The 72,089-nt window shown below is 37.3% G+C and overlaps 2 protein-coding genes across 2 annotated transcripts; one reads left to right on the top strand and one right to left on the bottom strand.

Annotated features, from left to right (window-relative positions):
- Positions 1-18,505: 18,505 nt before the first annotated feature.
- Positions 18,506-21,571, bottom strand: LOC136253875 (uncharacterized). Its single transcript, XM_066046535.1, has one exon. The coding sequence runs from the start codon at positions 21,569-21,571 to the stop codon at positions 18,506-18,508; it is 3,066 nt and encodes a 1,021-aa protein (XP_065902607.1).
- A 745-nt stretch (positions 21,572-22,316) lies between these two features.
- Positions 22,317-51,856, top strand: LOC136252242 (uncharacterized). Its single transcript, XM_066044644.1, has 6 exons — positions 22,317-22,412; positions 26,054-26,330; positions 36,635-36,976; positions 48,436-50,614; positions 50,814-50,876; positions 51,277-51,856. Exons 2-6 carry the CDS (start codon positions 26,103-26,105, stop codon positions 51,633-51,635), a joined length of 3,171 nt encoding a protein of 1,056 aa, XP_065900716.1. The 5' UTR covers positions 22,317-22,412; positions 26,054-26,102; the 3' UTR covers positions 51,636-51,856.
- Positions 51,857-72,089: the final 20,233 nt, after the last annotated feature.

The raw sequence follows: 72,089 nt of genomic DNA, 5'->3' as shown, positions 1-72,089 counted from the left end.
TAAATTCTTTTAAAAGTTATTAATGGCTTAGGGCAAGAGTACATAATATATATATTTAGGGTTATATTATGTACTCTTGCTTAGGGCCGTTAGGGGTTGGTCCACAATTTTCTGCTTTTTCATGAACGTACAAACCGTACGCTAGGGAAGGGGGTAAAATTGCATGTACGCTTTTTAAAATGTTGATCGCCTATTTGGATAAGGCCCTAGTATAAACCTCTACTGCTACTTATTCAATGTCCGATCATAAACACTGGGTGGACTAAAGCGAGCTGATGCTGTTAATGCATGGGCCCAAGCCAACACATTGGACCATAGGTTTCCGTAGGCTCTAACATCTATGATTGGACAAAATTGTGCTTCGTTGAACTCTGGAAAACGGTGTAGCTGGGTTAGTTACCAATGAAAAGAAGCTTTATATATAAGCTTAAGGAAAGATAAGCTTATTGAATCTACAGGTAAGACGGTTATCAGCATGATAACACGTACTACAGACTTTATATACTTTTATAACAGCACTTACTTTTCTTTCTCTTTAGTCTTAGCCTAGCAATTAACACTGATAAATGGTTACAACTGAATAGCTTGTAGTTACACTGCTTGTTGCTTTTGTTTTCTGCTGCAGAAGGTATTGTTGTGGATTTAGGAATACTGTTGGGTATGGGAGGCTGGATTATGTAGGTACTAATTTTGTTTACACTACATAGTTGTGGTAGTTGCGGGTTGCCTATAGAGAAAACTTGTCTCTGCAGAGTGTACCCACATCTCCTGACTCCAGTCCACCTCAGACTATGGTGAATACCCAACAAACTAATACTACTGTTGCTACTGTCAGTGTTGGGATGGTTTTGTATGAACATGTTGAAAATAGCCAAGAACTGTTTCTATAATGTGTATGTACACAATTGCAAATGTGCATCAGGTACTAATGCCCGCTATGTGTAGAATGTTTTTTTCAGGGTATCAGCTTCAAAAGCATCAAAATGATAAGATGCCTATAAGACAAAACAAATACCAAACATGAATTTTGCAATATTAAAAAAATATCCATGTGTTTGTTCTGCTATACAATACATCCATGTGTCACAGTACGCTTTGGGCTGGGGGGGAGGGTTTAGAAAAAGAGTACTCTTTGTACGCTTGCAAAAAGCAAAAAATTGTGGACCACCCCTTAAACATCTGCCATGTGATAATTATTTTTAGAGATGCTAAGTATACAGGAAGCTGTTAGATGTCATAGCTTGATTTCAAGTAAATCTGCAGTAAAAGAAGGTGATGTGTCTGCTTTAGTATTCAATGTGTTATTACGTACCTGAGTAATAAACTGATTTTACCCTTACTGGATAGATCTTCCTAAGAGGAAAGGGCAGAAGAAGGAAGGGGGGACAGTTACCCCAAATGCCCCAGCCCATGCTGGATCTGCCATTGCACAGTATAATAAACTGATAATCATATAGTATGATAGTACTGTATAGTAGGACCACAAAGGAGTAGGCGTGGCCCACGGGATAACACCACCCCAAAAAAACATCAACAATTTTCCATGACGATGATGAGGCTGTATTGGTTAGGTAAAACTAAGACCAAACAAGTTTTCCAGATCGACTTGAAACACTTTCAACAAGTTGCTATGGAAGAATTATTTAACACAATTTTCTACTGATTGACTGAGTAACTGACTATATATAACTACACAAGTGTAACTCAATAACGGCTAAGGCTACGGGATTGATTTTTTCACTGTTTGATGTTGCTTCGGCCTGACAGGTGCCTTTTGGCATACCACAGTACATACAGTGCATTCTTCATTTACCAGTGTCCCATTCATTTTTGCTGACAGCCAAAAGTGCCAATTTGGCAGTTTTGCCAAAAGTGCCAATCATGCATTGCCAAAAGTGCCAATCATGCAAGGGCAGATTTAGGGGGGTGCTTTGGGGCTGAAGCACCCCCCCCTCCAAAATTTTGCAATGAGCAAGCTAGGAAGCTTTTAGAAGCTGTAGTACAGGTGCAGACGTGCAGTTGCATTTTATACACATGTATGGGCAATGAAAAGATGGAAAGAGCAAGGGGAATAGCTAATCTTGTCTAAGAATTACTAAGAGGGGTTCAAAATTATACTTTTGGAGTAAGTCTTACCTTAGAAACCGCTAAAATCGAAATACTCTAATAGAACAGTCCACTACTCTAATAGAACATCCATCATTAATTTTCAAGAAGTTACCAGAGTGTAAGCTGAAATTAAACCTATTCTTCTAGACCTTCGCACTGCTATATACCCTCACCATTGTACCAAACATGCTACCATATGCCAATCACTTTAGGTAAAAGATTTATACCTTTAATGTACTAAAATGTATAAAAATTGAAAATCTATTCTGAAAACAACCTTTTCTGGCAAATAGTTTAAGTTTTTTACAGTATAATAGTGGCTAGTCTAAGAGAATAAAGAGTGTATAGTTAATTGAATGTAAGGTCAAGAAGAATATTAAAACACAGGATTGGATCTACACTCAAAGTTGAGCTTCAAGAGATTTGATAGTGCAAACTCCAGAAGCTGCTAAATAGTTAGATAAATTTAGCATGGGATTTGATCAAGTAAGGAGAACGAAAAAAGCTCTCAAATGTTGCAGCCTTGTGAACTTTATAAATGCTGTGAAATTCACTATTATATAAGACTATTGTTTTACTTGCAAGAGAAGCATTTCACTGACCCAAGAATCAAGTTTCTTAAAATCCAATAACAAGAAACATTGTATAGTTCTGTTTTTAATTAAAATTACTTCCAACTGAATTCATTCATCTTGTAACCATATTTGGTTTAAAATAGCTTAATCTTGTAATATATAGCAATTTTCCAAAAATCTCCAGGGGAGTATGCCACCAGAGCCCCCTAGCTGGAATCTATACATGCTGAGTGCATGTGCACTCCACACACTGGTGAGTCTACTTGCCCTCTCCATTCATCTCTACTATATATGTTAATTTGGACAGCTAGTGCAGTTTGAGCTATGAGACTGTAAATTATGTTATACTTCATAACACTATATAAATTGATCATGTGCAGCTGATACCCATGTTTCCACTACTAGTTCTTTAAGATGTTAGTCTAAGGCAGGGGCGTAGCTAGCCAGAAGGTGATGGAGGGGCACGCATGCCCCCCCCCCCCCCCCTACGAAACACTCAAAATCATTCATGATTGCAAAAAAAGGCTAATGACCCAATGGTGGGCTAGCCGACATACGGTGTTGTATTATTACAGCTTACTCTAATATCTATGAAATAACTAGCTACGTAACTTTTTCAGTACTGACTGCTTCCAATCGAGGTAGCTATATTCGTCGAGCATCATCGCACGTGCCACAACTGTACTCCAACAAATTCATCCACAGTCCGGTAGAGTTAATACTTTAGTGCAAATACAAGTTACTTTACGTTAGCCACAGCCTGTGCTGCAGTCCTAGCACACTGCTGACAAGATGACGTATTCACTCACTTCACTCGGCGAAATTCAAATGCCATGTATTGCACGAAATCCCACCTGTCTTGCTAGCAGAACTTGTAAGCTTGACTGATCCACCTGACTGACTGACAAAGTAAAAAAGACTGCACTGCCGTACGTACAAAGGTCCAGTGTGATCGACTCGATAATAGTCGACATTGGAATTCTGGACTTCTCAAAGGCATTTGATAAAGTTCCACATGCCAGGCTTGTGAAGAAATTAGACTATTATGGAATACGAGGGAAAACACTTCAGTGGATTACATCTTTTCTACACAACAGATCACAGCAAGTAGTCATTGAGGGCACATACTCATCCCCATGTAAAGTCACATCTGGAGTACCTCAGGGTACAGTTTTAGGACCAACACTATTTCTACTATATATTAATGATCTAATATCAAATATTCAGAGCACTGTTCGTTTATTTGCTGATGACTGTCTTATCTATCGACCAATAAATTCTCCTAACGATCATCAGCTATTACAACAAGACTTAAATACACTAAATACTTGGGCTAAAACATGGCAAATGAAATTTAATGTTGACAAGTGTTGCATTCTTCAGTTATCCAAACACCACCATAAAACAACATTTCTTTATCACATGTCAAACAAACCCCTCAAAGTTGTTGAACAGCACTCTTACCTTGGAATAATAATAGATCACCATCTTTCTTGGGGACCACAAGTTAACCATGTATGCAACAAGGCAACCAGACTAATCGGTTTTTTACAACGTAACTTAAGAAGCTGTTCACGTGCACTTAAAGAACTAAGCTATAAACAATTTATCTTACCTGTGCTGGAATATGCTGCTGCAATTTGGGACCCATACCACCTAAAGGACATAAATAAAATAGAAATGATACAACATAGAGCAGCTAGATTTGTCCTGAATCGACCATGGAGAAGGAATATGCGAGATAGTATAACTGATATGCTAACATCATTAGAATGGCCACCACTCCAATTAAGGAGAAAATGTGCAAGATTATCTCTACTATACAAGATTATCCACAACCTAACTGAAATACCTAACAGCTACTTACCAACATTATCACCTGTCACTATTACAAGATCTAATCATGAACAAAAATTCCTACACTATCATACATCAATAGACAATTATAAGTACTCATTTTTTCCAAGAACAATACCAGAATGGAATGGACTACCACAAGACATCATCAACCAACAAACTATTGACAGCTTCAAACAATTATTATACAATCACTTTTAATTTAATGTACATTAGCACTTATGCCCCAGGCGGGCTCTGCTAATTAAACAATATAATAATAATAATAATAAAATAAACTTGGTAAATTTATTTAGCTAACATTTTATCACCTCGTAGGCAGTACGTTCGTAGCGTCATCTGGCCTCCTTTGTCGCTTGTGAGTTGTGACTCCTGCCGCGGAGAAGCAGGTTACTCTTTTTAGATTCAAAAATGTTCTATCACGCGAGTAATCTAGGCTAAATATAGAAGTATGTCTCTAATATTTTCGTTCGATGGATTCTCGAGCGAGTTGAATGTTGGTGTGTGCGCATTCACTAGCAACACCTGGTGATACCGCGTAGTAGTGTACATAATTTACAGTCATTTGCGTGTCAGTGTAATACTGGTAAACTTGTGACGAAGGTTTAAAAAAAAATTATTTAGTGATGGGGGGGGGAAATGCCCCCCCCCCCTTGCCCCCCCTTAGCTACGCCTCTGGTCTAAGATTGAATTTTAGCTACTGGCTGTGCCCTTTAAACGAAGTGACATCATTTTTCACTCAAAATTACTACCAAATTCAATCTCAGTAGTTTCCTGTGGGGGCATGCTCTTAGACCCCCCTAGATAGAGCATGCTCCGCATACCCCTAGACCCCCCTATAGATAGAACATGCTCTGCATGCTGAGTGTGCTTCACACACTAGTTGTATCATGATCAACTTTCTTGCCACATATATAAATGTCCATGTTAGCCCCCCCCTTCTGAAATCCTAGATCCGCCCCTGGCATGTGATGGAAATCGTCCGTATTTTTCATAGTGGCTACTTTGATTGCAGAGGTGCTTTTCAAACAGTTCTTGATTCGTACTGCTGTGTAACGGGTTGAACATAACCGACAACGAAGCGTAATGAATACTTCACACTTTTCAGATGATAGCTAACTGGCACGCGCGGAACCATTTCTTTCTTTCTTTCGGTATGTGGGACCCATACCACCATAACAATATTCAACAGCTAGAGAAAGTACAGCGTAGGGCAGCTAGATGGGTCCTAAATGATTTCAATCGATTCAGCTCAGTCACAGCTATGTTACAGTATCTTTCTTGGCCAAGCCTTCAGCTGAGACGTAAAATATCCAGATTACAAGCACTTTTTAAAATTATACATCAAGATTATTCACTGTCAATTCCTCCTCATTTTATTTCAATGACAAGATCAACCAGACTATATCACCCACATCGTTTTATTCTACCAAATTCATCTACCTATTCATACCAACAGAGCTTTTTCTCCAGATCAATTACCATCTTCCATCATTGAGAGCAACAATATTGACTCTTTTTCAGCGGAACTGCAAACATTGTATGGAACTCAATAACTGTAATCTTTGTAACTACGTAGCTAAATTCATTTTATGATTGCTTTTTTTCCTGAGCATATCAGCTGTGCTGTCTGCTCAGTAACAATAATAATAATAAGGCGTGGATTGCAGTGTTTATTCTAGGATTTCTCCTTTGGGGGATAATCAGGAATTTGGGGGGTGACCAGGTGAAAGTCTGCTATACTATAGATGTCCAAGTTCACAACTATGTTAAACACGAGGTTAAACACTTGAAATAGTTGTCAAACACTAGTTAGTCATTTAACGCTGTGTCATGAGTGTTGATTTTGATATTTGTGATTGGGTGAAGCCAGATTGTATGATCAGGCTTTCTGAGATTAAATCTGGGGCGTATTTGTGGTGACTGTGTGTGCCATTTTGAAAGTAGAAATTTTTACAAATTACACTTTCTGAGATTGAATTTAGGCCAATGAAACTTGATTAGCAGTTTCGCGTCATCGCCCGCATGGTTTTGATACACCCGCATGGAATTTCATTATTGGTATTTCAGATCGAAATACTCTACACCTTTACTCTAATAGAGCAATCCAGGGGCGGATCAAGGGGGGGGGGGGCTTTGGGGGCTGAAGCCCCCCCCTTCATATTTAGGCTTTACTTGATCAATATGCTGAGTATAATAATGAAATTTTGTCTTAGCATAATTATATGATCACTAATAATACAAATACTCATAAAAACATCTTTCCAAGGTATTATCAGTAGATTTATGCTAAAGTTTATGCAACAAGGACCCGGATCAGCATTGGAGGTGTACAAGATCGAGATACTCTAATAGAGCAGTCAGCTAACTACTCTAATAGAACATTCACTGGAAACATCATAGTGTTGATTCTGTTATGGAATTTTTCCAAATCTGTCTACACCTATACATACAATAAAGTGTATTGGTCTGTCTAAAGGGCTTCATTCATCTACTTGTGTATAGTTAATGTGTATGGCAATACTTAATTTAGGTACACAATTTCCATTGAAAATGCTCTCAGATTCAATCTTGAATTGTTCAAATTTCAAAATTTTCTACTTTCAACATTATTATTCTAACATGCACCTATTCAGTGTTGTGCAATTGTGAGAGGGGTGCATCATGTACTTGATTGTCTGTACCTACTGTACCCAAACTTTTCCATTAACAAAATGCTTCAGAGAGCCATACCTATAATCTAAATGCAGTATATAAAATATCTACAGGCAGAAAATGTTATGAATTTTATGTGGAAATGTCACCAAATTGCAATATTTTAGCATATATTTTTCTAAATTTTCCTGGGGGGGGGCATGCCCCCAGACCCCCCTAGTTCCAGCATGCTTCGCATGCTGGGAAGTGTGCTTCGCCGGCACACCTCTACCCAAGAGATAAGTACCTTGAGTTAGCCCCCTCCTTTTATAAATCCTAGATCCGCCCCTGCAATCAGCTATACTCTAATGGAAAAATCACTTGTTATAGATTAGTAACGTACTTTAGCTATTTAATGCAAGAGTAATCAGTGTAGATCTCAGTTTTTTGGCAGAAATCTTCATGTTTGAATCAGCGTTGAAACCGGATCGGGCGAGGGGTCGGGTCATCCCGGTCCGACCCGGTTTACAAATTATCCGGGTCTGACCCGGATTGGATCACGTGAGAAACGAAATTTTTCGTTTGACGACATGGAAACTTATAAACGCTATCGCGTAGCTCTTTCATGAGCCACGCCCACTTATCGCGTTACCAACATACGCTCAGCTACGCCCATTTATTAGTAAGTGCAGTATGTAGCACGAAACTGAGGGTATCTATGGCTATTGTCAGTAGGTGATGACCTTTTTTTTTTTTTTTTTACCTACAGCTAGGCTGAAGTTGCAATATTTACTCAACACGAATCGAACGTTCAAAACGTAGTCTCGCTCGCTCGCTCGAGACTAGCCGAAACATAGCTCTTATCGCACGCCTCGGCTTTAATTAATCCGGGTCAGTGGGTCATCCGGGTCAGCAGTAGTGACCCGGTTTCAACGTTGGTTTGGATGTGTGTTGTGCTTTTGGAAAAATAATGAACAATAACCGCCCGCCCGCATCAAATTTTCAAAAATCTGAGCGAGAAACTGGTAATCAAGTTTCATTGGCCTTAAGGACAATTTTGACAGTTATGCATGCTAGTTGGAAAAACTGGGTATAGACTTGGGCTCTCAGATATTGAATAGCCATCACTATATACATGAAATTTAGTACCTTTGCTCATCAACCAGGAGAAGTACTAAACATTATTACTTTGCTGGACACTGGGGGTCAGCCACAATATATCCACTTGTTACCCACAATCAATATTTACCCAACAGTCACATTTGTTGTACATGATTTATCCAAAAGCCTTGATGATCAAGTGTTGGTGGAGTACAGTCAACAGGGCAAGCACATGTTTACACCATATCATTTGAGCTACTTAGTTGTATATGTACCCTAGCAGATTTTTAAAAATTAATTGATCTGATACTGAATCTGAGAGCATTTTAAGGTTGCATTTAAAATTTTAAATCTGGGAAAATTTTTCATATTAACCACTCTGAGAATGAATCTGAGAGCATGTTTGGTGTGCCATTTTAAAAACAAGCTTAACCTATAACAGTTACTCACAATTTTCACTCACAATTTTAGGGGGTGAGTCTGAGATTTTAGGGGGGGAAAGTCCCCCCCCTAACGGCTCTAGGATAAACATTGGTGGATTGCAGAAGTGCTTTTCGAATGGTTCTTGATTCGAAATGCTGTGTAACGCATCGAACATAGCTGATAATGAAATATAATGAATACTTCATGATGTTGGGGTGCACGGTGCCATTTCAGATGCAGTATGCATGGGTTCACCAGTCATAATTTACAAAAAAGTTAACAAACAAGTACACATAAAATTTGGAATTTTCAACTAGAGTAGGGACCATAGCACATTGATAAAAAGTACTGAAACAAGTTGGAGTAGTCCATGATATTAAATCACAGTAAAACAATAAGAAGTGTTATATCCCTACTGTGCTCAAGATGCTATAATGGAAATGCACAGTAGGGATATAACACTTCTTATCGTTTTACTGTGATTTAATATCTTGCACTACTCCAGTTTGTTTCAGTACGTTTTATCAATGTCCTATGGTCCCTATTCTAGTTGAAAATTCCTGTGAAATATATATTTTCGAGCTATAAGACTGGTTTTGTCATACTTAATCACATAATTATGTGCTTCAATGTGACCACCATTACAAATTAACTTCACCACAGGTGTAATCATAAATAATTATTATCATACTACATTGTCACAAACACTTTTACACTCTTTAACAAAGGATGTATCATCTTATTATATGGGGTAAGATAATATTCTTTGAAACAGTGTGTAATATGTGTAATGTATCCTTACATGCATGGTACAGCTAGTAAGGTTAGATAACATTACACTTCAATAGGAAACCAGCAGACTGCAGCTGATTCTTTGGTTGTTGAAAGAGCAGTAACTTCATATCTGTACACCCCCATTATTATACTTGAGAGATTACTATGCACTTTTTGTTCAAAGCAACTTAAACAAGCCATTTTGTTATGCTGTATGTATGTCTTTGGCACAATCTTATAAGATGGTTTCAGACTATTATCTGAAGTAAGTTTGTAAACAAAACACTGTGAGCAAACACAAAGTGATAATCATCCCTCATTTTGGTAACAAGTGATTCTTGACAGTCTATGTTCCTCTGTAGCTGGCACTATGAAGAGCATCAAACTCATATTAAGCTCAGAAAAAGCATGCAAAAAACAAAAGCATGGTGCATGGTTATACAAGGAAACATCTGTGAAGCTATCCATGAATAGCATTCTAAATTTTGGTCTGATGTAGGTGTAATGGTACGAACATGTGCTGGATTCTGGTAGTTAACATGATCAATGCAGACTTCGCTGCACAATGGAATGTTTGACACAGTGTTCTGTGGGAGTTTCTACACTACAAGAGTTTGTACTGAAGAATTGTTACAGTGTATGCAACACCCCAACAAGGATTAACAACATCGTCATGACTAATCTAACCATATATATTTGCAGTTTATTATTACACAAAAGCTGACTTCATAGGTTACAAGGTTTCGAATAGCAAGGGTTCTTGTCTGCCACTTTAACCATAAGTAACAATGTATACAGTAGAGGATTGTTGCAAATATGCACAAAATGTACAATTTCAAAGCTCAGTGATATATATAATATAACTGGATCTGCTAAAAAGGGTCTTATAGCCTTTCTAATTGCATGTACTTGTCAACCCATAACTTGACTTGTGAACATGGTATCACCCTGAAATTTGTTCACATTATACCCCTAACACAGCGTTATGGCTTGGTGTACAGTAATATGAAGGTGATACATTAAAAACATTAGGAGTATTAATTGGGAATTTGGAAAGGCTATAAGACCCTTTTTCACAGATCTGGTCACTAATATTATCAAGAGTAAATAATGGAAGAGAGAGTATCCAACTGCCATATACTGCATCAAAAATGAGCATGTCAAGTAGAGAAGCCATCCCGTAGTGCTATCAAAGTAAGTGTTGAATGAAGTAATAAACACCTTCTAGCTCAGACTGTTTGACTTCAAATCATGCCTGGGCACTACAAACAGACTGACCTAGCAGGTGTTTATTACTTCATTCAACACTGTCTTTGAAAGCACTACAGGATGGCTTCTCTACTTGACTTGCTCATTTTTGATGCAGTATATGGCAGTTGGATACTCTCTCTTCCATTATTTACTCTTGTTCATTGGTACACATCCTCACCTCCACAGTATCCATAGTAGCCATATCCAACTGCCTATAGAACCATGGTAGGTTGGGGTTATCACAACAAGTGTTGTTAGTAGGACAACCAGAACCGTCCCACAAAGGGTCAGATGTGTAAAATATATTATGCTGTGCAAACCCATTATCAGAACCTGTCTCGCAATAGTAGTGGGTAGGTCCAACAAAGGAGTTTGGCTGGGTAGTAGAATTGGCAGCACATGGGCAAACCCCAGAACGTGTACCAGAATCTAATCCCACAACATATGACCAAATATGTTGACGAGGATTACCGTGGGTGATGGACAATCCATCAATACGATCAGCTAGAAGAAATGCATCTGGTGCTCCTTTCTGGTAACCTCTAGCCATTCCACAAACCTTCTGGTAGTTTATTTGTTTGGAGGAGAAAAGTGTGTGATAACATCCACCATTGTCATTTGGTGATCTACAAAAACTGATGCCATTTTGTGAGCTCATGTTCCACCCAGTTGGGCATTCATCTCCTCTGGTAATGTTAACACTAGCAATTCTAGTCCACCCACCAATATTACCACATTCTGATCGTTTGTACATATCACAGTATACACGACGTAAAGGATTAATAAGCCAATAATATCCTGACCTGTTGTGAGTTTGTGGGTTCCAGTCATAGATTTCCTTACAAGACTCACCAGGATAAAAAGGATGGCTGAATAGATTAATACCACATTGTTCAGAACTTGTCGTTGCTGATATTTCTTCACCAAAACACAGTATTACTAATATAAATGATTTTAGCATTCTGACACTACACTCTAGGGTTAGTCTAGGTTGTTGTATATCCTGAACTCTTTAGGCTGATACTTTATATGTGTTTCTATGTCACATACACTCATAAAACTTCTTTGGTTAACCTCAAGATACATGCTATACACATTCGACTACATTTTGATTGGTTTCGTGAAGTGCTAAGTGTTCATGAATCCTTTTGTATTTTGAATGGAATTTTGCATTTACATAGTGTGTGCTTATTCATCCAATGATGTTTTTGTTTTTGTTAAGCTTTACAGTGACCAGCACTGAATCAAAGGTCTGACAACAACAAGTGCTGCAGCCCTAACCCATAACCTAATAATAATATACACTGGAGATTGAATAAGCTTTTGAAATTACGTATATGACCTATACAGCAGTTTACACTACAATAAAAAGCATATTTGTGTGTATGTGATATTCTCTTAATGTGTTGTACATATAACGTGCACCCCTGTGGTGTATGTGATCTGTAGGAGATGATAGTTCATGTTTTGCTTCATTAAATAGCAAATATGAACTATCATCTCCTACACATTATACCCCACCTGAGTACATTTTATGCATATCACATTTAGAACTCATCACATATGCACAAATATGCATTTTATTGTAGTGTTATATATAAGGTGAAAAATGGACCAAAGAAGGAAAAATCACTTGATATGTACATAGAATACAGTGTTAATTTTTGGAAGCCTTTGCCATCAAAGCCTGATACATAAACAATGTAGTGACACTACACCAATTAACTTATAACTACTGGATAAAACAATGTATACACTTACAGTATCCATATCCTATTACAGGCCAATAATTGTCTAATCTAGAGTTTATTGTGGGTGCTGAGATTACAAAACTAGATAAACCATTCCATTGATCAATGATTCGGTGGTTGAAAAAGTTCTGTCTTACTGAAGTTCTGGCTCTTTGTTTGTAAAGTTTTGGATGGTGTCTTCTACTGCTGGTGGTGGTGTTCAGACTCTTAAGATCGACATTATATAATTATAGTGATTGTTTAATATCTTGTAGACTTCTATTAAGTCACCTTTTTGTCTATGACAATATAGAGAGTATAGCCCAAGAATTAAGTTTCAGTCGATTCTGATATAGCATACTAGGTAGACCATGTACTAGTTTGGTGGCATGATGCTGAACATTTTCCACTGAGTAAAGCGATATCGTTAATCAAGAACAGAGACCAAACTTGAACACAAAATTCTAACTGAGGGCAAATATAAGTACAGTACAAATGTTGAAAGAACTAAAGACAAAAGCATTATATTCTGCCAAGAATTTGCATGGCTTTAACAGCTGTTTGTTGACAATGAAATCAACTCTGATGAAATCCACACACCCAAATCCTTTTCCTTTACAGTATAAGGATCACTTGCCACTTTTAACAGTCAAAAATAAAATAATCATTTGCTGAAGTCGTATGTATAAGCTGATACACATTGCCTTACATTTATCAATACTCAAAGACAGTAACAAATGTAGAGAACATTCCGTGGCAATATCAAATCCTTCCGTAGTCATATGATTACTCTTTAAAGCTTGGAATCATCCGTAAACTGCTCAACAGGTGAACAATGTTGAGCTAAATATCATTATAACAAAAATGCAAGGGTCCTAGTACAGATCCTTGAGGTACTCTGCTCTTAACTGTTATTCATCTGGCTATTAGCCTATTACACCATTATATATAACTCTCTGTTTTCTGAGTAAAAGAAAACTTCTTAACTATGTCAAAATTTTCCCAGGAATTCCAAAACAAGACTTTAATTTCCTTAACAAGCGCATGTGAGGGACCAAGTCAAACACCTTGCAGTAATTAAGTAGCTAAAGTCTAAGTAGCTAAAGTCTTTGAGCAGGCTGTAGGACTAGGTGTCCAGCACTTGTGCTGTAAAGCATTAATAAATAAATAAAAAAGTAATTGAAATATAAAACGTCAACTTTCCAACCTTCATCTATGGCAAGACGGCATGCAAGAGTTCAATCATTGTATGACTTAAGGTTTGTGAAAGAAGATTTTCCATGACAAAAGCCATGTTGAGTTTCAGATAATAATATGTTGTAAAGACAGAAAGCAGAAATTAAAGTTTGTCATAAATAATTTGATAATGTGAGAGGTCAAGCTCACAGGTCTATGATTATAAGAAGCCTTTATTATGAATATAAATAACATGAGCATTTTTCCATTCTGAAGGGGTTTCTCCAGAATGCAATAAGTATGAAAACAGCTGGTGTAATGGTTTTATAGGAATGATAGCACAAGATTTCAAAACTTTATGGCGTATACCATCATATCCTGGAGCTTTACGTACATCTAGGTGAACTAGTTTGTCATATACTTCATCTTCAGTGATCTCAAGTTTTCAAAACAATTGGAGTGAGGTCAGGTGTAGTAGTAATGTCTTCTTCAGTAAAAAAGTTCATTTAAAATATCCACTGTCTCCCGATCATTATTACAAAGTAACCCATTGAGTTCATGTACAGGCCCTACTGTTACATACTTTCACTTTTTGTCTTTTTGCGTAGAGTTTAGATAACAATAAAAGGTTTTGGTCGTGAGTGGAAATTATATAGCAAGCAATTCTTCACTGAGCCTTTCTAACACAGTGCCTTACAAGATTATGGTGAGTATGATTCATGTTTTATGTCCTATGGGATGATTTGGTTGTTACAGTAGTAAAGGAAGAATCAGTATTGAGGGGTTTCAGAAACCTCAGAAACCCCCTAAAACTGCCCCTGCTATGATACAATCAACCTTAATTTTATATTCCCAGGGCTCACCACTCATCTACTTTGTAAAATTAATAATCAAATTTTATAAATACAGTATAATTATGCTACAATATATAATAATTATTATGTGCATTGGAACCAAGGGATCAAATTGGTATGGCCTTACTAGTTTCTGGGTGTCAGAGGTGCTTCTTGTGCTTTTGTCATTTGTAGCACTATGTGATGGGTAAAGTGCATTGGAGTAGCTAATCTTTGTTGAAAATTTATTCATAAAAACCACTGCATAATGTATACAGATTTACAACCCCAAGTGTATAATATGCTCTGAAGTAGGTAACCATATAATATCATTTCTATAATTATTTGACTGTGCAACAGTTCCTGACTGTTCCATTAGAGCATGTTGATCTTCTCTATATATGACATTTGAGATTTCGAGTACATCAATAGTGAAACAGGGAGGTTGCCTACATCTGTAATTACACTAGTGCACCTTTTATGGCTATAATTTAGCTATATATAGTATAGTCATAGTAGATGTCCACTAGTACGCCCACCAGTATATGTAGCTGATCATGAATGCAGTTATGCTAATGGACGTTTAATAAGACTAGCTCCTGTAGGATACATCCCTACTCATGCAAATCTTGTACTTGTGTGTTTACTTTTTGTAACTACAATGGCTGGTAAACCCCCAGCAGCATACAGCATCAAGGAAAACGAATAGAACCAGGAATAACTCTTGCCCCAACTATCATTACCGATGCGCAAAGCGATCATTTCACATATGTTTACCCATCACATAGTGCTACAAATGAGAAAAGCACAAGAAGCACCTCTGACACCCAGAAACTAGTAAGACCATACCAATTTGATCCCTAGGTTCCAATAGGCATGTTTCAAGCATTTAATGATGTGGTCTGGTTCATTATGGCTGAGAGCCTATAGCCTTTGGCAAAACAGTAAAACAAATTAAACCATCTATATATATATATAATGAAAGTTTAGCAAATCTGTGAGATGGAAGCAAGTTAAACTTTGCAGCACTTTTACTAAAGCATGAGGGCAGACTGAAATGTGAATCAATGAATCGACTGTAAATTAGCCCAACTAACCCCTAGCTGGAGGGCATAGTATCAGTATAGTTAATAACTATAGGAAATGTACTTCTATGGTTAGGAAATGTTAGACTAACTTATAGTTGATTTCTTGATTCCCATTTCTGCCCTCATAATTTAGTAAAAGTGCTGCAAAGTCTCATGATCATTTGCTTCCACCTCATTAAACCTTCATTATATAGATGGTTTACAGCCATGATGAACCTGACCACATAATTTTGGGAAATGTTTGAAACATATGCCTAGGAGTCAAGGGATTGGTTATGATGAATACAGAAAAATCCCAGACCAGTGGTTAATCCACACTGAGACAGCTTGCCATCTAGCCATATAAGTATGTGTGCCTGGATAATTTATATCACTCCCAAAAGTGGATCACTGGCTATTGACCCACAGAAGCTGCATTACAAACTCATTAGCAGGTTATTTGTTATAAAAGAGCAGCTAAGCAAAAAATCCTTCACTTTGTGATAAAAGCACCAAATTTTTCTGTGCCGTAAGTTGTCAATGAGTAACGTATACTATTAAATCATTTGAGATATGTTGCCATGTCAAAATCATTGTCTTGGGGCATGTTTGAAACTTTTAAACTAAGCTAAAAGCCTATTTCTAGTTGGTTAGGAAGGAATACAAGTACATTCAAATCTTCGTTTTGTTTAAATTGCATGAGTATATTACAAATTTACAGGTATGTAACCGAACGATAAGATCATCTACAGCTCACAAATTGGAAATTGATTCACAAATTGGAAATTGCTCCACAATTATTCTCGAACAACTTGTAACATCAATTGACTCCCTAGGTTGTGGAATGCCCTTCTCCCTATCAACATTGATTCACACTGAATGCATGCAGTCAAGGCATTGATCTGCAAACACCAGACCTTTGGAATCATTTTACAGACCTCTTTAACCCAATATCCATGTATTTATCATTCCCTTTACACCTGCTATAGTTGCTGTTGAATTGTTTCTACCCCTAATTTCAATAGTTAAATGATATAGCTAATTAGCTATTTAATTTTATTGAAACCATCAAGATAAATAATATGTACAATTCCTCAGTCACTTGTTACCACAAAGACCAAAGTCAAAGTAGACGTGGCAAGGATGGATACAAAACAATAAATAAAAGAAATTAATTAGCTAGTCCAAGTGCAGGATAGCAAATAATGTAATTATCTTCTTTATAATTTGGTGGCAGGCCTTCAATGCAGCATAAAGTATTATCTTTTGTAGCTAATTGTTTTCTATTCATGTTGTAGCTACTGTATAACTAGCTTCTATTTGAGCTACCATTCTATGGCAGTGCTAGCATAGATTATTAATTTAATCCCACTGAGTGGGATTATATGGTGCTATAGCTAGCTATACGTATATAGCTAGAGTATTAATTTTTAACTAGTTAATTAAAAACTCACCGCGCCCTGAGATGTTGGGTATCACTCTTTTCACCCTATTTCATAACCCTACAGAACTTAGACAAAAAACGGTGAACCAAAAAGGCGAAAAAAAAAGTGCAATATTGAAGGGGGATCGAACCCAGGATCCCAGTGTGATGGTCCAGTGTGCTACCGATTATGCTACCGCTGCTAGCTCCCTTGATTCCATTCACGCTTCCCCTAAAGTCTACTACTCGTGGCAACTACTGGACGCTTCCCCTAAAGTCTACTACTCGCGGCAACTACTGGACGCATCCCCTAAAGTCGACTACTTGCGGCAACTACTAGATGCGTGCCCTAAAGTCGAAGAGAGAGAGCAACAACTACAGTAGGAAGTCTGGATGCTTTTGAGCTTAATATTACGTAAGGGTTATGAAAGGTGGTGAAAAGAGTAAAACCCCTGAGATGTTCCAACGTTTCTGTTACTAGGGATTTCCAACTATAATTAAATGTTTGAAATTCCAATGTATTAATACAATTATCTTATTAAGCAACTTATGAGGGTTCATTTGGTGCAAACCGCATGTTGATAGCATTTTCCTATCCAAAGTTACAAGCACAAGAGTGTAACACTACAGAGATTTTAGCATACAGCATTTTAAACCATATTACATTATACCAATGGCACCAGCTGATGCCCCACATTCTTTCAATGATATCTCCTGTTTAAAACATGCTATTGGCACACAATTTTCACCAAAATGACCATAATTTAATACTGATTAATAGAAACATAGAAAAGGTCCTTCAAGGGTTTTCCCCTATTATTTGCATTTGTATAATGATATTATTATAAAAACCCAGAACAACTATGCATGAAAATGCCATTCTATAGTAATAATACATACTCTGCACCTTAATAATTGTCACGCAGTTTTAATTGAAGCATATTAAGAGGGATTTCCCTGGGGGTTTCCCCTATTCTGGACCTTAATTGATACATCAGTGCGCCTATGCATGACAATAATATAGCATAATAGATAACAAGAGACACACCTAATCTTATCTTGTACCATCAATACAGGAAGTGGCTGCTCCCAGACTTGCACCTCGAATCGCATGGTGTGCACTATTTAGAAATTCGTGTAGCGAATGTACATGCGTGGAATAATGAGGCAGCCTTGTAAGAAGCATTAGGCGTGATTCAGATATACAAAGAAGAATGATGTAAGATTATGAAGTGCCTTTTCAGTCTTGTAGCTTGTTTTATAAAAAAACTTGACAGAATGATTCTTCTTGCACAGTTGCCTGTTAATCACAATGTACTGAAGTTTATGCACAGGGTATTCTTTATGGTCATGGCATTGCAATGTTTCAACTAGTGGTTTGGTGAAGTACTGATCAGGTACTGCCGGCTAGGAAAAATTAATAAATTGTTTAATTTCACTGATATTATTCTATTGATTGAATATTGATTTAACCTCATGGTAATCGGCGCAGCCATTCTTTACCAGAATGAACACACATACAATAACATTATAATGATACATGCTGTAAAACTCAATTGAGAATTTCTAAATCACCCTTATCAATGTCAACCAACAAATTTAGTGAAAGAATTTCATTTTCTCCATCATACTGTACATTGTACCACTCTGATGTTCCAGGAACCAAACCAAGCACTTGACCTTTGTACCACTTCTCTTCGCCATCAACATCTTTCCACTTGTGGTAAATTTGCTTTCCAATTAATGATTCACAGTTCTTGACAATAGCATCAGATCCTTCTGGTATGGAACGTGCAGTACAATCTAGTAGCTGGCAAAGGTTTTCACTGATTTCAACAATTGTTAATTGTCTTTTATTTTTAGTGAGAAAGAACAAGGTCTTGTCTATGTGCTTCTGTTCTAGTACCTTTTTCCTAAAATCCAGTTGTAATTTAAGTGCTGCAACCTTCTCCTTCTTGGTCTTGAGTTTTGCTAATCCTTCTTCGATTTTTTGCTGTGACTGCCACAAACCACATCTTAAAATTCCTTGCACTAAGTCTTCTTTTTCCTTTACCTTCTTCGCTTGCAATCTTTCCAACTGCAACCTTTTGGCTCGCAAAAGTTTAGCACGCTCTTCCAAAAGTTTTTGCCTTCTGATGTTGTAAAGTTGCTTAAATTCAGGACTAAGGCTTCGAGCTTTCTTCATGAGTTCCTCTCTTTCTTTCGATGTTTTAGCACTTAGCCAAGCAGCAGTTTTATTGTTGGTAAACATTATCATTGCCTCTAATGATAAAGTAGAAGCATTTGGTTTCTCACGTAAAAACCTGTCAAGTTTAGCAAAATCTCTTTCACTAATTGCATTAGTTGTAGGAACCGACTTTACCTCAGCAGTTAGCACAGCAGATGGATTATGATACTTACCATCAGGCAAATGATCAGCTACAAGGCGAGATATCAAAGATGAAAATGCATTAAATAGTACCTCAAGAATTTCTTGTGCTGTGGCATCATACACACTAGGAGCTACTAATGACTCAAAAATGCAATCCTTTGTTGGTGGGAAGTCGCTGTACAGTAGTGCTTCCCCAGATAGTACGGTGTTGGCATCTTCTGACCATTGCTCTAAACAATTCTTTAAATGGGTAAACTTTTCATTCATGCTCAAGATGGTTGTTTCCTGACATTCAAGGACACGCCACAATGGACCAGTTACTATCTTGTTCACAAGTCCAAGTGCTTTGCATCCTGCCACGTACTCTAACACCTGCACATCAGCCAATACTGCTCTTAGCAGTTGATTTGGTGTTTGCCATACTTCAGTGAAGAATTTTTTGATTAGAGTTGAAATGTAGTATACTGCACCAGCATCATAAAATAAAATATTGAATCTATTGCCTCGAAATGATGCTGGTGGATTCTTTTGTATATGATTTGACCGTAAGTATGCTGTAAATGACTGATATACCCCACTTTGCTCGCTACCGTGTTTGCTAAGAGCTTTGCATGTGGTACGAACAAGTCTAATAATTCCACATTCTGATTTGCGTATCAGTACGCTTTTGGTTGTGGGATTTTCAGAAAAGTAGGCTGCCTCCCATTGTAGCAGTACTGATGCTGCAGCATCAGCCATTCCGACTAACAAATGCAGCCCACAAAAGAAATTATTTAGAGAGGACATGCTACTTTGTTCTTCAGTTGAAAGATCATTCCATGATGAAATTACTTCAGGAAGTACTGAAGCACGATAATCTTCTAAGAGGCAATTGAAATTTTTCTGCACGATATGCCTGTCAGACATGGTATTCTTTATGCTACTGAGTAACTTATTCTTTGCTTGTGAACCAACGGTATATTCAAAATCTCTTAAAATCTGCTTAAATAAATCTAAGGTTTGTTGTGCTGACCCTGTTAGCATTTCAGACAAGCCTAGAGAATATGCAGTGCTATCAGTAGAGAGCTGGAAAGACCCATAATGTTGCCCAAATTTAGATGTGCCATCTGCATGCAGTGTTACATTTTCACATCCTTGCAACTCATCTGCTATTTGTTGATACGATAGACATTTTAATTCAGTCAACATTCTTACCAGTGTTGATGGCTTTGGTAACTTATCAGTTTCTTTATTTGCTATATTCCATATTACTGACCTAATGACTGGTTCTACCTGACGAATACCCACATTCATGCTGAGGAGTTCCAGGCAGCATTGGCAAACATTATCAAGATAAAGCTGACTGTGTACCTGTGTTTCAATGGTGCAATCTCTTGCCTTACTCTCCATATCGTTTTCATCTAATCTTACCGCACCCAGTTCATTGCGAAGTTCATCTATTTCAACTTCAAGTTCATTAATTTTCAACTGATACTTCTCTTCAAGTGTAGCAAGCTGGTCTGTGACTTCTTCGATAGCAACTCCAGATTCACTAAACCCTTTCAGGCATCGATTAAGCTTGCTGCAATAACACTCTTTTCCTAAATGAGCTGAATGAAGTCTGTTCTCCATTTTAATTACTGCTGCAGACTTAGCTGCCACTTGTTTCTTCAAGTCATCTATACAGCACTGACTGTCTTTAAGCTTATCGTCTCTCCTCTTTATCTTCTTGTTGATGTTACGAATGCTTAATTTACTAAGCTTAGTGCTTAGCTCCTCCACCTTTAGCTTTTCATTACTTAAAGCAGCTTCTGTCTCATGTAGCTCACCTGTCAATTCTTTATATGCTTTCTTCAAGGCTTCTGTTTCATAGCTGCATGTTGGAACTTGATCTGCTGCAGAATACCTTGATGCATCATCAGCTGAAAGCTCTTTGCTTGTAATCGGTGCTGTTTGATTTAGTAACTTCTCTAGTTTACTGCGTTGCTTCTCTTTTCTAAGTTTGACACATGTTTTCTCTAACCTAGTTAAAGTAACCTTCAATGTTGCCAAATTAGGCACTGTTTCATCTGTGAGCATTTGCATCCAGCAATAAAATTCTTGCCAGGGTACATTGTTAGCCTTTCTGTATTGATTCAACTCGGACAAAATTCCTTTTGTGAAATCCTTGCAACTTAGCTTAAGAACAGTACCATCCATAAGCCCTTCAATAGATATCCCAGCATTTTTGCAATGCATGCCAGGAAAATATGTTGCTTTGTAAGCCATTATACCTATAGAATACAGAAATACATATAGTTGTTATTCTTTTGGCTGTTAAACCAGCAATTTAGTCATTTCCGCGCAAAACAACCAGTTATATACTGCCTATAGCTACTCAAACTTATGCAGTAGTGTTGCTACAATCTACAACAGTGTGTAACAAGGTGTAACTGTTGGTTACAGCGCCAGTAGACACAAATTTAGCACTGATTTTAGCATTAAAATGTGACAAACAAGTATCAAATCAAAAAACAGATAGAATATTCAAATTCAGCATACCTGAGTTGCTAATGACGGGTCAACAGTCCAATGTAGCTATCAGATTTTCGCGGAAAAGCATTCAAATAAAGGCGGTTTACGGTGCCGTAAATCCCCAATCAAAATCTCGTACGCAAAATTTTGTATTAGTTCTATTGGAAGATTTTGAAATCTCATTTTAAATAGTAAGCTGTCAACGAAATACAAGCTGTATTTCTAAAACTCCAGGATTTTTATAAACTTTAATTCATTAGTAACCGAGTCGCAAAAGAAATTCTATAACTTCTACGAGTGGAGTCGAGCAGCAGTGATACAAAGTTCAGGTGTGTAAATTAAGTAGGTTGGAAATCGCTACTGTTACATGTTTCAGACCCCTGTATTCACAGGCTTTAGCTTTCTCACAGGTCCCTATAATAATAAAACGATTATGAGCATAGTCTGATGCGGCCGGCGTACCTTTAATCTAAGAGCGGCCGGCCTGTCTAGTGGCCCTCACGTGATTGGGTGGGCACTATTATTAGGGTGGGCTGTTCCACTGAAGGCTGTTCCTCGGGCTGTTCTTCGGTGTCCTTTCTTGCTTTAATTAAAGGTACGTCGTTTTTATCTATGAGTATGTGCATGTGTTTTGATAGACGTTGCTTCGACTCATTACACACTGACGGCTATCGATCAACTTGATGAAGTTAGGCCAGGCAAACTTATCATCCCCGCCCGCATCCCTTAGTAACCCACCTCCTCTAATTTCATTATTGCTGTTATCATTCACGTGCACACGTATTTTGATGCTAAGAAGGCTGGCTATCATTTTCCAGCACGGTAAGGGGCATCTCCAAACTGATTAAGGCGGGTTCAGCCCATGACGTTATTAATTTTTATTATAGTGTAAACAGCTAGGAACAGAGAAAGTGATGTGATTAAGCAGCTATACTGTTTGTAGACTAGTCTCATGTGGCTAGACCACTTTTTTCTCTTTGTCATTGGGTAGGGAGAAAAAAGGGTCTGGAACAGTTCGAATCCCACAATCGTCTTGACATGTCAGGAGGTTACGTCACAAGTATGCAACCCATGCGCTTAAACTCCATTGTAACAAGAATGCCACAGCACAACAATAAACAAAGACTTAACTTACTTAAACAACTAACAATCGATTCAATCTATTATCGCCTCAAAGGCAGTTTTAGATGCTGATAGGTTTATAAATACGCACTTGTAATTGATTGACAAAAGTGGCTACTATTTGAAAACGCTTCACGTTTCTTTGGTTAACACTCCCCAATTATCCGGGGAGTGCCAAGACGAGTGTGGGATTCGAACTGTTCCAGATCCTTTTTCTCCCTACCCAATGACAAAGAGAAAAAAGTGGTCTGGCCACGCGAGACTATTTATAGACTATGTTTTCAGGTAAAGAATATAATGTTTCAAGGGGGTGTCACGTAGGTATGCGCTGTAGGTAGATCTGCTACCATGGTCAAAGTCTTGACCGGCGGAAATTTCACTTTAACCTGTGACTAAGAGCCTTTTTGACCTTTGGCTGGTGACTTAGCAACGATATTTCAGCACTTTTTGACTGTGGGTTGGAAGCTTTTACCCTTGACTGTTGAATTGGCACGATTTTGGTGGCCTTGACCTTTGACTTAGACTTTGACCACGGTCTCAGATCTACTTACAGTGAGTGCCTGCGTGTCACCCCCTTGTGTTTTGTGCTCCTATTGCCAATGCATTGTTTTCATAGTGTGACGTTAAGGAGGGGGGTCTGAAGTTAGCGTCATTATGATGTTAAGCGTACCTAAATCAGTTTGGAGATGCCCCCTAAATGTCACTTGCACCTCAGAAATGTCAAATGATGGTAAAATGTAAGTACTAGTTCTCAAAAGGCTGTAGCAAATCTCTATAGTAACAGACAGCTTGATTTGGAGCATTTTCTTAATAATGAATAACGAAAAATGACCTTCCACTCGCATGGGAATCCAAATTTTGTGGATGAGAAACAAGTAATCAAGTTTACCTGCATGGCCTTATAAACGGGCACTGATTAGCAAAGTGTAATCAGTCCTAAGTGTCTACCAATTTCTAGCACCAGTAGCCATGCCCCACCCCCATATTGCTTTTGTTCTTTTTGTGTGGTGTTGGCGTTGGCGTAATCTCCACCCTCACACACTAATAGCCAAACTAAACTTGGCCACGAGCTAGACTAGCTACCATTCTCAAGTCATATAGGGAGATATTGGGGTCAAGAAGCTTGTCCTATAGGAGACTCTATAAAATATTTTGGCTTGAAAAGCCCCAGAGGTGTTGCAAGGCGTAGGTATCAAATCCCAAGGCAGTGTGTGGGTAGTCTGGTGCCGCCTACCCCTTTGCAAAAAAGTAAATATCTGACGATAAACAAACCCCATTTCATTTCAAAGGAATTCAGGCTCAGCCAGTTTGACAGCATACATACATACCTGTAACTGCAGGTTTCATCAGATGATTTCTCTATAAATAACTGAAATTGAAATTATTGTATTCCCAATGTGAATTTCACTGCAACACAGAATTTCTTTGCCACATAGAGCTGATATAATGCATAATGGGATTTTTATTTCATTAAAACCTTACTTTTTTTATGAAGGCATGGGTGGGACCATACTAGTACAAGTAGATTCCTGAATATGTCACATGTCTGTATTATTGTTACAGGACTGACTATGGTACATTTGTGGTCACTCCCTTGTGTTGTAAGAATTTACACTATTCCCTAGCAACCAAGTGACCTTTATTATTATTAATAGAAGACATGCCACCTCAGCCCTTAGGGTTAAGGTCAACTGGGCTTCAATGGTACCCTTAGTCCGGACAAATTGCATTATGAATAGAAATCTATCCAATTTTGTGGTGTCTGGACATTATCAGGTAAGTAGAATTCTAGGAAAACGGGAATGGAATGGGAATGACCAACAGAAAGTGCCTAGCTGATAAAGGTCATCATGTGATATACAGGATCATGGATTTTACAACAAAATGGTTCTTTGCAGCATTGCTGGATCCTTCTGCTATAACGATCGAAGCACTCTAATAGAGCATTTAACTGAGCAGTCAGAATGTTTCTTTAATCCTTAAACCTGCAGAGAACTTTTAGGGAATGCGTGTTTACACAATATGGGCATGCATGGCGATACTAGGTGGAGTAACTTAATTCTTACAGCCTGCAACAACACAACAATTAAAAGTCTGTTCACTGGGCTACTTAAAGAAGTTTAATGAGCACTGTAACTGCAGTGACTTGTTATGAATCGATGAACAGCTTCGAGTCGCATCTCTGTGTTTCAAAATTCTTGCCAAGTGTTTAATTTCGATCGTGGGTTTACTCACGTGGTCATATATAACGTGATAGAAAATTTAACGATGAATTAAACAGAAGATGTTGCAAGGTGATGAGAGCAACCACCATCGAGTCATTGGCCATTTTATAAAGGTATGTAAAGAATTAGCGTGTTTCCTTACCGAAAAGATATTTTCACGGCTAGTTTTAGCATCACCATTTAGCATTAGGGTAAAACCCTTGTTATCATTTTAATCCTTGTTACATCACAAGAAGAATGACATAAATTGTGTAGCCATAGGATAGAAGCTTCAAAAGTTACAGTGCTTTGTGCAAGGCATGCTTATTTATTAAGTTTAAATCCAGTTTTCTGGATTATGCAGGTTTAAGGGTTAACTAATTCACTACATTAAAATGATTGACTATAGGTCTATAGCTGTCATTAATACTGAAAGGTAGCTACTCCTTTGAAACCATAAACACTTAAACAATTCAACCATTAAACATTTAATGTTTAATACTGATTTGAATATTTTAAAATAGTTTCAAAGGAGTAGCTACCTTTCAGTATTAAGTCCATCAATTCACAGGCTTTTGATGCAGGTCTCAGGTGGGATCTTAGTAAACGAAACATTCTTGACTGCTCTATTAGAGTATTTAATGTAGTGCAAGTGACTGCTGTATTAGAGTTTTAAATTTTTTTAGCGAAAGGATCTAATAACAATGCTACACAAAGAAACTAAAATCCAACCTATATTCATAAGATGACCTTTATTAGGTGTTTTCCATTGGTCGTTCCCATTCTTGCTTTAGAGTTCTCGTCCCGTAAGCTCGTAATTCTCATCCTTGTTCTTATCCCCGGTATCTTAAGCTCTGTAATTTCAAATATTTCCCTACAGTTGATTATTATTAATGTCTATTCAATACAGAGATACAGAGTGTGGATTCTTCCTTATTGTTGGCACGTCATGTTTTGAAATGGCAAGCAGTGGATCTGAGTACAATTATGCATTCAAGATTGTAATAGTCGGTGGTCGATATGTTGGAAAAACCAGTATCCTGTTGCGCCTTGTTCACAATAAATTCTACAGAGATCCATACAAATTTCTAGGGTCTGATTACAATGAGAGGGGCAGTATAAAAGTGGACATAAATGGCCAACTAGTGATGCTAAACATCTGGGATTATCATGAGTGTAGATTTTATGTAAGCAAATCATACTACTAATTGTACATAACACATTTAGGAATTTTAAAGCTGGTTGAGTACTTGTGATATCATTGCATAAGTTTTACTGAAGTGCATAGTCTTATAACTACGTGTGTTTTAAGAATGAAACATTGTTATTTAATTGATATTTTGGGTTACTCTAATGCACATCCATTACACTTTAGGCTAATTGTACATTATTGAGTATCATAATTCTCTAAGCTGATAAAATGTTGTTAATACTCTGTGGGTACCAGACAATTAACAACTACTTACTGTATGATTTATGCTATTTTGTGTGTTGTGGTATTGTACCTTACTCATGACCAAATTCTATACCAATCAAATTTATTTAGAATAACATGTTAACATATTATGAGATACTTGATCTGTATACGTCGGCACTACCAAGCTGCAAAAAGGGAGAGTATTTGTAAGGATTTAAAACTTAGGTAATTAAGAATCGGCTGCAATATATTGTATAGGAAGCTTTACGTAATTTGAATCTGAAATTGTCTTGAATGTATGGTACTGTTAGTGTATATTTGTCTAGTAATGTACTAATAAAAGCATGTATTCTGAGAAGGTGTGCCAGTGGTGATTTTCATAATGCATTGCTAATTTTTCAGATGTAAATTGTTCTCGTGCAGTAAGCATGTTTATGCATAAAATCTCAAGCAGAGTTATCCTAAAAGCTTGCATTTGCAGTGACCTGCTTTAGCAGTTCTATTATATCATTTGGCTATTCTATTTAGTGGATCAAGCAGTAATGTGAAAAAAAAATTATTTACTTTTTGATAAAAGTGCTAAAGTTGGTAAGGCTGTTGTATTTATAGCACAACAACAGTACAAAGACCAGGTTTGGTTTCGCATATGGACCACACACAAATAGTCATTCTGCATAGAAGCTTACCCATCTCGTCCTTCGGTAAAATCTGTCTACTGTTTAAAAAGCACTCTGTGTGCTAAAATAGTTTTTCGTGATATTAATGGACTTCTCCATTCATCCTGATAAATGTAGCTACAGTGTTAAAAATGGTACCTCCCATAATCGAATTGCTTAAGGTATGCTTATGAAAGGAATGGAGTGATTAGAGTCGTGTTGACTTCAAGGGTAACTTCACCACCCAAGTTTCTAGTACTAAAAGAGAAGGCTGTAGTAAAGCTACTTTTAATTCTACTAATACAGTGGTCCCTCAATTATCTGGCCATTGATTATCCAAATTTTTTGAATTATGGATGTGACTTTTCTATTAGAGTATTTTGTCTAAAGTGTGTGTTCTATTAGAGTATTTGTACTTGGCTCTGTATATAAATGAATAGGGTTCTATTATCCAAACTTTTTGATTATTTGAACACCCTCAGGGTCCAATGAGTTTGGATAATCGAGGGACCACTGTAGTCAACACAGCAACAGGGAAGCCATGTCATGCTATTGTAAATCAATACCTATACCTTGTGTTGTCAACAAAAAGAACTGGGACACAAAAGAGGATAAACAGTAGTTCATGATGCGTGTATTGTACATACTGCAGTTTGTGAAAAGGCATGTCTTGGGATGAAGTGACCCTGAACAGTGAAGAAATTAAACCTGCACCTAAATATGTATGTGTCCTTGAAGATGTAACCGTGCTACAGGGATCATGATGGTTTGGGCTTTCTTGTTCAACAATATCACCCAGAAAACAACTTCACCTTTCTTATATAACAGCTTTGTAGAATTAGTTAGACATAGCCAAGCCCATAAACATCTTCAGAGCGACCCTAAACCCTTCCAACAAATTTCTATGAAATTTTTGAAATTTAAACAGAATTTTATGCTAACTGACTGACTGACTGACTATCTAACTGATTGGGCGATATACCAATATTGTTAGTATAGACTGATATTTAGTTATATTGGTTTTGATACCGCCTCTCTCTTTTTTTAAAATACCCGTTGGCATGTTTTGATCCCATATTTATGGGGTAACCATGTGACAGTGTATGTGCTGATGTACTCAGATTTTGACTGTGCCACTCCATGGTAATTTGTACTTGAGGCTTGCTGAGCTACCATGGAATTTGGTAGGGCTGTTACTTTAATTTACATTAATACCACGATACGTAAGTACGTATTTGATATATTTTACAGAAGTTATATTATATACTGAATATATGTATATGTTATACTAGATATCATTTCACCTTGCACTATAGCACCCTTTCCTATTATGTATATCTTTTGGTATATATTTTGAATACCGTGATATCTGTAGTATAATATGTTAATACAATATCTCGTCTCCCACTTGGAAGCAGTAACAGCAATTTCTAACCATTATTAGTGCTGGTAAGTAATTCCTTGTGGTTAGCATGCTCAAGGAGTATGCACATGTGTTGCAGCCTGCAACCTTCTTGCAAGTTGGTCCAACAATCCATAGCAACTGTTGCTAGGGAACAAAATGTAAAACTGTCCTAGTTACAAGCTTTTTGGTGGTTACTTAACGACCATTGCTATGGTACCAAAATCAATTGTAGAATTAGTAGTGGTTGCCTAGCAACGATTGCTACGTAACAGATATCGGTTACTATGGTAGTGGTAGTTGTCAAGTCAGACATGCCTAACTGGTAAAAAACTAAACACTATCAAAAAAATTTAGCTAATCATATGCGTATATCTAATGTACAAGTGATATACTAATTCTATTGGCTAGTTTGCTCATAGATACTAGACTTATAATAAGGATTGGCAACGGAGGCGTAAACAGAAATAATCCGCGTTTTTGCTTTCCCGTAATACTCTTAGGAAATTTCAAGTCACTACTGACCAGCTGACCGCTATGCTACTGAGAATGTTTCATATGTTTCAATGAAGATTTAGTCTTTAAAGGTACGTAGCTCCGTTAGGGATTCTTACTAGCATGCGTGATGGAATTTCAGTACGGAAGTGAAACCTGCCTTATTACGTCTTTATGCAGTGCAGTGAAGGTGCCTTGCGTCTTTATCTCTTGCATTACGACAGTGAGAAGACTAGACTAATAGATGAGCGTTAAGCAGCTGAGATTAATAACTTTCTCTTGCCATCTTTCTAATGGCGGATCTGGGACGGAACAATTTTCCCTCTCCCATATTGTATCTGGACAAAAGTATGCCAAGAAGCTGTAGCTAATCTGCTAAAGCATGAATTTAACTATAGGACATCCTCACATCTCTCTGGCTTACCTATACAGAACCACAAATTATTCACACTTCAACAACTGACTGTTCTATTAGAGTTATTGACTGCTTTATTAGAGTATATCTGAACCTTTGAAGTCAGCATTGATGATTACACTCCATCAGTTTAGACCACTCAAGTTCAATGAGGTACTGTAGTGGACTGGGTGTGCCCCTCCTTTTACAGCTCCTGAACTCTAAGACCTATTATGTACACGAGACCATCAACTGAACCAGTGAAGCATCATCCTTGGTCTCAACAATGAGGGACATCCCGTATCCATGAGGCAGTACTCACACAAGATCAAACATAGTACAGTTCATACACCCTATACAACTTTGATTCATGTGCCATACAACTCAAAGTTACAAATAACAACACCTTGCCAGGCTATTATTTACATGTCATATGAAACTACATGATGTAAACATTGCAAATCCGACTAGGAGGTTGGTTCTTGCTCTACTCTTGCATGGGCCTGTTGTAGCTTGTCTTGTGTTATACTTCTGACTCCATCTAGTCTGCCAGCAGGTCTGTTGGTTCTGCAACTACTCACTCAGATGCTAACAGCTTACCTAGCATTACAATAAATCAAAAATCAAATTAAGACTACTACATAAACACACCACAAATAATTCATTACACCAGAGTAATTTCTCCTGCCAGACATTTTATGTGGGCAGCAGGAAAGACTCCTGGATTCTGTTGCACAGTTTTTCCCAAAATATAATAAATTACGTCATCATATTTTTTGCACTAAAAGTGATAAATTTACATATGCGTAGTGAACCAGATTCAACTCTTTATTGGGGAAGTCAAGAACCTAAGCCCACGGTACTTTCAAAGTTCAGCAAAAAAAAGGCTGTAACCCACATTCAACCATTTGCTATGTAAAGGATGTGAACTATACAATGTGTAGAGTTAGCCCTGTCAACACTCCAGCTGTGATCATGGAATATTGAAAACAGTGACCAGGTAATTTACTTGCAGTCCCCAAACAAAATGTCTGGCACGTAAGACTAATACCAAAGGAGATTAGATACCTTTGTGCAATATGCAATTTCATTAGATTGTTTACAGAGGTAGTTGGTAAAAGTCATATTAAGTCAAGTCATATTATTATGTGCATAATTATATTCATGAGGGTAATTTGTTTGAAACAAATTCGAAAAACATGTCACTCATTGTTTTCTTATTACCACACCTATGTGTTGGTAATGCAGCACACACACACACACTAAAGCAAAGCCTTTGGTAATAGTATAGCAGCCATGCACACACACACACACACACACACACACACACACACACACACACACACACACACACACACACACACACACACACACACACACACACACACACACACACACACACACACACACACACACACACACACACACACACACACACACACACACATTAAAGCAAAGCTTTCAGCAATAGCATCAACGTAATTCCAAAAACCCAGTTTGAGACCCTTGCTAAAGAGCACACACTAGATCATTATCTGTAATGTTCTTCCCTCTGGTTCTTAGGTGGTCTTCCAATTTCTTGTAATTTCTGTCCTTTCATCAAAGTTCTGATGCCAAGACTATACATGTGAAATTTTCTGTTGCTCATTTTAAACTCTGCCTACACGAAAGTAACAGGAAGGATTCATAAACTAACATTCTCCAAAGTTAACATTTGTACTGAACCATGGAAACTCTTTAGCCAGTACTTCACGAAGCTCAGTAAAACTACACAAACTTGTACAAATATCGCTATGAAATTCCCCGTAAACAAGCATTCCCCCTCAAATGACGTTCCTATTGTTAGAAATTTTGATCCATTAACACTTCCAAGGTCAAAATAAAAGGGTGGGAAATGTTAACATTGTTTAAGAATGTTGTGTCACTTCAAAAAACTACACAATGGTAAATAGCGTTGAACTCCACGGTAAATAACAAAATGACAGCGTGCTATAGTATGTTCACGTTGAGCTGAATCCTGAAAAACAGCTAAAATTAAAAGTGGATTTTTTCTCAACAGAGTTAACATTTCAGCCAACCAGATGATTATTGGTAACAGCAAAGGTGTCAACAACAGACATGTACGGTTTGGCTCCATTACAAGTTCGGGAAAGGGCTGTAATGGACACTGTACTTATATGGCTTCCCCATAGGAAATGTATTGTGAAAATTTTGATTGGCCGTAAATATTATGTCAAATTGAACAAAAAGATTTCAAAATATTTTTAGCGGATCAAGCAGTACTACAAATGAGCCAAATTTCAAGATCATGTGTAATTGCATCCATGAGTTATTAAATGTTTTTGAGGATTCACTCAACATGAACGTACTATAATACACACAAATAAGAAACTTACCCATCCAATGTACAGTGAAACCTCATTAATAGGGCCACCAATGGGACCCATGATAAGTGGCCCTATTACTGAGGTGGCCCTATTACCGAAAACCTCATTAATGCGGCCATAAAACAAAATGGCCTTATTATTGAGGTTTTCAACAAACCAGCAACTGCCTATAGTTGCTGTAATAGCAATGTAGCTACAATTGATCTAAACACACTATGTAGGGTTTATTACAGAGAAAGGTAGAAATGTACCAAATTATTCCAGCATTACTTGAGACATAATGGTTGGAAAAGCATGAAGCATACAGCCAGAATAATGGGTACCGCTTTCAGTAGTTAAAATATGCACTTAAGAGCAGCAACTTTTGCAGTGGTACCTTGATTGCCTGCTTAGCTGGCCTCTTTACTGAGGGAACATTGTATTAGTTTTACTAGTTTGGTTCTGTGGCATGTGGCCACTGGCCTTAATAATGAGGTGGCCCTATTAATGAAAATTAAATAAATGTAATATAATGGAAATACGTTTGGACTTGCTGGACCTGGCCACTATAATGAGGTGGGCTCATTACTGAAGTGGCCACTAAGTGAGGTTTCACTGTACTTCATATAGCCATAGCTTCAGCTTTAACGCACGAAGAATACGTGCACTGCACACCTGCTCAAGTGCCAGTCACTCAAAGGCTCCACCATTTTTTACTTCACCAGCGAAACAGCAAAACGCGCATTAATTTACGAAAATAATAATTTATAATGCGTTGCCAATCCCTATTATAAGTCTAGTATCTATGGTTTGCTGTATAGTATATCCAGAGATGGGGTAACGCGTTACATAATATAACGCGTTACGTAATATATATTACAATTTGGAATTTAGAGTATTATAACGCGCTACTTCGGCTGGTAGAGTAATATAACTTCAGTTACTTAGGCAACCAAGCACTCCGTTACAAGTAACGCTCCGTTACTTGTAAATTACAAGCAACGCTTCGTGACACACGTAACGCTTCATTACAAGTTAATTTGTAGCGATGCGTTAGCTACTCGTGCAAGTAACACTTCGTTACTTTTCATTGCTAGCTGCAGTAACTTACATGTTTAAAGAGTAGTAGCTAACAATCCATCAGCATTGAATGCTCCTTTCCGCCGGTTTACGGGCTCTGCTTATGTCAGAAATCTAGACAGACCACGCATGTCCTATATACCACGTGACTGTATTGGCTATACTATTTAATGCGCACTATGTGTGTGAATACACGTGGTTAGTCATGCTGATGTCGGAAGTTGAAGAAGTGGTCATCGTTGCAAGTCGGGCTAGCGACAGTAGTAGCAGTAATACGGGCACTAGAACTAGCAAAGGAGTAAAGGAAGCTACATTGTATCATTGGAAGTATAGCCACTACTTCGAAGTAGTAGAGGAAGGTGATAAAAACATAAGAGCTCGTTGTACTCTTTGTTCAGCCAGTGCCAAACCTCTCTCCTGTGCCAGGAATACAACTTCAAATTTTAAGAAACACTTGGATTCTGTTCATAAAACTGTGAATCTGGTTGGCATCTTACCAGAGACTGTGAAGCGTAAGAGATCTGCAGAGGACGATGGAGGTAGTGAGGCTAAAAGACAGGCAACACTGGACAAAAGAGGTGTATCATCAGAAGAAGTTAGGAAGTTAGTAATGGAATATATCATTGATGATATGCTACCTCTGACAACAGTAGAGTCCCCTGCTTTCAAAAGTTGAGCAACGAGCTCTCACCTCGCCCTGTACAATTACCTGACAGGAAGACGCTATCTTCATACATAGAACAGGCATATGATGCAATGATGAGACTGATCAAGGAAACTTTGGGCACAGTAGAGAAAGTTTCCACTACGGCTGATGTCTGGACTGCACAACATAGAAGTTATCTAGGTATGACCGTCCATTGGATCAATGAAAAATCTTTATAAAGGCAGAAGGCAGCCATCGCTTGTATTCGTATTACTGGGCATCACACTTACGATATCCTAGCAGCAAAGATTGAAGAAGTCCACAGAAGCTTTGGGTTGCATGGTAAGATCAGTGCTTCAGTGACCGATAATGGGTCGAATTTTGTGAAAGCCTTCAACACTTTTTCTGTGCAGGAAACTGACCTTGACGACACTGGTGAACATTCAATTACAGATGATGATGGTGTAGTGCTAGATGACGATGTAACCTTTACAGATTTGCATGATGTAATGATACTGGATCAAGAGAATGATGATCTGACACAGGTTGAACACGAGCTTCCTCCACACCAGCGATGTGCATCCCACACTTTGAATTTGGTAGCTACTACCGATGTTGAAAAGCACTTGCTATCATGTACCTTGTCAAAAAGTCTTTATAGAAGTTCCTTTGGAAAGTGCACAGCACTGTGGAACAAGATGAGGAGATCAACACTGGCTGCAGACAAGATGAGTGATAAACTGAAGAAAAAATTATTGGTTCCGTCACCAACGCGTTGGAACTCGCAGTACGATGCTGTTTCTAGAGTGATTGAAAACCCATCTGCAACCCTGAATGAGCTATGCACTAGCATTAGTCTTCGAAGTTTTACAGAGAAGGAGCTGGTATTTTTGAAGGAGTATTGTGTTGTTCTTGAGCCACTTTCAAGAGGATTAGACATCCTTCAAGGAGAGGACCGTTGTTATTATGGCACTTTGCTTCTAACACTTCAAACAATTGTCAAAAAAAACAAAGCTGAAATACCAAATTTATCACCAGCAGCAACAAGGCTTGTGTATGCCATTGAGAGCTCGATTAAGAGGAGGTTTAGTCACGTCTTTGATTCCAAAGAAGCCATAATTGCTGCACATGCATCACCTAAGTTTAAGGTGAAGTGGGTTGATTTGCAAGAAAAGAAGGATGCATACAAACAAATGATGATAGATGAATTGCGTGCCCTAGAAAGTGTCACTGTAACTGAAGAAGATGATACAAGTGGTTTGAATACAACACAACACAATGAGAAGAAAAGGGATATTTACGACTTCGATACTGATGATGATGAACAAACAGAAGATGACATTGAGAATGAGGCTGTCGAGTACTTCAAGAATGCAAAAAGTCTTGATTGCTTGAGTAAATATCCAAAAATTAAACAGCTGTTTTTGAGATACAACGTAACTATACCATCAAGTGCTCCTGTTGAAAGGCTCTTCAGCCTAGGCAGTCTTGTTTTGAGCTCAAGGCGCAATAGACTAGCAGATGGCAAATTCGAGAGAATCCTATTAATGAGATATAACAAACGTTTTGTCAAGTTCCTTTAAGCTGGAAGCTTATTTAGTCAGGACTATCTAACAAGAACCAATGTCATTTAGCTTTTTAACACTACTGTTGCTTACGTATGTACTTCGAATTCAATATTTGTGATTTTAAACTACAATGCATATTAATAATTTTAGTAATGGTGCAAGTTCTTCATAGTAATGTAAATAAGCAATAAGAGTTAATTATGTAGTATTGACTTAATAATTATGTTAATATGTAATATTAATAAGTAACTTAATATGTACAGTGGATCCTCACTAATCCGAACTCCAGTAATCCGAACGCTCGATAATCCGAACAGTACAAATGACTGTTTTATTAGAGTATTTGCAAACAAACGTATGTTCTATTAGAGTAATTGAATTAGGTTCTGTATATAATCAATGGGTTCACTAATCCAAACAAATTCACTAATCTGAACAGACTTTTGTCAACTTGAGAACAGAACTGTTCGGATTAGTGAGGATCCACTGTACTATTAATAAGTAACTTAATATTAATAAGTAACTTAATATGTAATATTAATAAGTAACTTAATATGTAATATTGTCAAGTTACATTGTATTTTTAGTAATATATAACTGTAATATATTACATCTGTAAAAAAGTAACTAGTAATATGTAATATATTACTTTTGCCATGTAACTTCCCCATCTCTGAGTATATCAAAAATATACTACAAGCTGCTATTAGAGTTATTGTACAGGACATGATATTGATGTTGTAGTATATTTCATAGTTATAACATGCTTACGAGGGATATGACTAAAATATACACATGATTCATGAGAACGCGCAGCGCTCGAGTGAGTATGCGTATATTTAGTCATATCCCGAGTAATCGTGTTATAACTGTTATATTCTACACCCCAGTAGATGAAAACGATTATAGATAGTAAGTTATAGTGAAACAACACCTCCTGGAGATGGAAATCAATAGAAATTCTTGATGGATCAGACGTTTTACACTTTTAACGGTGCCACGCCCACATAGTCGCGATTAGTGAGTTATCCACGAAGGAGACGAGAGTTCATCGAAACTTGTTCCAGTTCCTGAGGTGAATAAGTGTTAGTTGATTTAGGCGCTTGTTATTAGAGACTTGTTTACCATTTAGATAAGGATTTCTAGGAATGTGTGAAGTTACACCATAAATGGTAAGCGTAGCCACAAAGCGTAGTATATCAGTTATATACCACAGTTTGCCGTGGTATATCAGTTATAAACCACAGTGCGGCGCTTTTGATCTCAACCACAGGTGTGGTATGTATATATATATATATATATATCATTTGCTCTAAAAATAGCACACATTATTGGCCTGAAACTACCGTATTTATGGTGATCGTGTATAGAACATCTGCATTGTACATGTTTGTAAGTTTGTGTCCATGTTTTTTAAATTAACATTTGCTGTTTACTGTATTGTAATACAAATTGTCATTTGTACAGGATAGTTATGAATTAGATTTGTACAGACGTGCACATGCTGTGATAGTAGTGTATGATTGCTGTGATGAAAAATCATTCAACGATGCATGCAGATGGCATAATTTCTTTCTTGATAAAGAAATTCCTATTGTAGTTGTTGCAAACAAGATAGATGAAACAAATAAAAGAGTGGTGGATCGGATATATGTTGAAGAGTATGCAGATTTTCTCGAACTTTTTGCCTATGTGGAAATAAGTGCAAAAACAGGTCAAGGAGTCACTGAACTTTTTGAAATGATTGCAAGAAAACTTTTACATCAAGTACAATCTAACAATGTCAAAAAAAACCCAGAAGCTGAGAAGGTCAGTATGCTGCTAATATAGGCACTGTTAGAAGTAAAGTATAGTCTGTCATTTGTGTTAGGGCCCAAACGAACTTAGGTGAATTCAAAGTTTCGTTCGATCGAATGAATGAACATTCGAATGTGGGTTGAACAGTTCGAACTATAGTTACTAATTAGATAGTGATACAGTTTAGCTATCCATTTTGCTTTGTTCCATAATGATGTGGGGGAGGCCAGACATATGGTATTACGAATTTAATTAAGTTATGTGTTGATGATTTAGTGGTGGTCACACGCCATGCCTCTATGTGGTTTTAAGGTTTCTATGTGGTGCCAGTCACTTGTCTCAACTGTATAGCAGTAGTAAAATGTATTTAAAACCTAGTAATCACAAACATTTTTACTTGTGGTATTAAATTTCAAGTGGTATTCGATTTCAAGTTTTCTCAGTAAAACTGTCGAGTCAGTACAACTGCATGTGTGTGTGAGACATGCATTTAACATTTAATATGCTGTGATTTATAATTTGTAAACAAGAATCAGCTCCATTTAAAAGTTCGAAAGATTCGTGAACTTTAGTTGATGAATGTTCGAACCCTGACAATCCAAGTTCGTTTGGGCCCTAGTTTGTGTCAAAATTGGTTTTACACAATTTGTACAAAATTTAAAAATTTAGAAAAAATTCTCAACATACTGTAAATTAGGAAATTTTCGTTCGAGATAATTTAGTTCAAAAATAAATTCAATGTGTTATATTTTTGCGGACAGCACAAGCCATGAAAATATTTTACCAATGAATTTTTCTGTATAGCAAATAATTTTGTCCAGAAATGAGCATGCAAGATACGATAAAAGTTGATATACAGGTACCTGTTGTACATTGAACAGGCAATTGTGATGGATGCCCAGCTGTGACAGAGGTCAGCCTCAACCACTAGCTAGCTAGACACTATAAATATATTAAATTTGTGGCTACAGTGACATGCGAACTTATTCTAGCAGATATTGGAACCCTGACGGTAGGCCATTAGTCTTACTTCTCCAACAGTGTACTCATTCCTCAAGTCATAGATCTCTCTTGATAATCTATGCTCAAGTGCTTCGACCTTGGGATTTTGATGGCTCGACCTCCAAAAAAATATTTCACAAATAGAAAATATTCAAGGGTGAAAATGTTTCGCGTAATTTATTTCCGTTGGTAGAGGCAACCACGAAATATTCTTGCTGTCGAATATTTCCCGATCTATGGTAACATACCTAGAGTTTCAGGGAAGTCAAAGAAAAAGTATAATTTATGGAATGTGATTCATTTCCAAGTGCAAAAAATCAAACTTGGAGAAGGTATTTGAAACATGATTACAAGGACTGTACTGATACCGAGGTACTAGTACCATTATTGGATATTGTAGTATCATCAATTGTTTCCTCTGTAACAGTAGCTACAGCAGTTAACACATTATCAATAGGAGATCTCTTGTTTCGTTTACTAGTATTCTTTGCAGTAACACTTCTTTTCTTTTCTTTTCTTCTGCTTGTTTTTTAGCCTGTTCTTCCTTTTGCCTTCTTTTATTTAATCGTTCTTATTTTCACTTTTCTTTCTCTTTGTTTTCTTTCTGTTTCTTTTCCTCTTTGATTTTCAAAATGGCAATTCTTTCTGCACTTGTGAGTACCCGTAATCCAGTAACTTTGGTATGTGATGCTTTCTTCTTCTTCTCTGGGGGGAACTGGCACATACTGAAAAAGATATTTGGACATGATATTAGGACGTTTAACTTGTGCATCACTATGTACATTGCCTGTATGGTTTGCAGAATCTTTTGAAGGAGTAGTTGGAGTCAGGTTTCCAATAGCATTTTCTCGACTTGGAGTACTAGTAATGTCAGAATTAGTCATGTTTGCACTAGCCTCTCCTGTTTCAGAATTTTCAAACTGGTGTAATCGGCATAAGAATCATCACAAATTGTAACAGCATCAGGAGGACTAGTGTCTGGGAAATATCAAGCAAGCTGGTTTCAGTGGAATAGATAGTAAAATCTGCCTCAGGGTGGTTAATTTGAAGCCAGGAAATGTATCTTGGATCATGTAAATTAAAAGTTGCCTATGAAAGCATTCTTCCTCTTTGGCTGCGAAGGTTGTTGCAGTTCAATATTCTCATTGTCTTCTTGTTCACAATTACGGCTTCCTCGGACCTTTGAAGATGTATTTTTCTAGAATTACCAGGATTCTAATCTAGAATTATGCTTGGGTTGAATAGGTATATTCCAAAAAGAAAACCACTAAATATGCTTTCAAGAGAAATATATAGCCTTATGCCATGCTTTTGAAAACACTTAATTAGAAAGATACTTGTTAATTACCTTTCCTGGATTCTTTTTGAAGATAATCATACTAATGTGTCTTTAAAGGTCCATACACTGCCGTGTCTAGTGGTTGCATTACATGGGTTGTGTGTGGCACTAAAGTGAACATGATTACACCATTCTCCTTAGCCAGGTTAATCACGTCTAAATTATAGTGGGAACTGTGACCATCAGGGAGTCAAGGGATTGGTCGACTTGAGCTATCATGCTAGAGAAAATGCTTTAAAAGCCATTTTTTGAAGAGTCCCATGTCCATCCATCCACTGTCACTCAACCCATATGTTATTCCTGGTACCTCATTCATGGTCCACTATCAATTCAGATTTTTGGTATCAAATCTAAAATCCGCATGGTGAAATCTCAGGCTTACTAAAAGATTCCACCTCGAAACCAGGGGCATGTAACCTTTGTATAATGGGTAACTACCACACAAAAAGTCAGGCGAATTGTTTGAGTAGTTTGTTCCATCGCCCACCCATTTACCTAAATTATTTATTCAAATGTGCATCGTTCTTTTTTTCGTTTTCTTCGTCATTGCATCCCATTGGAGCGATTTTCTTTCAACCATGAAGTCGTATTGTAAAAAGGCTGCGGCTATCAGGGGCTTTTTACACAATGTATCTGTACATTTAATTTCGCTAAAAGTTGTTTGTTAGTTTATGAGATCGCTTTTGTGCTCTTTGAAGATTCAAACTTGCCGCCATGACGTCGAGGTGTGAGGCGCCTGCCTCAATTCCCAAACCCAAACGGTGTGGAAGTGGGCAAAGTCATTAGCCATAGCGAGCTGGCTGATTTGATAGACACTGTCACGGTGCTGTCAACTCTTGGTTTAATTGTGAGCAGTCACTGATTTGTTTTAATTTCGCCACGGTATGCCTCCACTGACTCGTCAGCGTGACTCCGGCCCATGCAGGGCCGTACATAGCTATAGCCAGCTGTTTCATACCCTCTGTAGTGATACAGTTGAAGTAATTTACTGCTGAATTACCCGTGCACATCTCTAATCCCGCCCCAGCCCTTCAGTGCCTGTGAAACTTCAGTGTTGACTTAAAAAGCCAGCATCAGTGCATCACCGTTCAGTCACAGCACTTCGTAGACCCTCATGCAACCACCCACAATTATAGAAACTCTTTAATGATAGCATGATATATTGTAATAGTAAACATTTACATTATGATGATCCCATAAAATTTTTAAAAAATTACTACAATAGCACAAGAAGCCAGATACACTAGTGTTTGGCTATGAAGTACCACCAAGAGTTCATTATAGTAGTGGGGTCTTGGTACCACATCTTATTTTTCTTCACCATTTGTGTGATTTGTCCATTGACCATAAACTCACCCGCCAACAGTCACAACATCAGTATCCACCCTGCATATACAGAAAGGGATACAGTATGGTAAGGCACAGCTAACTAAAAACATGTAATCATAGTCAGACTAACATGTCAACAAACACTGACTTCCACTATTATGATTATTGTTAAAGTGAGCATCCAACATAGTCATTCCCAAGATGTATTCTGCATACTGCAGCAATTGATGACCAATTTTGGAGTATATTACTTGACTTCTTTTGTGGTTCTCACCTACATTGTTGACATAACAATTTTAGTTGCTAGAAGACATATAGACTAGGAGGGACTAATGGTTATAGCATAATGGTAAACAAGTTACAACAGCAAAGGAAATTTTAATAAACTAGCAGTGATTGGATAGTTGATAGATAAAAGTAGAAGACAATTTGTAGTTTTTCCAGTCCTGATTGTTTGAGGATAAGTACATTAGCTGAAAAAAGCAAGACAGACTAAATTTCAACACAAGGTTTATGATGCAAACTCATTATGCACCTACCAATGTGTTACCCTACCACCCCCCTTGGATGTAAGTGGGGCTTTACAAGGCGAATTGACATGAAACTACTGCTTCCACTATGGGGCAATTCATTAAGCACCCAAGTATTTTTCTACGTTGTCAAATCCCCCACGTTGCAACTGGAGCCAATGGTGGGGATTTGACACAATAGGTTTGTCCTACCATGGGGAATTTAACATTCGGTTGTGTCCACTATAGCCCTATATATGCCCGAAGGGGGGGTTAGTAGTGCAATACGTTGATACATGTATGTGCATTATATATAATATGGTAAGTAGACTAAGCCTGTACCTTGCGGGCCTAAGCATGTTCCTCTCCTGTTTTGAAAAATATTCTTCCCCTAACTGGAGTTTGCCTGACACCTTCAACATCACAAAAAGCTATCTAAAATGGTTAATTTAGCTTTGACCATTGGCAAACTACAACACTCAACAATTATATCAGAGTATACATAACTCTATATATCTGCCCAGTTACTATATAGTAGGGTCCATGGTTGTCTCAGATCTGCACATATTATCATCACATCAATCGATTGATGCATAGTAATTATGGTATACTGTATGTACGTATTGACTTATTTGCTAATCATTCAAATGCCTGACACATTATTTATAGCCAAAGATTTCACCATACATTAGAGGAAGCCATAAAAGTATATAATTTTTAGCTGTTTTCTCACTAGGGTTCAGCTCAACTTGTTCGCGGTCTGACCCACACAGCTGCTAGCTACAAGCCAGCTGCAAGGATCTGGCCTACAAAAGCATATAATATATATAATCCCAGGCACAGTTGGGGGTAACTAGGTTACGTAACTGATTACTTTTAAAGTAACTAGTAATATAACTAGTTACTTACTTTGTAACTAGTAACTTGTAACTAGGAGTAATTGTCTTAAAAGTAACTAAGTTACAATAGTAACTAATTACAATAGTTACATTGTAACTATAACTAATTATGCTTTAAAGCAAGAGCACTTCAATTTTTGTGCCATACATGCTACAGTCACATTAAGTAGACAGATTCTGTGTACTGTTCTCTATAATTCAGCTTGAGTAACACTGCAGATGTAGCAAATACTAGTAATAATTAAAACTGACCTGAAATAGCCACAGAATTGTTATTTTAAGTGCACATATGTATTGCATCCCTTAATGATGCATATCTAAGCAAAATTCATGTTACAAAAGCTAAAAACAAGTCATAATTTATACTACGAAAGTAACTAATATCTAGAGTACTTAGTTACCTTTTGAAAAGTAATTATAACTGTAACTAAGTTACATGGGATAAAAGTAACATGTAACTAGTAACTAGTTACTTTTCTGAAGTAACTACCCCAACTCTGATCCCAGGAAGCTGCTATGGTGTGGGGGATTCCTGTCTAAAATTACGACGGTAGTTATATATCCGTTTACAATGACTTATACACGAACAATTCGCTGGGAGAATAGTGTGATGCATTCAGCAGCCGATTCGCCTCCACTTGTTACACACACAGACTAGTTATATCACCAATCCACCGCTTCAGGAAGAACCATTAAGATGGCAGCCTCGACTTTGTCACTATCCCCGGTTCTTATTTTCATGTGAAACATCACGCAAAATATCACGTGAGTCCTTAAGGGAAATTTGAACGGTTTGAACGAGTTTTCTCTTAGCAAGTCACTTTTAGTAGCGCTTCTAAACACTGAACTTGAAGCTTTTGCTACTGATTTAGCTAGCTAATCTGATACTGAAGCTGTTATCGTGCATGCATGCATGCATTGTCTCCTATATATGTATTAATATAATAGCCAATCTTCAGTAACTGTATGTTCTCCATTCAACAAAAAGTTGTGATATCCTGTGCCAAAAACAGCCCAGCTGTAAAAAAAGGCGAGGCCAAGATTGCACAAGTACATGTTCATGGAGTAACTACAACCAAAAGACATGATATCAAAATCTGGCCAAGAAAGCATTTACAGTATAGGCACTTTTATGCATTCGTTTTCTATATGCTTCACATTATCACATCCAGCTAGCTGTACATGTGTGCTTGCAATATAAACAATAATACTGAGATAATAAAAGATGATTACACTGCATTGTTACCAAAATTAATTTAACTAAAAATTTACAATTGGTTTCTACTTGGCCATCTTTTTATTTTAATATACAGTGCAAAAAGATGGCCAAGTAGAAACCAATTGTAAATTTTTAGTTAAATCAATTTTGGTAACAATGCAGTGTAATCATCTTTTATCATCTCAGTAGTATTGTTTATATTGCAAGGACACATGTACAGCTAGCTGGATGTGATAATGTGAAGCATATAGAAAACGAATACATAAAAGTGCCTATACTGTAAATGCTTTCTTGGCCAGATTTTGATATCATGTCTTTTGGTTGTAGTTACTCCATGAACATGTACTTGTGTAATCTTGGCCTCGCCTTTTTTACAGCTGTGCTGTTTTTGGCACAGGTAACTATTACAATTACAAACAACTATTACAACTACATAAACTGAACCGAAAGTCGGTTCAATAAGCCGGGCTCGCTATTGAACCGACAGTAAAACTTAGACAAAAAAGGGTCACTAAACAAAAAAAAAACCCACAAAACTCAACCTGGGCTCAAACCCTGGACTGCTGGAACTGTAAGCAGTGGGCTTACCACTGTGCCACCGCTGCTAGCTATGCACTACACCTACTTTTCTACCTTATAAACGCTACTCTAGTAGTAGTCTCACTATATACACTATAATACAGTAAGAAGAACGTAACCTAACAGTGAAAAAGAAACCAAAGCTGAACCCGAGCCTAACCCTAATGCTAATGTTACTTTTCGCGTCCCCTAAAGTCGAATGCTCAGGGAAACTACTAGACGCGAAAATAAAAACCTTTCGGTTCAGTAATAATAATAATAATAATAATAATGCTTTACAGAATAATAATTCTGAGGGTCTACCAGTGACCTACACTGATAACCTAACATACATTAAATAATAACTATATACTAACATCTACATACTTAGTTACAAGTGGTTAAAATTGTTAGATGCAGGATTCTTGGAACAATGGGAACAGGGACAAAGGTGATGGAAACAACAAGGAGAATTGTCAAAGTTAGCTAAGAAATGTAACCACTACCTTTTTAAAAATTCTATATCCGGCCGCCAGTAAGCATTTTCTTGTTTTAACGCTACATTTGATGTTAGATGGACTAATATTATTCTGTAAAAGTGATTTTCGTCGCATAAGAAGTTTCTAAGCTGGTTTTTAAAAGGTGATCTTTTTGGCGGCATACGTCATTTCAGGGGGATTCCTACTTAAAGCCCCTATTTGGTGATTATTAGTTTCTCATCCAGTCTTTCTATTTATTATGATGTGGGTGGGAGGGCATTACCATTAGGCCATTATATTATTAATACGCTGATGTACAGACCTTGTCCAAATTCTCCTACTTTCCTCCCACAAATTAACATTGGTTTTTAGTTGCAATCGTGCTCTGTCGAGCTAGCAGAATCTCAGTTGACTTGAAAAACAGCCGAAAATAGAATCCACTGCAGTAATTTGCCAAGGAAACAACACTGCAACACAACAGTACCCCTGGCGCACTGTAGCGTTAATTTAAAAACGTCATCGATGACGGTTTGGTATCACGTGTTCTTCTGAGCATGCACAGAGCAAATCTCAGAGGAGGTTGGACGCGTTCACGTGAGCTGTACATTTTCATTGGAAAATCTTCATTTTAAGACAATTTTATTAAAACTATAGTGCATTTGAAAGTTTATGTATTTCTAAATCTAACTGCGTGGCGATCCCCAGCAAACCCCGCTGATTTGGCTGGTAACAAAGCCAGAGCTTAAAGCGCCAATAAAATAAATTACGCAAAATCAGTTTTATTGAGGAAGGTAATACAGCGATCTCAGTGTAACGCAGTGAAGGGTCATTGTTTTATTACAGAAAGCGTACGTGATAAGTCTAGTGAAGTTGTATGCACCAAATCACAATTTGTTAATTTCACCCTGAATCTCAAGTGCCTTGAGAAAACAAAGTACATAGCCTTGAAGCCTACGTGAAGGACAATCTGAATATCTAACGAACCTCAGTGAACTCCATAGTTTTTCAGTTTAGTATTGCGACTATTGAGGGTCACGTGAAATACCAAAGAAAAGAATGCAATTAAGAGCAATATATTTAAGTAGCGCTTATAGCGCGTCCAACCTCCTCTGAGAGAAAATTAACCATCGAATAGGGGCCTAAACAGTACCACCGTACTGTTTGATTTTAAAATTGTCACACAATCCAAACATGAGTACAGAAGATGGAACATATTTTCGACAAAGTGCTGAAGCAAAATTGAAGCTAGCACCTTATCACTGCTTCCTAAAGATGGATGCTAGTGAAGATATAAACTGACCATTTGCTGCCATTGCACATTCTGGGTTTTGCATACGGACCATACCCACATTACAAATAATGCAAAATAACCATTCTACAAAGAAGCTTACACATCTACACAGGTATCTGGTAAAATGCATCTACAGTTAAATTGAAGACAAAACATGCTTAAAACACTCTAGGGCACTAAACACTCTAGGGGCACTAAACAAAATTTCCCCATGACATTGATGGACTTCTCACTGACAAATGTTGTTACAGTGTTAAAGAGTACCTCTTATAATCAAATTGCTTTAGGCATGCTTGTTTATAAAAGGAATGGAGTGGTCAAACTCCTGTTGACTTGGATGACTTTTCCTATTAGCCTTGAGGTCTAATTTTAAAAACCTTCTTGCAGGTCTTTTAGTGAATAACTGTGAATTATTATCTCCCTAAGATCAAAATATTTTATGTATACCAACCTCAGCCATTCCCAAGATATGAATAGGATTTCGTACATTATTTTTACAAAATTTTTATCTGAATTTTGGCACATGTAATTAATAAAATGGCCCAAAAACAAACAATAAAATATTAGTTTCAACATGTAGAGTTATGACAGATTATTCATGTAAATAGATGGATTTATGTCATGTTCAAAAGATACAGTAAATAACTTCAAGGAATACATTGAAAATTGAGAGTAGCCATCACAGAAGTGTCTTAAGGAAATATGAATAATTGCATAATGGAATAATAATATTATACAGTACAGTATTACTGTACATCTACTAGTATAGCTGCTGGTATAGACGATTTTTAAAAGAATATTTCGTACTCAAATGTAAAATCTCTGATTTTTTTTGTTTATATTGTTTTTATAACATGATTATAGTGACTGGTGAACCAATGCATACTGCATCAAAGGGATTTATTTATTTATTAAGGCTTTACAGCACAAGTGCTGAAGGTCTGTAGGACACCTGGTCCTACAGCCTGCTCAAAGTTGTTACAGAAAGTATGTTTGAAAAGGTGGAGAAAGGTGAAAAAAATCCATGACTGTACTTGGGCAGCCTCGAACCTGATAGGATAAAACGGCACCAGACGCACTACAAGAATGATTGAGTGACTGAACTTAGGCACCGACTATCAAGTACTGAAAGTGATTTATCCATTTTTAGCTATATTGTATGTTCTACACATTATGAAGCACTGCAGAACAGTTCAAGAAGTGCCACTGCAATCAATCCACTGACTACAGAAAATACAGCCACTATGGAAATAGGACTGAAAATGTGCTCCAAATATCTAAACAAGTAGAGTGGATATTCTGGTTCATTTTCAGCTATGTTCTACCCACTGCTACAAACAAAGAACAGTACAAGAAGTACCTATCCACAGATTATTTGTTTACAGTGCTGGCATCTGAATGCACAACAGATTATAAGTTATTAAAACAAAATTACAAGTATAAATGCCATTGAAAGTCAATTATGGTTAGTTGTCATGAAAGCCAGCTGAAGTCATAACTCAATGTCATGAATTAAGAAATGGAATGCGAAGGAGAAAAAGATAAGTTCATGATGCGTGTAGCTGCTGTGGCTGGTAAAAAGTATGTTTCAGGCCAAAAGCAACTTTGAACAGTGCAGAAATCAAGCCCGTAGTAATAGTTAAGTTACAATTGGCTGAGGCAGACATTCAGTTAGAGCAGAATTTAGTGCTACAATATTTTTAAATTTCATAGGAACTTGTTGGATGTGTTTGGGGTCACCAAGGGAATTTTTGCATTTTATTTTACCTAGCCAATACTGTCCAGCTGCCATGAAGAAAAAAATGTTTTCACTATGGCCCAGAGCTGGCATGAAAGCCCAAACCTTCATTATCCTACTACTCAGTTAAGCATTTTTTTCCATATTTTGTGTGGATTCTAGTGGCTGAAGCTGTTTAGTTGCAACTTGTAATGCAAATTATGCTTTTGCCCTGAAATTTCTTGATGAAAAATTATACTACAATATTAAATAGTCCAGCTTCGTTTACAGCATTAACAAACTTCCATTCATAGTTTTTGTGGAAAGCATTTAATATAACCATTACTGAGGTTGTCTTGAGGCAATTCATATGTCCAGGACCTCAAAACTGCAAGTAATATTTTCAAATGCAATAGTGAATCCAGGTTGGGACATTTGCCCTCCTCCCTTTGTAGAGGAGCCATACTTCTTTTTAATTCAAATACTAAACCTTGTTAGGCCATAATCAATTTATATGACTTATTAAAATATGTGTACATTACTACCATTTATTACAAACTCATCTAAAACAAAATCAAAGCAGCTGTCAAGCTGCCACCCTGCAGACTACCGTATTGCTGGTATTAGGGATCTTCAAAAACAGAGAGAAGGGTCTGATTTCAAAAACTAAATTGGTGCATTAAACACATGTACAGTAATACAAATCACTAGCAGTTCCAACGGTGTTTGCTGTGTTTTCATACCCCCCTCTATTATCTCCAGAAGGATTGCAACTGGAAAGGGAATCTAAACTCAAATCCAGATACTCTCTGTAAGTGGGGGACATGTGGTTAGATTCCAAGTCCATCATTTTCTGTACTTCTACTAAATCAGTAATGGTACTGTACCATTTTTTATTGACAGTCTATGCTGGGATACAACAATGGAATCATCATACATTTTGCCAAGCTACGAATTCATGTTAAACTAAACCATGTATGTACGTATATTATGACATATATACAATTTTATGCAATTGCATTTTGCAGTGTTTACTGTGATGCAAATCAACAATAGTGTACATGTAGATAAGAATTGTCAATTATGTTTGCAATAAATCCAAAGAATTTTATGTTTATACATGTTTTAGGTACTAGCTGTAAAGGAAAAAAAACCAAGCAAGAACCCAAACCTTGATAGGGCTAAGCAGTTGCAGCAAAATCTTAATAAGGCTAAAAAGCAACACGGAACTCTTCCAGTGAGATTTATAAAAATAGTGTTTACAGGATCAGGAGCTGCTGGTAAAACTAGCTTTGTTAACTTGCTGTTGAAAAAGAAAATCAATAAAGATCACCACAGTACCAATGTTGTTCACGGTAATCATGCTGTATCTTGTAAAATGGCCGCTTTTCAAGGATCCCCTGACAGTATCAATTGGGTTGAACTTGGCTCTAATGTTGAAATTAGTTTTCTGAAATCAGTTCTACTTCCAACAGAGACAACATCATCACTGCCAGCTCCTCACCCACCACAATCTGCCAAAGACTCTGTACAGCCTTTGCAGTCTTCATCTACAGATATCCTAGTTAAACAATCCTACAAACATCCTGTACAACAAGAGGTATCTTTAAAGCAATGGGTTGCTGGATTATTTGTGAAATCAGTTAAAGGTTCAAGTCTGTCCACTTTTCAAACCATTCTTAATTCAGCCTCCCAATCTACCTTTGCTCATCAACCAGGAGAAGTACTAAACATTATTACTTTGCTGGACACTGGGGGTCAGCCACAATATATCCACTTGTTACCCACAATCAATATTTACCCAACAGTCACATTTGTTGTACATGATTTATCCAAAAGCCTTGATGATCAAGTGTTGGTGGAGTACAGTCAACAGGGCAAGCACATGTTTACACCATATCATTTGAGCTACTCCAACCTGGATATGATCAAGTTGTTAATGTCATCTGCCAATGATGCTTGGGAACGGTCACCCAATCCAATCCCACATTTAGTTAAAACTGCTGGCACAGATAGTGGCTCCTACATTTGTTTGGTGGGTACTCATGCTGACAAAGTGGCAAGTGAAGTTGTGACAAAGACAGCTGATCAATTAGCTACCCTAGTAGACAAAACACAATGTGAAGCTGCAGTTTGGCAGACAGAAAAGGGAAGTGTTCTTTTTTCTGTTGATAACACTACTGCTGGAAATAAATACAGTGAAGATCCTGTGGCAAGTGTAATTCGAAGTAGAATTGAAGATCTAGCTGCAGAGAAAGGAGTCTATGAGTTGCCTATAACCTGGATGTTGTTGGAACTTGAAATTCAACAGGTTTGTGCTAAGAAGGACAAATCATACATTTCATTTGATGAATGTTTTGCACTTGCTCGAGATACTGGTTTAATTTCTGACAAAGAAGAAGTCAGAAGTGTGTTGTTATATCATCATCAACTTGGTACACTGATCCACTTTGCAGAAGTTCCAGGGTTGTGTGATTATGTCATTACTGACCACCAGTGGTGGTTTGATAAACTGAGTAGCATCATATGTGTCACTTTCAAGCAAGGCACTTGCAACCGCCAGGCAGTGAATAGATTAACTTATGAAGGTCTGTTTTCAAAGGATCTTCTTCAGCACATTGAATGGAAAGATGAAATAAAACAAGATTTTTTCTTATCTTTGCTAGTTCGTATCAAAATCATTGCTTGTGTAACAAGAGAGCAAGAGAGAAAAGAATACTTTATGCCTTTTGTTTTGCCGACTTTCACTCCACAGCAAAAAGATAGAATTCTTCCTCAATATGGACATCTTCTAGGACAGCCATTACTAGTTCAGTTTCAGTCAGGCATTTTACCAAGAGGACTCTTTTGCTCTCTAATAGTTGAACTACTGCAACATTCACCTAAAGGCTGGTACCCTCATTTCTCTCATGATGGTGTACATCACACCTTCAGTAATTTGATCACTTTCAGTTTACCTGATGGTTATTCCTTGTCATTGTTTGATAAAGTGTCTTATCTTGAAGTGCAGATGAGGCACATTGATAATACTTCTCCAACTCTTATCCATGTTAAGGCTTACAATTATCTGGTATATGCTCTTACAGAAGTTTGTATTCACTTAAATTTTGACTTTGAAAGATTGCAGTATGGCTTTTTGTGTCAGTGTGGTAAAAGCACTGAAGATCATATTGCTGTTCTACCTGAAAAAATTACTTCTACTACAGTCTATGCCGAATGTAGTGTAAACAGTGTGTTCCGTGAAAAACTGGGAACTTCACAATTAATGTGGTTTGTATATAATGAAAATTATCCACCAGCTGAAAATGGTAAGTAAATTGGTAATTATTGTTATATTGTAATCCGTTATGTTAGAATTAATGTACAATTATAAGCTATCTGTATGGACTGTATGTACTTGTACAAAGGAAGGATTGTGTAGTTGGTCATGCACTAATATGCACATCATAAAGGTAGAGCATTGCAAAGAGTAGTGAACGTTTGTCATAATTGCCTGCTTGTACACAGAATCAACTGATGATATGGTTCCATTGACTGTTGTTTCCACAACTGATCAACAAGTTATCAAAAGTATGTGATGCATTGATATGTACAAAATGCAACATGTTGAATAGAGATGGAAATGTAGTGACAAAAAGAATATTCCACATAGCTAATGTTAATCAATAAAGTAATAAAATTTAAACTAGCTACATGAACTACATGCATATAATATTCAGTGTGATATTCAGTTATTGTAGTCATGGCAGTGCATGTGATTTAAATAGAAATCATAGAACCACCAATGTCTGTACTTTACAACAAATCCATTGCATTTTATTATTCTCCCATAAGCATTTCAGCTAAGTTTGTTATTTTGGGAAACTGTGACCAAATATTTGACTTTGTGACAATTCCCGATCATTCATGTATAGCTGACAACAATTGTACTGTAGTATATTATAATGTTAATGTCTACTTCAATATATAGGACCAGCAATGAGGTTACTACATGAGGTTGTGATCCCCAGAATAGCAGCTGACTGGAGTTTGGTGGCTGATTATTTGGAGTATGAGGTGGAGGATAAAAAGTTGATAAAAGAGAAATGTCGTGATGATCCACTGAAATGTTGTGTGGAACTTTTGGAAAATTGGCTATCTACTGACAAAGGTGTTTCCCCTAAATCTTGGTCCAAGTTGATTGAGATCCTCAGACAGATCAAAAGTCTTACTTCAACCACAGAAAAAATAGTGCAAGATTTGGCTAAAGCAGGAGTGTTTTATGATGAGAAAAACACAAACACAAGTGCTCAAGCAAATAAACAATCACCCAAGTACACACAAACATAATATAATTGACATTTGTTACATTGCATTGTACATGCATGTCACTATAGAGAGTGTAGAGACTAAAGTAGGGAAGAGTGTAATCGTAGAAATGCAGTTGGTTTTTGTAGTTACGTACGTACATGTTGTGACATACCGTCATTAGGTTTTTTTCATTGTAAAATAATTTTCATATGCAAAATTTGTATGAAAATTTCTTGCACGAAAATAATCATACAAAAATATTTTTACATGAAAAATTTTTGCATGAAAATAAAGCAAGTTACGGTACCAAATTTTGTCACTGAAGTTCGAATTCAGACAACAGAGTTTCACTTGATAATGCTCTTGAGGGGAAACTTTTTATTAATAATTTACCCACATGTGCAACAGGATTTATGGCACACATTCAATTTATGAACATGAAAGGCCATAAAGTAACAGACAATTGTGAAGCTACGTTGATGCTCACCGCTAGCTAAATTTCAAGTTGATAGCTAGCTTTAATCTAAATTAAAAGTTATTTTGTCAAAGTTGGTTAGTTTAATGTGTGTGTGGGAGACCACTTTTTGCAAATCCAGTCACATACATAGTCAGCTTTATAATTCTCTACTATTGCATGGGTTGTGTGAATAGTTTCAGGGAAGAGCAATTAAATTAATTGGTGATCAACCATTTGAGATTTTATTGGGTGTAACTAATCACTGTATTGGACTACTGGACTGACATACTTTTGGTTTTTACACATTCTGAGGTTGATTTTAGTGAGTCTTGCTAGCCAAGGGCCTTCAGAAACCTTGCAGTCTGCTAATAAAATGACGAGAGGAGTGGAATAAACAAAAACTGATTTCACCTTTATTATGTTCTTCTACAGTACATCATGTGTACTCATAGGCGGCGGAAAGGGGGGGGGGGGGGGGCTTAGCCCCCCCTCAGAATGATATCACACCGAAATTATCATTCTTGGAGTGGGGCTGAAAACGGTGATAAAGATCGAGATACTCTAATAGAGCAGTCACTCTAATAAAGTAGTCAGTGTGTAGCGAGCTATGAAAGGATTTTTATGTAGTTTATCAGCTAGAAATGGTAGTTGATGAGGTGGAAAGCTCTTGTCAGTTGGTTGTGACCCTTTTTTTTTTTTTTTGGTCTCACCTTACCAAACTATAGAAATAAGTCTGGGTCAGCCCAGCCCCCCCTCATATTAACTACTTCCTCCGCCGCTGTGTGTACTCCTTATCAGTATGCTGCAGGGAATGTGCTAGTTATGGCTAACCAACGATAACATCAATGTTTTTTTCCTTACCTGAACATATCAGTTTGTAACTGTGTTTTCAGTAATCATAATCATAATCTTGAAAGATAGTAGCAAGCTTGTACAGTGCTAGAAATTGGTCACATTATTATAGTACACCAACCAACACATGTATAAACTAATCATGATAGCAGGAAAACCCTACAGTTGTGCAATGAGTTTGTATATTGCATGTAGGAATGAATTTAGTTACAACAGATTGTCTTAGGAAGGAGGGGTTGTGTCCCAGGGGTCTGAGCTATTTAGTTCAAGGATACAGTGTATATCATAGGAACTTATAAGTGCCTTCAGCACTTATAAGCTCCTGGTATATAGTACAGATGATTATGATTTTCATAGGCGGATTTAGGAGACACTGTTGGGGGGCAAGAAGTTTTAGTGCACAACAGTGTTTATTCCACTAAGAGGATAAAAATAAAATTCTAGTACACAAGTTATATTCATTTATATAATTTTATTCAGCATGTAGATGGATATACGGTTTTTATACTGTAGTTGGAGAAAATTTTTAAAAATTAGACCTATATGGGGTTGAACTTGAGAGAATTTTTTTATAGCACTTAGCTAACAAAGTGTATGCTTTGCAATGCATACAAAGATTGGTTAGCCTATCTGAGATTGATGGTAGAGTGCAGGGGCGGATCTAGGATTTATAAAAGGGGGGGGCTACCTCAAGGTCTAATCTCTTGGGTAGAGGTGTGCAAAGCACACTTCCCAGCATGCGAAGCATGCTGGAACTAGGGGGGTCTGGGGGCATGCCCCCCCAGGAAAATTTTGAAAAATAGATGCTAAAATACTGCAATTTGGAGACATTTCCACATAAAATTCATAATATTTTCTGCCTGTAGATATTTTATATACTGCCTTTAGATTATAGGTATGGCTCTCTGAAGCATTTTGCTCATGGAATAGCTTGGGTAGGTACAGACAACCAAGTACATGATGCACCCCTCTCACAATTGCACAACACTGAAATAGGTACATGCTAGAATAATAATGTTGAAAGTGGAAAATTTTGAAATTTGAACAATACAAGATTGAATCTGAGAGCATTTTCAAAGGAAATGTTGTACCTGAATTAAGTATTGCCATACATATTAACTACACAAGTAGATGAATGACGCCCTTTAAACAGACCAATGCACTTCATTGTATGTATAGGTGCAGGCAGATTTGGAAAAATTCCATAACAGAACCAACTACATGTTTCCAGTGAATGTTCTATTAGAGTAGTTAGCTGACTGCTCTATTAGAGTATCTCGATCTTGTACACCTCCAATGCTGATTCGGGTCCTTGTTGTATAAACTTTAGCATAAATCCACTGATAATACCTTGGAAAGATGTTTATTAGGTAATTTTATGAGTATTTGTATTATTAGTGATCATATAATTATGCTAAGACAAAATTTCATTATAATACTCAGCATTTTGATCAAGTAAAGCCTAAATATGAAGGGGGGGGCTTCAGCCCCCAAAGCCCCCCCCCCCCCCGGATCCGCCCCTGGAGTGTATACTAAATCAAAATAAGGAGTAGCTAGTTTTGTTATGATTTGTAAAAATTGTAAATTGATGTATTACAATTGCGACTGTTCTATTAGAGTAGTGACTGTTCTATTAGAGTAGTGACTGCTCTATTAGAGTATCTCGATCTTTGCACTAAAATTCAAAATTTATTGCTTCACTTTCTTTACAGTGGACAGGTGTACAGTTTAATCATAGTGTTTGTTGTCTTCTATTTGCTCATTGGCTTTCTATATACTTCTGAATACAGTGTAAATGCATGATTCTAGTTTCTGGTATCAATATAGTACTGTAGGTCCAAGGGGGGGCAAGAGAAGGGCCAGGGGGGGGGGGGGGGGGGGGGGAACAACACCCCTTTTCCCCCCTCAGATCCACCTATGATGATTTTGATAGCTATTGTTATTACAATCTCCAAAACATAAAACTAAAAAGTGTGTAAATGCTGTAGAGCATAACAAGCAGTGGTTTTTGCTTACTCCACTCCCCATACTCTTAGTAGAATGATTTTTGCCATGTTGCAGCAAAGCTACTGTGTGGCAGACTACAGAAAGAAATATTCTGTGTTCAGTAGACAATTCTACTACTGGTTCAAAGCATAACGAAGATACTATAGCTAATATAATTCGAAATAGGATTGAAACTCTAGCAAGATAAAAAGAGGTTTATGAGTTGCCGATAACCTGAATGTTGTTGGAACTGGAAATTAGGCAGGCTTGTATAAAAAACAGAAGTCATATATGTCAGTTGATAATTGGTTTGCACTTGCCAATACAACTGGTTTAATTTTTGATAAAGAAGTCAGGAGTGTTCCAATGTACCACGGACTACCACCACCTGTTGGGTGCATGTGCTGATATACTTTGCAGAAGTTCCAGGATTGTGTGATTATGTTATTACTGACCATCAGTGGTGGTTTGATAAACTGAGTAGCATCATACGTGTCACTTTTCAACAAGTTTCTTTCAACTGTCACAATTTTCATAAACTAAAATATGAAGGTCTGTTTTCGAAGGATCTACTTCAACACATTGAATGGGAAGAAGACATCAAAGAAGAATTTTTTTTGTCTTTGCTTGTCCATATGAGGATCATTTCTCCTGTAATTGCAGAGGAGAAGAAAGAGGAATACTTCATACCTTTTGTTTTACCAACCTTTACTGTGCAACAAAGAGATGAAATTCTTCTTCACTATGGACAACTTATAGGAGAGCTGTTGTTGGTTCAGTTTCATTCTGGTCTCCTACCAAGAGGATTCTTCTGTTCTCTAATAGTTGAACTACTACACCATTCACCTAAAGGCTGGCACCCTCATTTCTCTCGTGATGGTGTACACCACACCTTCAGTAATTTGATCACATTCAGTTTAACTGATGGTTATTCCTGGTCATTGTTTGATAAAGTGTCTTATCTTGAAGTGCAGATGAGGCACATTGATAACGATAGTCCATCTAATATCTACATAAAGGCTTCTTACAATTATCTGGTATATGCAGGGCGTACGGAGGGGGTTTCCAGGGGTTTCAGGAAACTCCTTTGGATTTTACACACTACTTGAAACATTAAGAGATTGAAACTTCAGGTTTCCAGAATATGGAATCTGTCATGGAACAGGACACATTTTAAACTTTTATCTTGGTTATATAATAGTTTCTCACTTGATAGCAATTAACACTATAACATTGTTCTGAATTAAGATTTTGGTGAAAAGATCGAGATGCTCTAATAATGCAGTCAGGCAATATAAACTACACTAATATAACAGTCACTTAGCTGTAGTGGAAACCTTTTTTCAAATTCCTTCATACACCCCTGTATATGCTTTTACAGAAGTTTGTATTCATTTAAATTTTTACAGTATGGATTTTTGTGTCAGTGTGGTAAAAGCACTGAAGATCATATTTGCTGTTTTGCAAGAAACATTTTCGTCTACTACAGTTTATGCCCAATGTAGCATAAACAGTGTATTTTGTATAAAACTGGAAGCTTTACAGTTAATGTCACTGTAAAGTGTTAATAATAATAATGTGGTTTGTATATAACAAAAATTGTCCACCAGCTGAAAATGGTAAGCACATTGTTATATTGTTATATTTAAACTCATAATTAGTTTTGTTAGAAGTTATACTGTATATTTATAGCAATCTGTATAGGCTGTATGTATATATGGGAAGGATTGTGTAGTAGGTCATGCACTATAGTGAATGCACATCGTAACAATGGAGCACTGCAGTGAGCAGTGAACTTTAGTCATGACTACCTGCTTGTACACAGAATCAACTGATGATATGGCTCCATTGACTGTTGTCAAGACACTTGATCAACCAGTTATCAAAAGCATGTGATGTACGTATGTTGAATATACATGCAAATTATAGACATGCAATTCAGTGTACCTAGTGTAAATTGACAAGGAGAAAACATTCTGACCGCCTGGCAGACTCCTGTAAGCGTTCGAGCGTTAATCGGATGGCTACAGGTTCGAGGCTGCCTAGGTCCAGTCATGGATTTTTTGTCCTTTCTCCACCTTTTCAAACACACTTTCTGTAACAATTTTAAACAGGCTGTAGGACCAGGTGTCCTACAGACCTTCAGCACTTGTGCTGTAAAGCCTTAATAAATAAATAAATAAAATAATTTTAATTTACATGTAGCAATTAGCATTACATGGAATAATACCCTTTTTGACACTAAATTTCTCTGTGATGTTCATTTTTACCATTATTGTTGTAGTAATGATGTTAGACAAGAGTCATAGAACCATCAATCTCTATGCTTTACAGCAAAACTGTTGCATTTTATAATTCTCCCATAAGCATTTCATTTATGTTTGTTACTTTAAGAAATTAACTGGGACCAGATATTTGACTTCGTCAGATTTCCCAAACATTCATGTATAGCTACAGTAACAGTAATTAATACCAATTATATCGTACATATTTAATATTTCACTGCTTTAATGTTAATGCCTACTTCAACGTAGGACCAACAATGAGGTTACTACATGAGATGGTGATTCCCACGATAGCAGCTGACTGAAGTTTAGTGGCTGATTTTTTGGAGTATGAGGTGGAGGATAAAAAGTTGATTAGAGAGAAATGTTGCAATGATCCACTGAAATGTTGTGTGGAACTTTTGGAAAATCGGCGACAAAGGTGCCTCCCATAAATCTTGGTCCATATTAGATTTGGCTAAAGCAGGAGTGTTTGTCAGGAATGTACCTTCTTATGATGACACAAACACAAACACAAATTCTCAAACAAATATACATTCACTTATGTACACACAAACATATACTTGACATCTGTTACATTGCACATGCATGCAGCAGCACTGTAGAGAGAGTAGATACTAAAGTAGGGAAGAGTGTAATAGTAGAAATGTAGTTGGTTTTTGTAGTCACATGTATGAGTATGTTACATAACAATCTTCATTATCCACATGTACAGTAGAATTTGTGAAAAGGGGTCATCAATTTTACAGGAGCAGAGATCCAGGAGCTGGCATGCAAGGGCAGGGGCACAGACAAGTTCAGATGCACACTATTAAAATGGGACTTAGCTAGTGTATTACAGCTATAGCCAGCTGTCATTGCAGAAGGTTATAAATTCTTTTAAAAGTTATTAATGGCTTAGGGCAAGAGTACATAATATATATATTTAGGGTTATATTATGTACTCTTGCTTAGGGCCGTTAGGGGTTGGTCCACAATTTTCTGCTTTTTCATGAACGTACAAACCGTACGCTAGGGAAGGGGGTAAAATTGCATGTACGCTTTTTAAAATGTTGATCGCCTAGTTGGATAAGGCCCTAGTATAAACCTCTACTGCTACTTATTCAATGTCCGATCATAAACACTGGGTGGACTAAAGCGAGCTGATGCTGTTAATGCATGGGCCCAAGCCAACACATTGGACCATAGGTTTCCGTAGGCTCTAACATCTATGATTGGACAAAATTGTGCTTCGTTGAACTCTGGAAAACGGTGTAGCTGGGTTAGTTACCAATGAAAAGAAGCTTTATATATAAGCTTAAGGAAAGATAAGCTTATTGAATCTACAGGTAAGACGGTTATCAGCATGATAACACGTACTACAGACTTTATATACTTTTATAACAGCACTTACTTTTCTTTCTCTTTAGTCTTAGCCTAGCAATTAACACTGATAAATGGTTACAACTGAATAGCTTGTAGTTACACTGCTTGTTGCTTTTGTTTTCTGCTGCAGAAGGTATTGTTGTGGATTTAGGAATACTGTTGGGTATGGGAGGCTGGATTATGTAGGTACTAATTTTGTTTACACTACATAGTTGTGGTAGTTGCGGGTTGCCTATAGAGAAAACTTGTCTCTGCAGAGTGTACCCACATCTCCTGACTCCAGTCCACCTCAGACTATGGTGAATACCCAACAAACTAATACTACTGTTGCTACTGTCAGTGTTGGGATGGTTTTGTATGAACATGTTGAAAATAGCCAAGAACTGTTTCTATAATGTGTATGTACACAATTGCAAATGTGCATCAGGTACTAATGCCCGCTATGTGTAGAATGTTTTTTTCAGGGTATCAGCTTCAAAAGCATCAAAATGATAAGACGCCTATAAGACAAAACAAATACCAAACATGAATTTTGCAATATTAAAAAAATATCCATGTGTTTGTTCTGCTATACAATACATCCATGTGTCACAGTACGCTTTGGGCTGGGGGGGAGGGTTTAGAAAAAGAGTACTCTTTGTACGCTTGCAAAAAGCAAAAAATTGTGGACCACCCCTTAAACATCTGCCATGTGATAATTATTTTTAGAGATGCTAAGTATACAGGAAGCTGTTAGATGTCATAGCTTGATTTCAAGTAAATCTGCAGTAAAAGAAGGTGATGTGTCTGCTTTAGTATTCAATGTGTTATTACGTACCTGAGTAATAAACTGATTTTACCCTTACTGGATAGATCTTCCTAAGAGGAAAGGGCAGAAGAAGGAAGGGGGGACAGTTACCCCAAATGCCCCAGCCCATGCTGGATCTGCCATTGCACAGTATAATAAACTGATAATCATATAGTATGATAGTACTGTATAGTAGGACCACAAAGGAGTAGGCGTGGCCCACGGGATAACACCACCCCAAAAAAACATCAACAATTTTCCATGACGATGATGAGGCTGTATTGGTTATAGGTAAAACTAAGACCAAACAAGTTTTCCAGATCGACTTGAAACACTTTCAACAAGTTGCTATGGAAGAATTATTTAACAGAATTTTCTACTGATTGACTGAGTAACTGACTATATATAACTACACAAGTGTAACTCAATAACGGCTAAGGCTATGGGATTGATTTTTTCACTGTTTGATGTTGCTTCGGCCTGACAGGTGCCTTTTGGCATACCACAGTACATACAGTGCATTCTTCATTTACCAGTGTCCCATTCATTTTTGCTGACAGCCAAAAGTGCCAATTTGGCAGTAGCATGCAAGGGCAGATTTAGGGGGGTGCTTTGGGGCTGAAGCACCCCCCCTCCAAAATTTTGCAATGAGCAAGCTAGGAAGCTTTTAGAAGCTGTAGTACAGGTGCAGACGTGCAGTTGCATTTTATACACATGTATGGGCAATGAAAAGATGGAAAGAGCAAGGGGAATAGCTAATCTTGTCTAAGAATTACTAAGAGGGGTTCAAAATTATACTTTTGGAGTAAGTCTTACCTTAGAAACCGCTAAAATCGAAATACTCTAATAGAACAGTCCACTACTCTAATAGAACATCCATCATTAATTTTCAAGAAGTTACCAGAGTGTAAGCTGAAATTAAACCTATTCTTCTAGACCTTCGCACTGCTATATACCCTCACCATTGTACCAAACATGCTACCATAAGCCAATCACTTTAGGTAAAAGATTTATACCTTTAATGTACTAAAATGTATAAAAATTGAAAATCTATTCTGAAAACAACCTTTTCTGGCAAATAGTTTAAGTTTTTTACAGTATAATAGTGGCTAGTCTAAGAGAATAAAGAGTGTATAGTTAATTGAATGTAAGGTCAAGAAGAATATTAAAACACAGGATTGGATCTACACTCAAAGTTGAGCTTCAAGAGATTTGATAGTGCAAACTCCAGAAGCTGCTAAATAGTTAGATAAATTTAGCATGGGATTTGATCAAGTAAGGAGAACGAAAAAAGCTCTCAAATGTTGCAGCCTTGTGAACTTTATAAATGCTGTGAAATTCACTATTATATAAGACTATTGTTTTACTTGCAAGAGAAGCATTTCACTGACCCAAGAATCAAGTTTCTTAAAATCCAATAACAAGAAACATTTTATAGTTCTGTTTTTAATTAAAATTACTTCCAACTGAATTCATTCATCTTGTAACCATATTTGGTTTAAAATAGCTTAATCTTGTAATATATAGCAATTTTCCAAAAATCTCCAGGGGAGTATGCCACCAGAGCCCCCTAGCTGGAATCTATACATGCTGAGTGCATGTGCACTCCACACACTGGTGAGTCTACTTGCCCTCTCCATTCATCTCTACTATATATGTTAATTTGGACAGCTAGTGCAGTTTGAGCTATGAGACTGTAAATTATGTTATACTTCATAACACTATATAAATTGATCATGTGCAGCTGATACCCATGTTTCCACTACTAGTTCTTTAAGATGTTAGTCTAAGACAGGGGCGTAGCTAGCCAGAAGGTGATGGGGGGGCACGCATGCCCCCCCCCCCCCCACGAAACACTCAAAATCATTCATGATTGCAAAAAAAGGCTAATGACCCAATGGTGGGCTAGCCAACATACGGTGTTGTATTATTACAGCTTACTCTAATATCTATGAAATAACTAGCTACGTAACTTTTTCAGTACTGACTGCTTCCAATCGAGGTAGCTATATTCGTCGAGCATCATCGCACGTGCCACAACTGTACTCCAACAAATTCATCCACAGTCCGGTAGAGTTAATACTTTAGTGCAAATACAAGTTACTTTACGTTAGCCACAGCCTGTGCTGCAGTCCTAGCACACTGCTGACAAGATGACGTATTCACTCACTTCACTCGGCGAAATTCAAATGCCATGTATTGCACGAAATCCCACCTGTCTTGCTAGCAGAACTTGTAAGCTTGACTGATCCACCTGACTGACTGACAAAGTAAAAAAGACTGCACTGCCGTACGTACAAAGGTCCAGTGTGATCGACTCGATAAAATAAACTTGGTAAATTTATTTAGCTAACATTTTATCACCTCGTAGGCAGTACGTTCGTAGCGTCATCTGGCCTCCTTTGTCGCTTGTGAGTTGTGACTCCTGCCGCGGAGAAGCAGGTTACTCTTTTTAGATTCAAAAATGTTCTATCACGCGAGTAATCTAGGCTAAATATAGAAGTATGTCTCTAATATTTTCGTTCGATGGATTCTCGAGCGAGTTGAATGTTGGTGTGTGCGCATTCACTAGCAACACCTGGTGATACCGCGTAGTAGTGTACATAATTTACAGTCATTTGCGTGTCAGTGTAATACTGGTAAACTTGTGACGAAGGTTTAAAAAAAATTATTTAGTGATGGGGGGGAAATGCCCCCCCTTGCCCTCCCTTAGCTACGCCTCTGGTCTAAGATTGAATTTTAGCTACTGGCTGTGCCCTTTATAGTCGTATTACATAAACGAAGTGACATCATTTTTCACTCAAAATTACTACCAAATTCAATCTCAGTAGTTTCCTGTAGGGGCATGCTCTTAGACCCCCCTAGACCCCCCTAGATAGAGCATGCTCCGCATACCCCTAGACCCCCCTATAGATAGAACATGCTCTGCATGCTGAGTGTGCTTCACACACTAGTTGTATCATGATCAACTTTCTTGTCACATATATAAATGTCCATGTTAGCACCCCCCCCCCCTTCTGAAATCCTAGATCCGCCCCTGGCATGTGATGGAAATCGTCCGTATTTTTCATAGTGGCTACTTTGATTGCAGAGGTGCTTTTCAAACAGTTCTTGATTCGTACTGCTGTGTAACGGGTTGAACATAACCGACAACGAAGCGTAATGAATACTTCACACTTTTCAGATGATAGCTAACTGGCGCGCGCGGAACCATTTCTTTCTTTCTTTCGGTATGTGGGACCCATACCACCATAACAATATTCAACAGCTAGAGAAAGTACAGCGTAGGGCAGCTAGATGGGTCCTAAATGATTTCAATCGATTCAGCTCAGTCACAGCTATGTTACAGCATCTTTCTTGGCCAAGCCTTCAGCTGAGACGTAAAATATCCAGATTACAAGCACTTTTTAAAATTATACATCAAGATTATTCACTGTCAATTCCTCCTCATTTTATTTCAATGACAAGATCAACCAGACTATATCACCCACATCGTTTTATTCTACCAAATTCATCTACCTATTCATACCAACAGAGCTTTTTCTCCAGATCAATTACCATCTTCCATCATTGAGAGCAACAATATTGACTCTTTTTCAGCGGAACTGCAAACATTGTATGGAACTCAATAACTGTAATCTTTGTAACTACGTAGCTAAATTCATTTTATGATTGCTTTTTTTCCTGAGCATATCAGCTGTGCTGTCTGCTCAGTAACAATAATAATAATAATGCGTGGATTGCAGTGTTTATTCTAGGATTTCTCCTTTGGGGGATAATCAGGAATTTGGGGGGTGACCAGGTGAAAGTCTGCTATACTATAGATGTCCAAGTTCACAACTATGTTAAACACGAGGTTAAACACTTGAAATAGTTGTCAAACACTAGTTAGTCATTTAACGCTGTGTCATGAGTGTTGATTTTGATATTTGTGATTGGGTGAAGCCAGATTGTATGATCAGGCTTTCTGAGATTAAATCTGGGGCGTATTTGTGGTGACTGTGTGTGCCATTTTGAAAGTAGAAATTTTTACAAATTACACTTTCTGAGATTGAATTTAGGCCAATGAAACTTGATTAGCAGTTTCGCGTCATCGCCCGCATGGTTTTGATACACCCGCATGGAATTTCATTATTGGTATTTCAGATCGAAATACTCTACACCTTTACTCTAATAGAGCAATCCAGGGGCGGATTAAGGGGGGGGGGGGGGGGCTTTGGGGGCTGAAGCCCCCCCCTTCATATTTAGGCTTTACTTGATCAATATGCTGAGTATAATAATGAAATTTTGTCTTAGCATAATTATATGATCACTAATAATACAAATACTCATAAAAACATCTTTCCAAGGTATTATCAGTAGATTTATGCTAAAGTTTATGCAACAAGGACCCGGATCAGCATTGGAGGTGTACAAGATCGAGATACTCTAATAGAGCAGTCAGCTAACTACTCTAATAGAACATTCACTGGAAACATCATAGTGTTGATTCTGTTATGGAATTTTTCCAAATCTGTCTACACCTATACATACAATAAAGTGTATTGGTCTGTCTAAAGGGCTTCATTCATCTACTTGTGTATAGTTAATGTGTATGGCAATACTTAATTTAGGTACACAATTTCCATTGAAAATGCTCTCAGATTCCATCTTGAATTGTTCAAATTTCAAAATTTTCCACTTTCAACATTATTATTCTAACATGCACCTATTCAGTGTTGTGCAATTGTGAGAGGGGTGCATCATGTACTTGATTGTCTGTACCTACTGTACCCAAACTTTTCCATTAACAAAATGCTTCAGAGAGCCATACCTATAATCTAAATGCAGTATATAAAATATCTACAGGCAGAAAATGTTATGAATTTTATGTGGAAATGTCACCAAATTGCAATATTTTAGCATATATTTTTCTAAATTTTCCTGGAAGGGGGGGGGGGGGATGCCCCCAGACCCCCCTAGTTCCAGCATGCTTCGCATGCTGGGAAGTGTGCTTCGCCGGCACACCTCTACCCAAGAGATAAGTACCTTGAGTTAGCCCCCTCCTTTTATAAATCCTAGATCCGCCCCTGCAATCAGCTATACTCTAATGGAAAAATCACTTGTTATAGATTAGTAACGTACTTTAGCTATTTAATGCAAGAGTAATCAGTGTAGATCTCAGTTTTTTGGCAGAAATCTTCATGTTTGGATCAGCGTTGAAACCGGGTCGGGCGAGGGGTCGGGTCATCCGGGTCCGACCCGGTTTACAAATTATCCGGGTCTGACCCGGATTGGATCACGTGAGAAACGAAATTTTTCGTTTGACGACATGGAAACTTATAAACGCTATCGCGTAGCTCTTTCATGAGCCACGCCCACTTATCGCGTTACCAACATACGCTCAGCTACGCCCATTTATTAGTAAGTGCAGTATGTAGCACGAAACTGAGGGTATCTATGGCTATTGTCAGTAGGTGATGACCTTTTTTTTTTTTTTTTACCTACAGCTAGGCTGAAGTTGCAATATTTACTCAACACGAATCGAACGTTCAAAACGTAGTCTCGCTCGCTCGCTCGAGACTAGCCGAAACATAGCTCTTATCGCACGCCTCGGCTTTAATTAATCCGGGTCAAATCCGGGTCAGTGGGTCATCCGGGTCAGCAGTAGTGACCCGGTTTCAACGTTGGTTTGGATGTGTGTTGTGCTTTTGGAAAAATAATGAACAATAACCGCCCGCCCGCATCAAATTTTCAAAAATCTGAGCGAGAAACTGGTAATCAAGTTTCATTGGCCTTAAGGACAATTTTGACAGTTATGCATGCTAGTTGGAAAAACTGGGTATAGACTTGGGCTCTCAGATATTGAATAGCCATCACTATATACATGAAATTTAGTTAGTTGTATATGTACCCTAGCAGATTTTTAAAAATTAATTGATCTGATACTGAATCTGAGAGCATTTTAAGGTTGCATTTACAATTTTAAATCTGGGAAAATTTTTCATATTAACCACTCTGAGAATGAATCTGAGAGCATGTTTGGTGTGCCATTTTAAAAACAAGCTTAACCTATAACAGTTACTCACAATTTTCACTCACAATTTTAGGGGGTGAGTCTGAGATTTTAGGGGGGGAAAGTCCCCCCCCCCCCCTAACGGCTCTAGGATAAACATTGGTGGATTGCAGAAGTGCTTTTCGAATGGTTCTTGATTCGAAATGCTGTGTAACGCATCGAACATAGCTGATAATGAAATATAATGAATACTTCATGATGTTGGGGTGCGCGGTGCCATTTCAGATGCAGTATGCATGGGTTCACCAGTCATAATTTACAAAAAAGTTAACAAACAAGTACACATAAAATTTGGAATTTTCAACTAGAGTAGTGACCATAGCACATTGATAAAAAGTACTGAAACAAGTTGGAGTAGTCCATGATATTAAATCACAGTAAAACAATAAGAAGTGTTATATCCCTACTGTGCTCAAGATGCTATAATGGAAATGCACAGTAGGGATATAACACTTCTTATCGTTTTACTGTGATTTAATATCTTGCACTACTCCAGTTTGTTTCAGTACGTTTTATCAATGTCCTATGGTCCCTATTCTAGTTGAAAATTCCTGTGAAATATATATTTTCGAGCTATAAGACTGGTTTTGTCATACTTAATCACATAATTATGTGCTTCAATGTGACCACCATTACAAATTAACTTCACCACAGGTGTAATCATAAATAATTATTATCATACTACATTGTCACAAACACTTTTAAACTCTTTAACAAAGGATGTATCATCTTATTATATGGGGTAAGATAATATTCTTTGAAACAGTGTGTAATATGTGTAATGTATCCTTACATGCATGGTATAGCTAGTAAGGTTAGATAACATTACACTTCAATAGGAAACCAGCAGACTGCAGCTGATTCTTTGGTTGTTGAAAGAGCAGTAACTTCATATCTGTACACCCCCATTATTATACTTGAGAGATTACTATGCACTTTTTGTTCAAAGCAACTTAAACAAGCCATTTTGTTATGCTGTATGTATGTCTTTGGCACAATCTTATAAGATGGTTTCAGACTATTATCTGAAGTAAGTTTGTAAACAAAACACTGTGAGCAAACACAAAGTGATAATCGTCCCTCATTTTGGTAACAAGTGATTCTTGACAGTCTATGTTCCTATGTAGCTGACACTATGAAGAGCATCAAACTCATATTAAGCTCAGAAAAAGCATGCAAAAAACAAAAGCATGGTGCATGGTTATACAAGGAAACATCTGTGAAGCTATCCATGAATAGCATTCTAAATTTTGGTCTGATGTAGGTGTAATGGTACGAACATGTGCTGGATTCTGGTAGTTAGCATGATAACTGCGGACTTCGCTGCACAATGGAATGTTTGACACAATGTTCTGTGGGAGTTTCTACACTACAAGAGCTTGTACTGAAGAGTTGTTACAGTGCATGCAACACCCCAACAAGGATTAACAACATCGTCATGACTAATCTAACCATATATATTTGCAGTTTATTATTACACAAAAGCTGACTTCATAGGTTACAAGGTTTTGAATAGCAAGGGTTCTTGTCTGCCACTTTAACCATAAGTAACAATGTATACAGTAGAGGATTGTTGCAAATATGCACAAAATGTACAATTTCAAAGCTCAGTGATATATATAATATAACTGGATCTGCTAAAAAGGGTCTTATAGCCTTTCTAATTGCATGTACTTGTCAACCCATAACTTGACTTGTGAACATGGTATCACCCTGAAATTTGTTCACATTATACCCCTAACACAGCGCTATGGCTTGGTGTACAGTAATATGAAGGTGATACATTAAAAACATTAGGAGTATTAATTGGGAATTTGGAAAGGCTATAAGACCCTTTTTCACAGATCTGGTCACTAATATTATCAAGAGTAAATAAAGGAAGAGAGAGTATCCAACTGCCATATACTGCATCAAAAATGAGCACGTCAAGTAGAGAAGCCATCCCGTAGTGCTATCAAAGTAAGTGTTGAATGAAGTAATAAACACCTTCTAGCTCAGACTGTTTGACTTCAAATCATGCCTGGGCACTACAAACAGACTGACCTAGCAGGTGTTTATTACTTCATTCAACGCTTTCTTTGAAAGCACTACAGGATGGCTTCTCTACTTGACCTGCTCATTTTTGATGCAGTATATGGCAGTTGGATACTCTCTCTTCCATTATTTACTCTTGATATTATGTATTCAAAATCACAGCTACACAATAAATGTGGTCTAGTAAATCACATGCATGAAAATTAATATGTTGGAGCTCAATAGTGTCACTGTGTACGCATCACTGTATGTACAACTCTAACTGATCCACCAGGACACCTTCATCACTGAAATGTTCATTGGTACACATCCTCACCTCCACAGTATCCATAGTAGCCATATCCAACTGCCTATAGAACCATGGTAGGTTGGGGTTATCACAACAAGTGTTGTTAGTAGGACAACCAGAACCGTCCCACAAAGGGTCAGATGTGTAAAATATATGGTGCTGTGCAAACCCATTATCAGAACCTGTCTCGCAATAGTAGTGGGTAGGTCCAACAAAGGAGTTTGGCTGGGTAGTAGAATTGGCAGCACATGGGCAAACCCCAGAACGTGTACCAGAATCTAATCCCACAACATATGACCAAATATGTTGACGAGGATTACCGTGGGTGATGGACAATCCATCAATACGATCAGCTAGAAGAAATGCATCTGGTGCTCCTTTCTGGTAACCTCTAGCCATTCCACAAACCTTCTGGTAGTTTATTTGTTTGGAGGAGAAAAGTGTGTGATAACATCCACCATTGTCATTTGGTGATCTACAAAAACTGATGCCATTCTGTGAGCTCATGTTCCACCCAGTTGGGCATTCATCTCCTCTGGTAATGTTAACACTAGCAATTCTAGTCCACCCACCAATATTACCACATTCTGATCGTTTGTACATATCACAGTATACACGATGTAAAGGATTAATAAGCCAATAATATCCTGACCTGTTGTGAGTTTGTGGGTTCCAGTCATAGATTTCCTTACAAGACTCACCAGGATAAAAAGGATGGCTGAATAGATTAATACCACATTGTTCAGAACTTGTCGTTGCTGATATTTCTTCACCAAAACACAGTATTACTAATATAAATGATTTTAGCATTCTGACACTACACTCTAGGGTTAGTCTAGGTTGTTGTATATCCTGAACTCTTTAGGCTGATACTTTATATGTGTTTCTATGTCACATACACTCATAAAACTTCTTTGGTTAACCTCAAGATACATGCTATACACATTCGACTACATTTTGATTGGTTTCGTGAAGTGCTAAGTGTTCATGAATCCTTTTGTATTTTGAATGGAATTTTGCATTTACATAGTGTGTGCTTATTCATCCAATGATGTTTTTGTTTTTGTTAAGCTTTACAGTGACCAGCACTGAATCAAAGGTCTGACAACAACAAGTGCTGCAGCCCTAACCCATAACCTAATAATAATATACACTGGAGATTGAATAAGCTTTTGAAATTACGTATATGACCTATACAGCAGTTTACACTACAATAAAAAGCATATTTGTGTGTATGTGATATTCTCTTAATGTGTTGTACATATAACGTGCACCCCTGTGGTGTATGTGATCTGTAGGAGATGATAGTTCATGTTTTGCTTCATTACATAGCATATATGAACTATCATCTCCTACACATTATACCCCACCTGAGTACATTTTATGCATATCACATTTAGAACTCTTCACATATGCACAAATATGCATTTTATTGTAGTGTTATATATAAGGTGAAAAATGGACCAAAGAAGGAAAAATCACTTGATATGTACATAGAATACAGTGTTAATTTTTGGAAGCCTTTGCCATCAAAGCCTGATACATAAACAATGTAGTGACACTACACCAATTAACTTATAACTACTGGATAAAACAATGTATACACTTACAGTATCCATATCCTATTACAGGCCAATAATTGTCTAATCTAGAGTTTATTGTGGGTGCTGAGATTACAAAACTAGATAAACCATTCCATTGATCAATGATTCGGTGGTTGAAAAAGTTCTGTCTTACTGAAGTTCTGGCTCTTTGTTTGTAAAGTTTTGGATGGTGTCTTCTACTGCTGGTGGTGGTGTTCAGACTCTTAAGATCGACATTATATAATTATAGTGATTATTTAATATCTTGTAGACTTCTATTAAGTCACCTTTTTGTCTATGAAAATATAGAGAGTATAGCCCAAGAATTAAGTTTCAGTCGATTCTGATATAGCATACTAGGTAGACCATGTACTAGTTTGGTGGCATGATGCTGAACATTTTCCACTGAGTAAAGCGATATCGTTAATCAAGAACAGAGACCAAACTTGAACACAAAATTCTAACTGAGGGCAAATATAAGTACAGTACAAATGTTGAAAGAACTAAAGACAAAAGCATTATATTCTGCCAAGAATTTGCATGGCTTTAACAGCTGTTTGTTGACAATGAAATCAACTCTGATGAAATCCACACACCCAAATCCTTTTCCTTTACAGTATAAGGATCACTTACCACTTTTAACAGTCAAAAATAAAATAATCATTTGCTGAAGTTGTATGTATAAGCTGATACACATTGCCTTACATTTATCAATACTCAAAGACAGTAACAAATGTAGAGAACATTCCGTGGCAATATCAAATCCTTCCGTAGTCATATGATTACTCTTTAAAGCTTGGAATCATCCGTAAACTGCTCAACAGGTGAACAATGTTGAGCTAAATATCATTATAACAAAAATGCAAGGGTCCTAGTACAGATCCTTGAGGTACTCTGCTCTTAACTGTTATTCATCTGGCTATTAGCCTATTACACCATTATATATAACTCTCTGTTTTCTGAGTAAAAGAAAACTTCTTAACTATGTCAAAATTTTCCCAGGAATTCCAAAACAAGACTTTAATTTCCTTAACAAGCGCATGTGAGGGACCAAGTCAAACACCTTGCAGTAATTAAGTAGCTAAAGTCTAAGTAGCTAAAGTCTTTGAGCAGGCTGTAGGACTAGGTGTCCTACAGACCTTCAGCACTTGTGCTGTAAAGCATTAATAAATAAATAAAAAAGTAATTGAAATATAAAACGTCAACTTTCCAACCTTCATCTATGGCAAGACGGCATGCAAGAGTTCAATCATTGTATGACTTAAGGTTTGTGAAAGAAGATTTTCCATGACAAAAGCCATGTTGAGTTTCAGATAATAATATGTTGTAAAGACAGAAAGCAGAAATTAAAGTTTGTCATAAATAATTTGATAATGTGAGAGGTCAAGCTCACAGGTCTATGATTATAAGAAGCCTTTATTATGAATATAAATAACAAGAGCATTTTTCCATTCTGAAGGGGTTTCTCCAGAATGCAATAAGTATGAAAACAGCTGGTGTAATGGTTTTATAGGAATGATAGCACAAGATTTCAAAACTTTATGGCGTATACCATCATATCCTGGAGCTTTACGTACATCTAGGTGAACTAGTTTGTCATATACTTCATCTTCAGTGATCTCAAGTTTTCAAAACAATTGGAGTGAGGTCAGGTGTAGTAGTAATGTCTTCTTCAGTAAAAAAGTTCATTTAAAATATCCACTGTCTCCCGATCATTATTGCAAATTAACCCATTTAGTTCATGTACAGGCCCTACTGTTACATACTTTCACTTTTTGTCTTTTTGCGTAGAGTTTAGATAACAATAAAAGGTTTTGGTCGTGAGTGGAAATTATATAGCAAGCAATTCTTCACTGAGCCTTTCTAACACAGTGCCTTACAAGATTATGGTGAGTATGATTCGTGTTTTATGTCCTATGGGATGATTTGGTTGTTACAGTAGTAAAGGAAGAATCAGTATTGAGGGGTTTCAGAAACCTCAGAAACCCCCTAAAACTGCCCCTGCTATGATACAATCAACCTTAATTTTATATTCCCAGCTAGGGCTCACCACTCATCTACTTTGTAAAATTAATAATCAAATTTTATAAATACAGTATAATTATGCTACAATATATAATAATTATTATGTGCATTGGAACCAAGGGATCAAATTGGTATGGCCTTACTAGTTTCTGGGTGTCAGAGGTGCTTCTTGTGCTTTTCTCATTTGTAGCACTATGTGATGGGTAAAGTGCATTGGAGTAGCTAATCTTTGTTGAAAATTTATTCATAAAAACCACTGCATAATGTATACAGATTTACAACCCCAAGTGTATAATATGCTCTGAAGTAGGTAACCATATAATATCATTTCTATAATTATTTGACTGTGCAACAGTTCCTGACTGTTCCATTAGAGCATGTTGATCTTCTCTATATATGACATTTGAGATTTCGAGTACATCAATAGTGAAACAGGGAGGTTGCCTACATCTGTAATTACACTAGTGCACCTTTTATGGCTATAATTTAGCTATATATAGTATAGTCATAGTAGATGTCCACTAGTACGCCCACCAGTATATGTAGCTGATCATGAATGCAGTTATGCTAATGGACGTTTAATAAGACTAGCTCCTGTAGGATACATCCCTACTCATGCAAATGTTGTACTTGTGTGTTTACTTTTTGTAACTACAATGGCTGGTAAACCCCCAGCAGCATACAGCATCAAGGAAAACGAATAGAACCAGGAATAACTCTTGCCCCAACTATCATTACCGATGCGCAAAGCGATCATTTCACATATGTTTACCCA

The sequence above is a fragment of the Dysidea avara genome, chromosome 4, assembly GCF_963678975.1.
Source record: "Dysidea avara chromosome 4, odDysAvar1.4, whole genome shotgun sequence".
NCBI classification, from domain to species: domain Eukaryota; kingdom Metazoa; phylum Porifera; class Demospongiae; order Dictyoceratida; family Dysideidae; genus Dysidea; species Dysidea avara.
The sequence above is the reverse complement of the archived record's forward strand: the minus strand, read 5'-3'. Positions and strand labels throughout refer to the sequence as shown.

Bases quoted from the DNA above. Each gene is read 5' to 3' on its own strand.
- LOC136252242 (XM_066044644.1), top strand. From the start codon at position 26,103: ATGGCAAGCAGTGGATCTGAGTACAATTATGCATTCAAGATTGTAATA. The intron at 26,331-36,634 runs GTAAGCAAATCA...TCATTTGTACAG, and splicing joins ATCATGAGTGTAGATTTTAT to GATAGTTATGAATTAGATTT. The intron at 50,877-51,276 runs GTATGTGATGCA...TTCAATATATAG, and splicing joins TGATCAACAAGTTATCAAAA to GACCAGCAATGAGGTTACTA.
- LOC136253875 (XM_066046535.1), bottom strand. From the start codon at position 21,571: ATGGCTTACAAAGCAACATATTTTCCTGGCATGCATTGCAAAAATGCT.